This window comes from Tauraco erythrolophus, chromosome 9 (genome assembly GCF_009769465.1).
Source record: "Tauraco erythrolophus isolate bTauEry1 chromosome 9, bTauEry1.pri, whole genome shotgun sequence".
NCBI lineage: Eukaryota > Metazoa > Chordata > Aves > Musophagiformes > Musophagidae > Tauraco > Tauraco erythrolophus.
Window position 1 is genome coordinate 20,072,782 of NC_141473.1, and position 72,089 is coordinate 20,144,870.

Below are 72,089 nucleotides of genomic sequence, written 5' to 3' on the forward strand. Positions count from 1 at the left end.
TGCTGACAGTCAGAAAGCTTTCTTAATATCCTCTTTAAATCTACCTTGCCTGAGTAAAACTGATTATTATTCTCTTACTCTTAGCGAACATGGAGAGCAATCGATCAACATCTTCCTGACCTTTTAAATGTGAGAAGATTGTTATTACATCTCTCCTTAGTCTTCTCTTTTGTAGACTAAACAAACCTACTTCCTTCATCTATTCTTCCTGGGTCATATTTTCTATACCTCGATCATTCTTATTGCTGTCCTTTGGACTTTTTCCAGTTGTCTACATCTCTTTTTAATTGTAGTGCCCCACAATGAATAGAGTATTCCAGAAGAGTGAAATGATTGGTCTTGTGTGCAGCCTCCTAGTATCACTTCGTCCTCCTCTTTCTCTCTTTTGGTTCTGTACTAATAATGCTTCTTCCTAGTCTGTGCATTTATTTAGCAGATGATAATGGAGTTCAAAAAAAACAGTGAGGAAGTGAGAAGATACTTATTGTTGGCAAATGAAAGAAAGGGTTTTCCTTGTTCTCATCCTTACAAATTGCTCGTTATAAGCAAAGTTGCTCCAGCAGGCTCCATTCCTGCAGCATATTTCCCTGGCAGCATGCTAACGGATACTGCTCCAACCAGCAAGGTCCCTGTCTGTCCAGCTGTCAGTGGACTACTTGAGTATTTTCAGTAAACCAGCTTTAATAGTCACACAATCTCATCTGTGTAAGGTTGTTAGTCCCCAGGTAACTATAGACAAACTGTAATCGCCTCCTGTCTGCTGCATCATAAATCCTTATTTTCACTCGCACGTCTGCACTGGAGCCAGTCTGCAGCTTTCCCATGATGTGGTGATCAACTGCTGGATTGGATCATGTGTGGAACATGGTCAGCTCTCCAGTAGTTCTGAGAAGATGTCTTTTCTGAAAGCTTCACCCTCCCACCTAGAATACATTTTAATTTGGTGGCTGGATATTAGATGTTAGATTTAGTAGCAGTCATCTTTATAGAAAAAAGTTTAAACAATCTCTGGAACATAGATGAGCTTCTCCTGCCAGAAGAATGCCCACATGTCCTCACGCCCAAAGCTTCGGTTCCTTTTTTCTGGTCCAGTGGATCTTGACTCTTTCATGCTTTGTGGCAGCCTTCAACAGAAATGATGAATACTCAGACTCACCCTGTGTATGCATTCACACTTGTCAGCCTAAGGGATCTGTTACAATGAAGGTCTGTTAAACAGAAAGCAAAACTTCTTTTCAGACAGTTTCTCTGGTGTCTTCTACCAGAGAGGGCAGGGCTGGGTACCCTGGCCACCTTGATGGTCACAGCTGTCCTCAGTTCTCTCCCCGTGCAAGTGCAAACAAGGTGCCTACCTCACACAGTCCTGTGTGATGTATTTGACTGGCTACCTTGGCTGGTTTGCCTTCTCAAGCAGTCATCATATTTGATCATCTGCTGGACTTGATTGATAAGTGGAGGTAAGACTTGCAGGATGGTGCTACCTTTGTCACTCTCGTGTCCAAGGATGTCTTGGCTCATGCACAGCTGAGAAAACTTGTGTTGCCCCAGTGACTGAGCTATTCCATCTTGGCTCATCCTTCTTCTTCAAGAGAAGAACAACATAAACAACTCCCTTTCCCTGCCAAGGAACATCCTTAGTGGGATTTGTATGTGAGAAGCAATTGTTATCTGCCCTGCCTAGTTGCTGCAAACCATATGCCTTTGGAGGCACCCAGGGCTGAGGGAGCTGGTTGTACAAGTCAAGATGAATTAGAAGGATGTCAGAATGATCTCTGTGCATAATAAGGAGGAAGAGACAGGCTGGGAAACACTGGACAAATGAGAAAAGGGAGCAATCAAGGAGAAAACCTAGTTCTGGGCAGAGATACTTGGCTTGGCTGCCTTCCCTGTGGGGTTGTTCCATTAGCATTTGGATATTCAGCAAAAGCTGTCTTTGCAGGGGTGAGGAGATAAGCAGAAACGTACTGATGTTTAGTTTAAAAGTAGCAGAGCTCCAGGTTTCAAGTGCTTTCTGGCTGGCTTCCTCCTCCCCTCTCAATGAAATACTCTGTTTTTTCTGTACAAAACTATGTGAGCAAGCCTGGGACATGCCTAGGTTCCCTGTGCACATGTGCTTCTGCTTCTCTCATCTGATTTAATCCAGATGTCTTTTTTTTATATTATTATTAAACTATGCTGCTATTAATAACTTGGAAATAGACTTGCTCCTCTGAACAGCAACTGGATGCAAAACCAGCACTGCATTTAATCTGGAGTTCTGGGTTCTTTCTTCACGTATTTACCATCCTAGTATTGCATTCTCAATAATAGGATGATATCAACCCTTTTTTTGCCTCTCTGAGCTGATACCTGAGGGTTGCTGTTATAGTAATAGTTAACACTGAGTGCTCTGTAGTGTTGTGGTGAAGTCACTAAGAGAAAAGTCTTTACAGGTGAGTTGGCTGGCTGGTGGGGCCAGGAATGTGAAATCAACGTGTTGATTTTGCTGCGCTGAGGTCAGAGTATTCACAAAAATGAACGTTGTCTTTAATTCCCCTACTTGGTTTGCAGTATGAACACAGGGGTTGGACTTCACTCAGTGTGCAGAGGTCTATTGCCTGAGCCTCAGCACGACCAGCTAATATGCTTATATGATTCTTCTTAAATATCAGTTTCACTGACTGCAAAAGGCTGATGCTAAGTTTACTTTGCAAGTATCAGGGCATGTCTGGAGGAATGCTGCCTCTGAAAAAGAGATTAGCTGCTCCTGGAAGTTGTGCTGCAGAAGGAATGCTGCTGGATTCATTGTCTTGCCAAGAAGTCCAATGTGGCACATTTGTCTGAAGTCAGGAGAAGTGGCAGTTTAGTTTTGCGTGTGAGACCTCTCCATGTCAGATCTGAGATAGGTCCTCTGTTTAGTATTGGCTATGTTATTTTTTTCAAAGTTTAGAGATTAATTTAAACACTTAAATGAGTGACCCTACCATTCAGTCATATGGAGCATCTGCAAATCTTTTTGGCTATTGGCTGATACCTTGAAGTTTGGGGGCCCATGTGACTGTCAACACCTGCTGCCAATCTTTATGAAGAAACTAAACATGAGCTAAGCCTCTAGGAATTGTAGAGGTGGTGTGGTGCTATAAGCAGTGGACTTGATCCAGCAAGTCCTTTCCAGGCCTGCATTCCTCTGGGTTTGAAGCTGGAAACATGAAACAGGGTGATTTCTGAGGACCCTATTAGTTTTGGCTTTAAATGATAGCACGTATCTCCTGAGAACCATTCATGACATGAAAAACCTTTCTTTTTTCTTAATGATAAAACCTAAACACTTTGCTCAACAGTGATTTAATGAGCAGAATATTCCCATTGTCAGGGATAATAATAATGATGCTAATAATAGACAGATGGCTGGCAGTTCAAGAAGCAGTCAACACAAAATATTTGCTATGTAAAACTCAAACAATTTTAACTTGAAAGAAATCAAAGTGCTCATTCCAGGGTTAGATTGTAAATGAATTGGCAGTAAATACAACCTACTGACAAGATGTGTTTATATTGCAAAAGTCTTGAAAACACATATAGCATAAAATGGTGCATCTAATGCTAAGTGAATTATATGCAGGGAAAAAAAGGAGGTGGGAAGAGGGAGCTTGACAGCAGGTAGAAGCAAACTAGTGATGGGAAACAGCAGAATTGACTAAAAGGGAGAGGTGAAGATTAAATTTGCTGGCTTATATTTAAGAGACAGTTCTGCCAAATTCAGAATTAGGTAATAGTTACTGTTAGTGCTCTGCATGGTTTTGAAAAAGTCACTAATTGCAAAATCCTTACAGGTGGGTTGGTTGGCTGGTGGGACTGGGTGCACAATCAAGTGGTGTTAGGTGTCCATTGACGTCCTTGATATTTCTTCATCGGAGTAATCAACTCTGCTAGATTGATAACACTATTTTCCCAGAGTCTGTATGTTCTGGAGAAGCTGAGGGAGAGGTTACATCCTGAGGTGTTTCTAAATTATGACGGGTTAGGGTCATTTGTATATACCAGTTCTTTCTCACAGCTAGTTCTCAGTCCCCAGTTCATTCCTGGCAATCCTAAATCCTGGATTTCTCTCCACTCTGTTATCTGTAGTGTCAGACAATGAGATGTAAAAGCACAGTCTAGGTGGGGAGCCCAGTGACTCCACTGCTTGGATCTAGACTAGCAGTAATTCCTCAAGAGCAGAATGTTCCCTGGCATTTTCCAACGTTACTTACTGTCTAAAACAAGGCATAAAAAACATGCAGGGTGTGCATTGTAGCTGGTTTTCAGAGTTGTGTCCCACTATCTAATAGTCATGATAAAGCAGCCTCACATTTCATTAAATCATTCTCCAGCTAGGAGGGGAGAAAGGCCCAGCAATTTGAAGATTTGTTCTGAGTTTGCATATGCAAAAAGGTCAGGAGCTTTTCCTTGCCACAGAAAGCTCAAGGTGTAAAGTATAATACACCAGAGCAACTTCAGGGATACTCTTGAGGCTAAGAACTATTGACTGGCCCCCCACATTAAATTGAATCCCCATACTGAGGAAGGAACAGTGGAAAATATCCTATTGGAAAAAGCTGTTTGAGGCAAAGCAATAGATACTGATACTTACCTGGATTTATTAAGCAAGAAAACAGTCTGTGCAATAACTCTGCTTTGCTTGCAACCATGTGAAGGGATAACGAAGAGTCAGGGAAGATTTAGAAAGACACAGACAAAGGAGCCTATGGAAGGACTGCATGCAGTCTCTACGAAAAGTATTTGTGCAGTAGAATGTTATTTGTCAGCACCTGATGAAGAAAACCTTTCCGTTCTGAAAATAATCGCAACGATTAATCCTTAAAAGGAAAAGGCTCCAAACATAGTCAATGCAACAAATTTCAGTGATTCTTTATTCTAGAAAATGGAAAGAATATGTGAGCTTAGTAATATCACTGGAGATAAAGAAGTGCAAAACAATGGCATGCTATACCTGCTAAAGATTTAATTCTGAAATTGACCAAAGTATGATAAAGCATGAAATAGATCTACTGAGAGCTTTTCAGAAGAGTCACTGAAACTAAGTATTGTCGTTTGGAGGAAGATAGGCAGTCTCTGGCCTGCCAAACAAAATAGTTAATTCTTAGCTTGAAATCAAAACCTCCAGTTTAACAAGGGAGCTATGATTTCTTCTCTGTAATGTAGTAGCACAGATCAAAAGGTAAGGTAGACATGGTTTTGTGGTCCTAAATCTAGTCCTTTCAGCTTAACTAGAGTCTCTGCAAGCAATGACAAGCTCCCCATTCCAGAGACAAGTTTTCTGACCTCTAAATGCTTCCACGTTTTTCCTTACAAACATGCAAAATGAAATATTTGAAGTAAACTACAAAAATAGGCCCACTGGTAGAGGCATTGCCATCTCGAACACAGGTTGTGCAGTAATGCACTGCATCTGTAAGGCTTTCTTGTGCCCATTTGGATTTCTGGAGTGGTAACACTGCACTGACCACAGCTGGGAACAGGCTTCTTGGAGCTGCTGTACCCTCACGTGTTTCCAGAGTTTAGTCATACATTTTGGAAGTAAAACATAAATTACAGCAGAGGCAGAGAGCAATTGACAGGTATGGGGAAGAGGGAGAAAGGGTCTATTGTGCGAGAAGCAGACAGCTCTGCTGACCTGAAAATATATTATTCTATGGAAGCGCAAACCAGAGGGGCTGTGGAATTTGTTCTCAATTCACCATGAAAACTCTGGGCTGGGGCGACCATCCATTTGATGCGGGTGGTCTTTAATGCATGTCATAATTTACACTTAAGGCATATACGATCCCTTGAAATTCCCTTCTTAGGAGGACCATAAAAACAGTGTTGCATATGGAGCTCACTGGAGGTTTCTGCAAAGCTCCCCCATTGTCAGACATAAACACATCCTATTATTCTAGCTTAGGCCAGAGTTCAATGACTCCCCAAAGCTTATTTCAGTCCTAAGCTGATCCCATTGCAGTCCGGGTGGGCAAAATAGCAGTTTTTCCAACACAGCTACTTTCCTCTGACTGCTCCGCTCCACAATCAGAAGTAAACGTGACTCAGGCTGTAGGTTAATGCACAGTTTACTGGTGAAATCACTCTTGCTCATCCTCAGGCTGTTTTCTGAAGGATTTTGCAAGCATTAATGAAGTTTCTTCTTCTCTGTGTAGGAGATTCTAGGACTATCATTAGCCTCATCTTCAAGAACAGGAATCAGAAGTTAAAAGACTCCATGCAGGGAATCCTTGTTAGCACAAGAAATAGATCACAGATGTGCCTTTGACTGTCTGCTGCGAAGGCAGATCCCAGCCCCTTGCCGCACCCTGTGGGGCTTGGCCCCCCGCTCCGACACAGATGTCAGTGCTGTGCTGGGCACTGCCCTGCTGCTGCACAGCTGCTGCCGGAGGGGCAGGGCTGGGTGAGCCTGTCCGCCTCCCCTGAAGTACGGTCCCTGACCCCAACTCTGGCAGGGCAGCAGCAAGCCATCAGGATAAACAGCAATGTACTCAGTCCGTGCAATGTTGCAGTTCCATAGACCAAAGCTGTTTCTTGCGCCCTGAATGTCAAATGCATTTTCCAGGGCCATTTGTTTCTTGCATGGGAGGCACCTGGCTTGGGGAGCTCGCCAAAGCAGTTCCTCCAAAAAAGACCCCGCTGCCTTTGGGAGCAGTGACCAGTGACCAGGACAGGGATCACAGATGGCGAGTGAGGAAGCCCTTCCTCTGCTGAAACAAATGAGGTGGAGCTGCAGGAGGGTTTGCACTTGGGCTAGAGGTCTGGGCTGTACAAGCTGGGCAGAAGGCACTGTATCCTACCCCAGGAAATTAATGGTAAAGGTTTTACTTCGTACTTCATCTTATCTGACAGGAGGTAATGCTATCTCTTTGGACTACCTGGCTCTGTGGTATGAGGGATAGCTCCACGAAAGCAGATGAGAAACATTTTGGCCATAGCTGCAGTTCAGAGACTTCAGAGCCAAATAAAGCGATGAAGGAATAACAGAGAAAAATCTGACCGCAGAATGAAACAGAACAAAAAAATGCTTCTTGTTAGGTATCTTATAATAACTGGACCAGGTATCTGGGAGAAAACCAAGCTTTTGACCTAAAATTGCAATGTGCATCAGTATTTGATTCTCCTTTTTATTCTTCTGTCTCCCAGAATCAGGCAGTTTGTATCCTTGGACGTGGTCAGCAAAAGACCAGAATGACAACTCAAATTGAGAGATTGAAGGGCTGGACCTGGCCCTCGGTGGTATTTTATCTCTGCCAGAGCTTAACAGGGAGAAAATAGCAGGGACAAGGAATGGACACACACAGCCTCTTTCCCTCCTGTGGCCTTCCCGGGAGGCCTTTCCCTGCTAAACTTGTGACCAACAGGCTGCTTCCCCCCTCTGAAATATTGCCTGTTCCCTTCACCAGAAGTTTCCTGTGCCGACTGAAATATTAAAAGGGCCAAACAATGTGGGGGGGAGTTTGTTTATTTGTAGGGTCGCATATTCACGCCTGGTTTAGGCCCGTTTTTCTGAGGAATTCCAGCTATTTTGCTGGAAAGCTGGGGGGGTTATGGCCCTGGTGGGAAGTGGCTTGCTGTAATGCTTGCAACTTCATCTAGATCTTGGGAGTCAGGCCCAGTCAGCCAGCAGCACCTCCATAATACGGACAGTAGTCAGTGGGGAAGAGAAACCAGGTGGGAACTGGGCTGTGCCCTCAGGAACCTGCTGCTGAATGGGGCAAACTGAGTCCAGCCCCATGGCTGCCACAGGGGCTAGTGGAGGAGCATAAAGAGGGGCTGCCAAGTGCCCCTTCCTCTGCCCATCCAGCCTCCAGCCCCATAGTAGCACCTGGGGGTCTCCTGGGAGATTTGTTTTTCCCTTGAAGGCCCCAGACCCATCTTCCACTAGAAACTCTTTGGGGCCTCCTTGCAGAGGGACCAGCATCTGTGCTTCCTGCCACTGTGGAGTTTCAGTGCAGCTGCGTTGGGCAGCAAAGCCATGAGCTCCATACCCACCACCAGCCTCACCGGGAGCAGGGAAGTGGAGAAGATCAGCATAGACTCAACACTGATTTGCAATGCCACTAGGAGCATGGAGTGGCTCAGGCAGCTGTTTTTGTCTCTCTAATCAGTTGGCACAGCAAGCTGCATCAATCTGTTTCAATGAATGGTTCTTCTCCAGATACAGAGGAAATAAAGGTTTAAAGCATTGTCTTTAAATAGATTAGTTAAATAAAAATGATAGAAGCAGCAAACTGCAGTGTGCATCAAGATCGCGATGACTGAAGCATGAGACGTGGCAAAGATCAACGTCCTCTGATGCTGAGGGCTGCAGGGGCCTTAATAAACTTATAGCTGCTTCCTCCTGAAGCTGTAGAGAGACCAGTGTAGCTCATTATCCAGTGTAGTTCATTATTGTGTGGGTTTTAGTACAGAACCAAACTGGAATGATGGACTTGCTGTGTTTGGTCCTATGAAGTCACGGTCCTGCTGCAGACTGGACTGTGCAGATGTGCACTGAGGAGAGTGGCTCACTGTGCTGCAGACGGTTCACTCGCCTCGTGAGTTTGGGATCCCTTTGTCTACGTGCTGGCCAGACTCAGGATGCTGAGGATACTGGGTTTGTGTGTTCTTTTCTATTAGTATTACTTCAATAGGGTTTTTTGTTGACAGTTTCTACCAAAAAAAAATGTTTTTGTTAGAAAATGCCATGACCATGACTCTTCCCAAATTTCTAGTGTTGGATGACATTTGAGTAGTTTGTGTGTGCTTTGTAATCAAAGCTTTAAATGGTTCTTAAAAAAAAAAAAAACACAAAAGAGAAAAATTAAAAAAAACGCCTAATATTTGAGAGAGGGTGTTTTTTTTTCAAAAGAAAGATTAGCTGTTGCTTCTGAAAATTGATTTTCTGGCAAACTCTTATATTACAGCCATTTTTCATTTAAAAATAAGCTGACCAGCTGTAACACATTCATGTTTTGAGAGAAAGAGGGAGACCTCCACGTGCTGCGGTTTGTCTTGGACAGTCAGAAGGTGGGAGGGGAAACAGTAGTCCAGAGGTTTTGCCGAGCGCTAGTGCAGGCAGCACGTGGAGCTGTAGGCAGATTGGACGCCTGGGGCATCCTGCTGGGCTGACCATGTGTGTACCTTCACACTGAGCAGCTGCATCTACCTCTGGCACCCCAATACTATGCTCCCTGCCTCTGGAAGGCTGCAGGGACACAAACCCTATAGCCTGCAGATGTAGGATGGAGGTGCCTGCTCTGTCAGGCTGAAGTCAGGATGTCCATCCTTCCAGGGGGGGAAATCTGGTGAAGAGGTTAAAGAGCATTAAGCTATGGAAAGGAAACACATAAATCCAGCCCCTGAACCCTCTAGAGACTCTTTGGAAATCACCATGACCATGCACAGGCTAGAAATCATGGCGCAGCCTGCAGACATATGATGAAAGGTGGTGTGGAGGTGACTTTTGACGCGCTGCAGCACCAAAATAACTGTGGGCTGAGGGTGCAGAGGGCAGCAGCACAGCTGTGAGAGCTCCTAAGAAATGCCTGACACCCAGGTGATACTCAGGCACTAAAAGGCAGCTGCAATGCCTGCAGCGTGCTGTCAGAGCCAAGCACCTCACAATGTCCCATGACCTAGGCTGGAGGCTTGTCAGTGCAGGACCAGTGCTATGGCAGTGGGGCTGGATAATTGGCAGCTTTCTGTTTTGTGAAGTTCTTGCTTTATGTTTGGTTTCTTTTACTAGACCCCTCTCTCCTTGTCTATCTGAATGAAAGTGAGCATGTGTAGCTAAGGATGCTAAGCTAAGGGCTGCTTCCCCAAGCATTCCAGAGCTTAGTGGATGCTCTGTCCTATTTTTCCATGCAGGAATTTTCTTTGTTGCGTGCAGTAAGGTTTTAGCCTGCATCATGAGCATCTCGGGATCTTAGGGTTTGTGACAGAGCAACAGACTTACAGAGGAAAAAAAATCCTGACCACTGCAGTTTTTCCTGATCGCTTACAAACCTTTGTAAGCTAACTAGTGTTTGCCCAGCACTTGTTCTAATTAATTGCTGCGTTAACAGACTACTGAGTTTACAAAGCCAGTGATTGTGCTGGAATCACATTAGAAAGAGGAGCAAGGAGGCCAACTTGTAAACCTGTTCTTTTTTGCTATCCTTTCTTAGAATTCAGAGGGTATTTATTTGTGTTATGTTTTCACATGGGAAGGCAACAGGCATGGGTGGCCTTTTCTAACTGTACAGGGACTTGAGCCAGTCTTGCCTTGGCAAGTAGCAGGTATGAGAGTTGGGGTAAGGGAGCTGGACTCTGGGCTTGCAACTGACAGCAAAGTGTGCTAAGGCTTTAGCCCCATGTTCTCATCTGGACGCAGGTTGCACTGTCAGTACGTGCAAAGTGCCAGGGATTGATAATGAGCTAGCACTGCCTGTTGACAGCCCACTACAGTAGGTACCAAGAAATTCCAGTGCTGTAAGAGAGGTGCACAGTAGTAATGGTACCGACATAATACCAAGCAGTCATGCTGCTGGCTTGCATTTTGTAACTGGGAAAATGTTCCAGCGCTTCTTCGTGACCTACTTATCAGAATGGTGAATCTATCGAAGAAGGGAAATACTGAAACATGAGTGTGATAAAAAGAAGAGAAGCCACGCTGATGCTACTCCCCAGGCTTAGTTGCTGTCCACAAATATTCCTGCAAGTAAAACTCAGACCACAAAAATGCTTGTAGAAAGCTCAGAGCTTCCTATCAGCACTCCCAGGAGCTTTTATTGTGGCCAGTTGTCTCCTGTGCTGCTTGCTTTGTTGAGAGTGGATGGGCACAAGTAAGTGGAATAGAATCCAGCAATGCCACAGTAAGAATCGGTTTGCTTCCCATGCACCATTATGCGCTCCAGCAATATTCTTTATGTTGCCATTGGAGTTTGCTGAGCAAATATGTGCCCTCTGGCTATATGCAGTGGTTCAGTGTTGGCATTGGACTACCAGCATGAAATCAGGTGTTGACCTGCAGCCCACCTCCCACTATGGAGGCACTCTGCCAGCAATCCTTACTGGGTTACACAAGGTGTGGGCTTAGTGCCAGAAGTTCCCTGTCATGGATTTAGCTGGGATGTGCTCAGCAGATTTCCCAGCCAGCAACAAAAGCCTTATGTCCTGTCCAAACTTCATCTGGAAGAGGCGAGTAGCTCCTAGACTGGGCTGTTGTGGGAGTCAACCAGTCCTTCTTCCCCCATCACTCTCATCACGTGTCATGTGAGCTGCCAGTCAGCAGCAGTTTGCTACCTGCTCCCTTGCTAACGCTTGGTGCATTTCAAATTTGGCCAAACTCAAAAGATGATGGTTCTGCCAGTCACTCAGTATATCTGAAACTTGCTGGTGGTCTCTGTGCCCTGTACCCTGATGTGTGGGAAGAAGTAATACTTCATTTTAGGAGGTGGCAGTGTCTCAGAGGACTCTGGCCCCACTTGTGTTTGCTGTCATAACCTTGTGAGGCAATGGCTTTTTCTTCCTGTACCTGTACAGCATCGAGCACAGAAGGGGTCCTGGCCTGAGGCTGGTGTGCCTATGTGCCATCGTAGTATTAACAAACACAGAAGAGAAGCATGTGATATTTGTCAGGGGAAAGCACAATAATCTACTTTGATTTTTTTGCATTTGGCTATACACATAGCTGGAAATTTCGCAAAAAATCTAGCCAAAGGAGTTGTATAAGCTGCCTTAAATGTAAACCAGATACTGTCAATTTAGGGCATTTGTTGTGGTGGTGTAAACTGAGCCAGAAATGCTGAGCCATGGGTCCAGGAGACAGCCAAAATGCAGCCAAACACCTTTTCTCTGTGTTTAATTTAGTAAAAGTGTGACTGGATAGGTATCAAACCGTGGTCCTGGTCACGCTCTGTGTAGTGAAACCTTAGGGGAAAGTGAGTGGGGGCTCTTGGTGAGAAGTTGCAGAGATCGAGTTTTCTGATAAGGAAAGTGGGTGAGTTGGTACCTGGAAAACCTGCCCTGAGGGCTCATCTGTTATGCTTATCTAAGGATATGCCTGCGAAGCGCTATGCAAATAGAGGTGAGTTCAGCCAGCCCGTGCCCAAGCAGACTGGAAAGCACTTGAACACAAACTGGGTGACTATGCCTCAGCTCATAAACTTCACTTTGACCTTCAGCTTGGTACCTGTAAACTCCTGAGGAGTGAAGCTGAAGAGACGTGTCATGCAAAGGGTCACTCTCCCTCCCTTGCGGGAGAGATATAAATAATATAAATATTATTATTTATATACCTATGGCTGGCTACTGCCAGAAGCTGGGCTGGAGTGGTCTCTTTTCCTGATTTATGCATCTGCTTTTTCTTCTGCTTAGTTCAACACATGTGGCTGCATAGGGGTTAAGCCTTTTACAAAAAGACCTCGCAGATGTACTTCAAGCAAAGCTTTAAAGGTGACCAGGTCCAGCTTTACATGAGCTGCCAAGGGAGAAAGCTGGATGTTAGAGCTCTTCTTTTGGAGGTGTGGTCCAAGCAGATCCAAGGAACTGGAAGCTGAAGCCAGACCAATTCAGCGTGGAAATAAGGTGCAGATTTTTTTACAGTGAAGAGAATTAACTACTGAAATATCTTACTAGAGGCTGTACAGGGTTCTCTATCACATGTAGTCTTGTAAATCAAGACCAGGTGTCTCTCTAAGATATGGCTTTCCTCAGCAGAAGGATGGGCTTACCCCACCACAGGGGACGATGTTCTCCAGCCGGTGTGATGCCAGGCACTAGATTGTTTGACTGTAACATTTCCTTCTGGATTTAAAAACCTATGAATCTTGTGGATAGAGAGAACTATATACTCCGTAACAGAGAATGGCTTTTGCATCCACGAAAAGCATCTGGGAAAGTCTGGCAGATTTATGAAGAAAAGGGACTGGAGTTGCCTCTTGCAGTTTATGAGAGATGATGTCCCTACATGTGAAATCCCAGAGACTGGATAGTGACTGGGCAGGGCTGCTGCCTACTGGGGATCTGTCTAAAGGAAGAGCTGAGAAATACTAATGTAACCTGACTGTCTGCTGCTCCAGCAGCAGATGGGATTGAGAGAGCTGATGGATTTTATGGATAGGCTTTTGTACTGGCACTTGTGCCAGGAACTGCCGTGATGCTGCAAGGCGATGGGATAGGGAGCAAGACTCCTCTGGCCTCCAGGTCAAGTCTGCAAAATGTATGCGTGAGAGTGTGGGTGGAGGAAAGAAAAGAGAAAATGAAACACAGCTCAGAGGTGCACTGATACCTGGACTGAGTTTACATGTAAGTTTTCACTTTCATCAGTAGCATCCAAACCAGTTTGGGAGGTAAACATTCAGCAAAGTGTGTGTATCTGTGTTCCTCTAGGCTGGATAGCAGGTTGGTCGCTGCAGGAACATTATTAAATTCAGACTCAATAAGTGAAGATGTTCTGGAGAGAAAACAAAGAAAAACAAGAAATAAAAAAAAATCCCTCCCCACCAGAAATTGTGGCTTTTCAGAGCGATCTCATATGAGCTACAAAATCCATGCAGTCAGCAGTCCTGGTTCCAGCTGCTCTGACGCCTGGGAGGTGAAGCTGTTGCAAATAGAGCTGTGAACAAGGTGAGAGGTGTCGGGGCACAACGTACCCTGCACTTACCAGGCACCAGCAAACCCCTTTGCAGCGCATTCTGTGCAGTCAGTAGAGTAGCCATGTTGCTCTTGTTGTGTCCCTACAAATTCTGCATCTCCTTCCAAGATGATAGTCTCTTCCTTGGCTGGCTGAGGATGTCCGTATAATCTAGAATAAATCATTTTGATTCAGTGAGCAATCTCTCACCTACCTACCTCTCCCAATCACAGCCATCACATTGGCAGGCTTTGCTGACAGATGATGCTAAATTCGGCAGACAAATTCCTGACATTTACAGCTTCTGCCTCGGTTCCACTAGAAACAGCCTGCATGGCAACACAATCTGACCCCACCAGGCTCCTGGCTCAGCTCATCATCATTAGCTGTTTCAAAGGCAGCTTCTAAAAATGTCTGTGCTTCCCCTCTCAGCACCTCACAGCATGAATGCTGCAGCGTGCTTACAGATGGGGAAAACAAGTCACAGCAAAACATAGACAGGTTCTGGGAAGCTTCTTCACAGTCATCACTCATACTGAGTAAGTGTCTGCAAGCTCTGTCTGAAACTGGGGCTATATGTGAAGACACGTGTCATTCCCACAAATTCCAGCACACTGCCCCTGTACACGAAGTGAAGGAAATGTTTTACCAGCTTGCTGAGCTGGCTCGAGGCCAGCAGGCAGAGTACTGCTGAGCATCTGCAAATCTGATGCTGGAAATGCTGTGGTTCCCCTCTCCTGGTGGGCAGTGAACGTGTACTGCTCACTACAGCTGGTAGTTAATCCCCTTCCACACCCTAGCACCTCTCTACGCCTCCTGGGAACCTATTGCCAGGCTCAGGCACACTGCCTCCCGTGCGTGCAGTTCATCCGTGCCCACGGCTGGCCCTGCTCTGTCTTCAGCCCGCTGCCCCAGGAACTGAGGGATTCAGAATACATTGGCGCTGACATTAATGCTTCTGTCTTGTTTGCTTAATTGCATTCTCTGGCTCTGGCTCATTCACCTGAATGGAGACTTTCACCAGAAGTGAAACTTCTGTCTCTACTGCAATCGTTTTCTCACTTCAGCTTTTGGCCACGTCTAGCTCTGCCCTGGTGTTTGGAGGTGTTTGTTGGATTTGCTTAGGCATCTTCAGAGGAGAGGTTTGCGTGCCCATGTCCAAACGTACACTTGGTGGCTGGGTGTGTATGTTGTGACGTAGGGCAGGGATGCTTCTCTGGCTCTCCCCAGGCTGAGTGCTGGCCTCTAAGGCAGCAGTCTGGTGAGCCATTTTTTTTTCTCCTCCAGAGGCTTTGATATTTGCATGTTGGTGTTTTTATTATTCCTGGGATCTTTCCAGCCCTCTGCATGTCCCCTGGCAAACAGTTCCTGCACATTCCTGCATTTACACCTTCTCCTCCATTTCCATCTTGACCCTCTGAGTGCCAAAAGGTTTTCTACAGAGGAAATAAAACCTGTGTGCTCTGGAAGCTGCAAAGTCACAGCCTGATCAGGGAACGCAGCAGCATGGTGATAAGTATCCCTGCACAGCATTTTCTGCTGCATACAGGCCAAAACCAATTTACTCGAGAATGTTTTTTTATATTACTTGTCTCAAGAGCAGGACTAATAACATTTTTACATGGCAGATGTGTTACAGTGCTTTCATTCTGTTTACATGGCTGGGAAAGTGACCCATCTTACTTTTCATAGCTGCCATCTGTTGGTCAAATTCATTCCAATGCAATCAACCTAGTCATGGTTTTGTTTTGAGTTTTTTTCATTTGTTTTGTTCTGGTTTTAATTATTATTGTCTCTGGGAATTTAATTCTGGGCTTTTGAATCAGTAAGTAGAACAAGCGTTTCTCCCAGTCTTACAATGGCTGCTTGAAAGGGTTTACTGATGGTAGAAAATATTCTATCTTTCTGCTTGCTTGCAAGTTTTTAAAAAAAATAAACCAACCAAAACCAAACCTTTGAACAGGTGAGCACTCAGTCGAAGTGGTGGAATGATTGATTTGAAATCTTCTTACAATGCTTTGTCCAGGTCAACAGAGGACAGTAATTAAGAGATCCATATCAACATGGCTCAGGTTTCAGGCAAAGTAAGAACAGAAGAATGCCAAGAGCCTCTTTCTCTTGAAAAGAGAAAGGTCACATATTAGCCCCTAAACTAAAACTTCTTTCACAAACTCCACTACACTAAGATCTGGGCCATCTTGTCTAGACCATGCTTTTGCCAAGAAATGTTGGACCAGATGATCCTTGATGTCCTTTCCAACCTGGTATTCTATGATTCTGTTATCATATCTGGTCCATTCTTGCTAAGTAATGATTTGCTTTGTTTGTTTTTATCAACAGTCCTTGCTTCTGCCTTGTAATTATGCTTTGTAGTGATGAGAAAGCAGAAATGGAGAAGCTTTCCTGGGTGGCCAGCAGAGAGGTGAGCTGTGCTTCTCCTGACCAGAGAGAGGACATGGGGATGGGCAGAATCCCAGCACGTGGGGGCAAGCACTGCTTTTTCAAAGTGTTCGTTGGTGGTGTCCTGTCTCCATGTGTGGTGGGGATCCTGGCTCACATAGCATTCAGATCTTGACAGAAGACAGGAGCCGGGAGCCACCATCTTCCCAGAAGTGTCTCACTGGAGGTGCTGGGCCTCCAGACACCACCCCCACCCCACCCCTGTTATCCATTCCTGCCAGTGGGAAGCGATGGAGGCCGTCAGCTCAGTGTCTGAGGCTAAGGGAGCCGCCTTGGAGAAAAACGCTGCCCTGAAGGATCTCACCAAGTACCTAGCCCTGTTCCCCAAATCCCTGCTGGAGGTCTAAGGAGCTGACATCTGAAATCCTGGCTGGATTCACAGCCACACATGTCTTTGCACCTCCTGTGCTCAATGCAAAACCAGCTCTGGTGAAACATCTCTTCTCTTGGGAGCTCCCTCACACTGGCAATGGTGACAGTGGCCCAAGACCACCTTTGTGAGAGGGCAAGAGAAACTCCCAGGCTTCATAGTACTCAGCCAGTGCCTCAGCTGCTGCGGAGGTCTTCTCATCGCTTGCACATCTGAGTACAGCTCCTCTCTGAATAGAAAGCTGTGCACTTCCATAGCCACATCTTCAGGACCCAGCCTTGGTGCAGGGTGGGCAAAATCTGCTAACAACAGGTCCTCTGGGAGGATGACACGAAAGTTGTTCAAATCCCGATAGCGACTCTGTGGACTTCTACAGACGAGCAAATGACACTGTGAAAAGAACAGTTTAAATCTCTCTTTGTTGCAGTAAGAATTTAGGAGTGATTCTACTGCAGGCAGCGTGACTATTCTGATACAGACAAGAAGCAAATCATGTCTCTCTTTTCTCAATATGGGCAAGAAGAACATGCTTTCTGTCCCATATGGCACTGAAGAACGGGATGGAGAGAATTGGTCTTTGTTTTGAAAGCCCTGGAAATCAGAGACTTTCAAAGCATTTGCAGGGAAATGCCTATAATTTAAGAAGATTGTAGGAGAGTTTTGGTTAATGTAACTATTCAATTACTTATAGAAAATGGAATTTACCATGTAGGAAAAATGGTTGAAGGAGGAAAAAAAAAGCCCTTCTTAAAAGAATCTGAAGGTGGTGTCACTCTGTTGGTTTCAGAGTGATCTTATTTTTAACTTCTACTGAGAAATTTTGACTGTATCTGTGTATTTTTACGAAGTCCTTAGGGATCCACTGCAAATTTCTTGTACGTTTTGGTAGGGAATGCAATCTTTTTTTTAAACTAGAAACTATTCATATACTGGTTATTAGTTTTTACCTGCATATATATTTTCAACAAACAATGTTCTGATAATCACTATAATAAGGGCTGTGTTTATTTTGCCAGAAAAACTTTTTTATTATAAAATACTCACAGGAAAAACATCTGTTTCAAAAAAAAAGGGTTTTCCTCTGACAAAAACCCCTACTTGTTTAAAAGTGTTTAACTTTTTTCAGAGCAGGCTGGGAAAAAGAAAATGAAATTAAAAACAAAATGTGGGCAGCTGAGAGTAAAGGTAAAAATCTCTTAGACTGGCTGCACATGTGGGCGGTGGTGATGACTGTACTTTTTCTACATAAGTACAAATGACTTCTGAGATTTCATAGCTTTACGACCTTTGTTAAGGTGGAACCAGCTCTTCGATAGGTACCTGCCCAAAATGCCTAAGCATTACTCTTCCACCTTAAAGTAAATGTTGAGTGAAGCAAAGCTGAATTTCACACAGCCAGGTAAAGACCAGTGGAGAGCTCACACTGCAGAAACAGACGTCAGGTTAAACAGCACTCTGTCTCACATTTCACCTGGCTCTCCTGTCTGTAGCTTGGCAGAGGTGGGCACCAGATGAAAGGGGAGGAGACGAGATGGTGAAAGAGGTGATGACAGATGGATACCACCTATACATTCCTCCTCAGATGCATTTTCACATCTGTTTGGCATTTCAAGGGTTGTTTTCCTATGAGCATCACTCAGAGACATCCAAGCAGGTGAGATCCCACACTTGAAAGGCCAGGAAGGAGAAGAGTTTACCAGGGAGGTACATCTGACACATGTGGTAAAGTGTGGCTGTATAAATTAAAGGGTTGAACAAGCCTCCAAAGAAATAAATGTGGGCTACCCAGCCTCTATCCCAAAATCAAGAGGATCTCTGAGTTTTCCTTTTCTTCTCAAGAAGAAGGTATTTGTCCAATGGTCTGAACTCCTGACTCAAACTTTTGCAGATCCGTAAGTGTATTTATTTTGTTACTCCCCAGATGCTACTATTTTTAAGATCTGAATCATCTATAGAAAATAGGACTCAGATGCTTAAAAGTCTTTGTAGGAACGCTTCCTGGGGCAGCAAACAATCTTCGTCTTTTAAAATCTCCTTTCCCTCTGTGGATTTTGCTCACTTGTAGCCTCTCAAATAAAACTGTTGCTTCCACTGCCTTCTGTTTTGCCAGCAAAGCAGCTTGCCTGAGCATGAAACCTCCAGCCCCAGAAACATCAGCAGGTACCAAACGCTGCAGAGTTCCAACTCTGCAGTCCAGGGGAGAGCAGCACAACCACCTTGTCTCTTCCTCTGTCTGCTGGCATCCGTAATGTGGAGGAAATGAGGGACAGAGGCATTCATTCAGAAACTGAGCCTTTAAAGTGCTTTTAAATACCTTAGTTAAATATCTTTGCTCTCCAACTTACCAGTTCTGCTGCAAATGCAAAAAGTGGCAAAGATCTTTTTAAGAGCATTTTCAGTGGATTTTGTTAAATGGAATAAACATACATGTGTAAAATTCAGCAAGCCCAGCTCTGAGACTACTGCTATAACAGTGCTAGGATAGTATAATAGTCAAATCAATGTCATAACTGAATCTGAAGCAATGAACCTCTGTGAGACATCAATGAACTCAAACAGCAGGTGTCTATTACAGACCGTGGGATCCCCACACCGAGGAACATAAGTGCAGGTGCCCAAAGGAGATGATTTCCTTCCAACACGTGTCTCAAATATTGTTATGCTCTTCATGGGCACAGGGTATGATTGCCTGTAGTGGTTTTTGGATCTTGCACCCAGGGAGGCAGCCCAGCATGTGAAAACCAGATCTACTCTGGTTAGAGTATTAGAAAAGATAGTGACAGCCTGATCTAGCATGGAAGCAACCTCTGCTTTGGCTGATCTAGTAGAGCAGGATCTTCTTCTGCTCTGTCTTTTATTAAAAAAAAAAAAACAACAAAACCACAACCAAACAAAACCAAAACAAAAAAAACCATAACAGTTATTTTGACTTAGAAATCATCTTTAAGCTTTGGAATCAATTAAGCGGCTTATTGCTTTTGGGAACAGATTGGATCTATTCAACTCATAGTAGAGAGGTGGGAGGCCACGATGGAAAGCCCAGTTCTCTCCTAACTGTTTCCTTGCAAAATCTGCTACTGAGGTGTCATGGACAACATTTCTTCTTTACCAAAAATACTGAATGTGAGTTTGGTCCATGGAAAAAAGAAAAAGCCATCCATTTGGAACTTCATACAAGATTTTTTACCTATTAATGGATTCTCTGTCGTTATTTCATTAACTCTTGAAAAATATTGCCTGGCGGGAGATTAGGGAAGCAGCTAAAGTTTAGAATTTTTTCCCACGATATTTAACATGTAGACAGGGCTACCTTTCCATTTTTGTCAGGATGAGGGCCACTTAGGATAAAGAAATCCAAGACACAGACCATATTTGGGTAACTTTCCTCATGAGAATCAAGTACCAGTTTCAGATTAAATCTCCAAGGCACGCTGTGGCATAGATCCAGTCTATCTAAAAGATTGCCTGTAGCTCTGGAACGAGGACAGTGAGGGAAAATCCTTTCTCAAACCACAGTGAGACTTTCTGGTTCCCAAATAAAACTCCTCTGTGTGGTGACGCCTTCTCAGGGATGGATGCTTGTGTGCTACTCAATGGTAGTAGGACCTCAAACACTACAGTACTGCTGCTGGATACCATTGGGCTTTAAGAGGTCGCCATCAAACACTGCAAAACAATCCTTGTTGTTTTTCTTTACATGCAAGACACATCTCTCGTAGGTCCCTCTGCCAGGATGCTGAGTAGGTGCGCTTGTACAGGAACACAGTCCTCCAGCCAAGCAGTGAGATCTTTGCAACTTTTCTCAGCAAAATTTTCCTTTCTCCACTGTCTATCTATTAGCCAAGCTCCTCCAGAGGGCAATGGGAAGCCTAAAAGAGACTGGTGGGACTAGCAACTGCACTAGATGGCTACTTCATTGACCAGCATTGTGACCATAGACAAGTCAAAAGTGTGTTTTGAAGAAGCATGTTCCATGTGATCTTTTTTCAATTATAGTTACTCCTTTACTAAGGTGGTCTCTGCTAAGTGGTAGTAACGTCCAGAGTGTCCTACAAGGGAAGAAAGGCAGAGCTCCATAGGAAGGAGAGTAGCTAAAGTGCCTTGCTACTAGTTGAAGGAAGTGTCACTAGACTCTCTGGCAGGTGAGATCCAGGGGGATTTTTACCAAGAATCCTAGAGTTCTCAGAAGGGTTTTAGTTCAGTCAGTTGATGAGTAACATAAACTCTGGGCTCAGAAAATAATAGGCATTAAAGGTGAACAGGGATTTACGGTCTGCATTCCTAAAACTCTAGAGGGCAAGGTATTAGGTGGAGGCTAGAACCATTTATTTTAGTTATATTAAATGGAAACTCTAGACACCATCTGACTCTGCCTGTTCCTGCTTCTAATACCACCTGGCAGAAAGGTTATATTTTTATTATCTGCTGTTTACTTTTCTCCTTTTAAAAATCTTTCAGCCTCCCAATCAGAAGTGGGCACAATGCCACAGGCTCTAAGAGACCAGGCTCAAATGAGGAAAAGCAATCAGATATGGAAAGTGGTTGCAAACATTTTTCATCTGGGCAATCCTCGGGAATGACAAAAGGATTCGGATGAAAACAGTCTACTATCTGTAAAAAGGGGTGACAAGTAGTATTTTTCACAAAGACACAGAGCAGCTGTACTCATGAATCTGCAGTTCAAGCAAATGCTGCCTCACCTGCTCCCCCAACATAGCCAGCAGCTACCAGGAGCATGGGAAGGACCATTGCCTGGGTGGTGGGCACCAGGCTTCCATGGCTCTGCCAGCAGGTTTGTGATCTTCTACAGGGCGCTGCAGACACACCGAGCTCTGTTCCTTTGGGTAGCTGGTTGTTGTGTGGGGTTTTCCCAGGTACATGGCAGTTCCAGGTGGTGAGAATGGCAGGAGTTCAGTTGGGCTGCTTTTAGGGTTGTACAAAATAGGTGAGAGCCGAAGGAGCAAAGAGCTACTCTGAAACATTTCCTGGGCATCAAAGTTCCTTGCCCTTCTATCTCAGGACCACCTCTGCTGCATCTGTAAAATTTTCCATCTCCAAAAATGCATATGAAAAGGGAATTTTTCCCATACTATTGAAAAGCCTTGAGCCAATTCCCATGTTCAGCCCTTTGGGAGAAAAGATCCTTGGAGGTGAACGATTCTCTCCATTTACAGCAGCACAAAGTGAAAATCTTGTTTCAGGAGCCTTTATGCTCCCTTTTGGAGGCAGGGGTAGTGAAAGCTTGCTTGGGCATGGCAGCTCATGCCCCATGTGTCTGTGCAGAGGATCACTATGATGTTTCCAGGCCCTGCTGCTCTGTCTGCACAAGATAGATCCAAGCTGCTGACCTCCACCCCACTCAGTATACCAGGGAAAACAAATCCATTTTGCTCCCTAGTTCCTCCCGTAAGGATATGACACTCACAACAGCTCTTTTAGCATGGCAACTGCACCACACCCACCAGGAAGAATAACTTAATTCTTAAAAATAAATAGCTGGTCATAAAAGAGTCCAGGAAAACTCTGGCCTCTGCTCTTCTGGTAGCCTAGGGGTCTCAATGACAAATCACCCTTGCTATCTACCCCCAGTGAATATTCCCTGCTTGTCAGGCCAGCTAATTGTTTTGGAGTGGATGTAATACATCTCCTGCCAGGAGAAGTTTGTGAGGCACATGATGCTGTAAATGATCTTCTGTTTATCTAATCTCTTCTCTCACTGCTATCGTTGCACATATACACAAACTCCCTTTATAGCTTCCCTCCAGCCACTGCTCTGGCTACAAGCTTAAACAAGTCCTTGCTCATTTTAGAGCTACAGGCTTATTTAAGAAAATGAGTGCAGTAGCACTAGGCAGTTATTGTCTCCTAGCAGGTAAAGGTGGTGTGCTGTCCATACTCAACCTGCTTTCAATAGCAAGGTAATGATCTTTGCAGAAATTTCTCTCCACTTGACAGCTGCTCAGCTGGGAAGTGGGTCTACTGTTCTTTGCCCTTCTCACAAATGCAGAGATGACCCTAATTTGATCAATACATGGAAATAAGCCATAAAAACAAATCAACACACCCAAGTCAGAGAAAAGTACAAGTATGTCACCCAGGAGCTGGATCCTGATTTCTGCTGATGAAATGGCAATGCAGGTCACTAGAAGACACTCAGGCAAAGCTGAAGAAAGATGGAACATGAACAAACCATCCAGCACCCAATGCACTCTCCTAAAGCAAGTGCTCAAGCCACGAGAATGTGATGGAAGTGTGGCGTGGCTTTGTGTGTAGGCCAAGACTAGAACTGACCTTTTCGCTGTGTTGCCAGAGAGAAATGTGAGACCAGAGAAGGCTTTATGATGGCTTATAATCTCCCTATCATTTCTGCAGTGAGTGAGTGGCCAGGCAATTAAGTTTTAATTTAAAAATTGGAGGGAATGGGTGAAAAATCAGCAAAAATAAACACTCAAGTCAGCAAGTCACATTAGTGACAGCAGCTAATGTTTCTAACATGAGCTTTAAATCCTTAGCCTCTCTCCAAAGCAATAGTTCATAACGTTCCTAATTGGGAATATTTAGCCATCCAAATTGTAGAAGCATATTCATTTACTTTCTTAGAGCCTGCATCAATATTAATAGGTCATCTTAGAGGATATGTATTTAGTGTTCATTTTAGACATCACCTGCACAAAACAGTTTGAGTTTGTAAGCTGGGCATCTTGGTTTCCTGAAACCAATCTCCAAAAACGATAAGCTGGCTGAAGGCATTAAGGTTTGTAATGGTGGGCAGAATGGATCAGCACTTTCCTGGCAGAGAAAGTACTGCTTCAGTGCAGAGGGTTTGTGTGAAGCCACCTAAGACCTGGGCTCAGGAAAGCTGGCACCTGCTGCAGTGACGGGATTTGCTCTCCCATGGTGCACAAACAGTGCAATGGTCTGCAGCCTCTGCTTCAGGCCACAGGCTGCAGCCGTGTGCTCTTATCTCAGGATGTGGCTGTGTGTCCTTTGCTTCTCCAGGCCCCACACTGCACCTGGCCCAAGTGAAACCCCAGGAGCTGTGCCCAAAGCTCCCTGGGTGCTAGTAGACTCTCTTGATGACCTCGATCCACCACCTGGTTGAGCTTCCCCATCTACTATGTACAGGCATTAACCAGGGAGAGATTGTGAAGGACATAGTGATGTACAAGAGGGGTAAGGCTCTCTTTAACACATTAACAAGAATTGCTGGCACTGGTGACAATAGGAAATTGCATTTTCTGGGTAAAAAGAAAATTATGCATTCAGGCATTCTAGTCCCCAGGAGGAGGGAGGCTAGTTAATGAGTGCGTGTCGAAACATATCCACTGCCAGTGAAGACACATTTGAAGAAAATCCAAACACAGTAACCAGAGAGACCTTATAGCAGCCTTCCAGTACTTAAAGAGGACTTACAAGAAAGCTGGAGAGGGACTTTTTACAAGGGTGTGTAGTGATATGACTAGGGGTAATGGATTTAAACTGAAAGAGAGTAGATTTAGATCAGATATAAGGAAGACATTTTTCACTCAGAGGGTGGTGAGGCACTGGAACAGGTTGCCCAGAAAAGTTGTGGATGTCCCATCCCTGGAAGTGTTCAAGGCCAGGTTGGATGGGGCTTTGAGAAACCTGGTGTAGTGGAAGGTGTCCCAGCCCATGGCAGGGGGGTTGGAACTAGATGATCTTTAAGGTCCCTTCCAACCCAAACCATTCTGTGATTCTGTGATTCTGTGATTCTGTGATTCTATGTTTCTATGAACAAAGTGGTTGAAATTTTTTCTTTCTACAAACCAGCCCAAATCCAGCTCATGCTGGACATCATTTGCCATCTGAGAGCAGCCTGTGTGAGATCCCAGCCCCTGTCCCACCACCAGGTGTTGGCAGCACAAATCTTCCATCCATGGTCCCTGCACTCATGGCTTCAGACCCCAGAGAGACCATTGTGGAGGGATTTTGTTACTTTGCATGGTTCATGTATGATGAGGGTGGTGGGGGCTCCAGCTAGGGGTGGAGAAGAGAAAATACTGAGCTTGTCATAGGCTGTAGCCTCCTGATAGTCAAGGAGTTAACATATTTTTCAGTGCTTTTGTGTTGAGTGGCTCTTACATTATGAAATTACCAAGGAATTTAACAGGAAGGCTGCTTTTGCACTGAAAGCATACATGAAAAAGCCTTATCTTTTTAGCTTTGCATTACAAACTCAATTTTAACTCCAATTGGTCTTTTTTCCGCTCACTCATCCAGGAAATATAGCGATTTTTCGCACCATCCTGGGGAAGGGAACAAGAAAAAATGGAAATTTGTATGTTCATAAAGAATAGAATACGACAAATGCAATCTCAGGCCATTTCACACTTTACTGTGAATATTTTCACATTGTCTCTCTAGGCACTCAGATTCAGACGGGGTTTGTGTACTGCTGCTGGGTCTCCTTATCTTGGGCAATACCATTATCCAGGACTAGGAGACGGATTTGCCATCGCAGCAGTTGTAAAGAGGACAGAGACTGTCCTGGGCAGAAACTGGCCTGCGATTCTCTGCTGATAAATAAACATCTCTGTTTCCCTTTTGCACTATGCAACTTGATGGTGAAGGTTTCAAAGAAAAGTTCAGCTGACATCAAAAAAAGACTCTCCAAGGCAAATAAAGGCAGATTTATTTTCTTATTCAGGTTTCTCAAAGACTCCTTCTCTGTGCCCTTTCTGTACACAATGGTTTTCACCATTCAGGAATGCTTTCATTTAATGTCTGAAACAGCTTTCTGTATCTCCTGGTATCCTTTTTTAACCGTAAAATAAACATTCTTTCCTTAACAGGTCTAAAGATGTGAGTTTGGGGGTAGCATGCAAATAATTTATCCAGAATATAATTTTTTTGCTCATTGTACTATCAGACTTCGTTTTTCACTAGGCCACTCTGTATGTCCTGGTCTCCTCATAAAAGTTTGGTCAGTATAATACTCTAAAGATGTAATTTTGTGTTTAAGTCAAGTAGTTACATCAACTCAGCTTTAGTGTCAAGAATGGGGCAGCTTTTGTACTGGTACAGCTTCTCTCCCTTGCTGTACGGGAACAGAAATGACAGTAGGTGTTCCCTTACACTCCTATCGGGTCACCTGTGGTGGATAGAGCTGTATTCACACAAGTCTGCTGGGATGGTTATAGGGGCAAGTAGAGAAATCCTTATTACTGAGTGGAATCTTCTGAGGGATTCTCTCACAGCTGCTTTGCCAGATCCACGCTGCTTTTGGGAACAAGCTGCTGGGCAAGAAGGACCATAGGACAGATCTACTCCTATTGCAACTTTATGACCTTCTCTGAAGTCTGTTTTTTCTGAGGAAAAAAACAAACCATTCCCAGCCCTCCAGCACAGACAGCTGCCACTAGCATTATTGAACAACGAAGAGCGTGCTTCATGCTGATGACAATTCTTAAATTTTTTTTTAACTAGAAAATAAGATGCAGCTACAATGATGATGGGACTTCAGTGTATTATACTGCAGCCAGTGGTAGGCAGAGATGCCTGTCTGTGAGATGAATTCCTGCACAGTGATAATGGGTTACTGGGATTTCCTGCATGGCTGTGTGTATCGGGGCCATCTGTCAGCAGTTTTCTGCGGTGACAGGCCGATGCCGAAAAGACGGATGGAGGGAATCTGAAGTGAGAGACCTTCCCAGCTGTAGGGGAGACTGAGCTAGATAGATTTACAGTCTGCCTCATTCTCTTTAGAAGTGATGCTTTCCTGAATTGTTTTTTTCTCCATACATGTGATATTTTGGCATCAAGTTGTTTCCCAGGTACTGCATTAGCTGCTGGGAAAGAGAACTGCAGGGTCTCAGCTCAGGTAAACACTGTACATCCTGGGCAGCTGTATCTCAAGCTGTATCTCTAGCTGTATCTGCCTGAAGGTGGAAGCATGTTTCACCCCAATCCAAACTTTCAAAGACTGAGGAGAAGCCAAACCAGGAAGAGGCAGAGGGAGCTCACCATTATCTGTAACAAGACAGAGATTAAAGATATAGCTTAAAAGTAGTTGCCTTGTGCTCTGACAACAGCTTATCAAAATATTTACTATATCCCCCATGACTTAATGTACTTTTGGTGATTCTCTGTGCTACCCTACGTAGCTAATTTATTGCAATTCAAGTATGCCACTGTTACTTTTGAACTCAAAGAAATGGTTTTAGTGGTGATTTATGTTTAAGAAATAAGAGCTGCCTAGTACTGGTGAGCTATCCTACAACAATAAACCAGCCCAGGCAGTGCAGCCCTCATAATAATGCTGTTTTGCAGCAGTACAGATTAAATATCCAGCCTTTCTAAGATTCTTATGCTTTCTTTGTGGTACTGGAATTGCTGAAGACGAGGTGGTTTAAGGCTATTAGCGAGGCAGGGACGCTGGAGAAAAGTAGTACCTTTCATTAGGCAAAAGTCTTCAGTAAGTGAAGGTTAGTCTATTTTTTCCAGCTATGTTATTTAGTCTAATAAAAGATTGTCTCCACTTCCAAACTTTTGTTGTGGACATTTTAAAATGGGGCATACTTCTAAAGAAACTGAAAAATTAGAGAGGATGCAGTGGAAAGCCACGCACACACTCCAAAAAATGATCTGAGACTTTGTGATTGCTTTGCAGTATGGGAATTGGAGATCTCAGACTACTTAGTGCATCGTAAAAAAAAAAAAGGAGCCTTGTTCAGACCGGCAAGTGCCTTCATGGGAAGAGCTTATCCAGTTGTGAAAGGCTTTTTACTCTCGTGGAGTCTCAGCAAGAACCACAGCTGGGGATTAAATTTGAACTAGAAATAATGACATTATTATTTTTTTATGGTACGTTGCTTTCCATAAGCTTTTCTCTACATTCAGCTTGCAGGCTCAATACGACAGTAACAAAGTGAAAATATAGGACCTGTACATCACATTGACTGATCATTTCCTCTCTTGTAAAGATTAACTCTACAAATGAGTTAAAAGACCATGGGATTAGCTCCGAAGAGTCTGAAGGCTTGCAGTGTCTCTGAGGCTAAGGAGGACACAAGGATCTCCAACTCTTTCTTTGCCATCCTCCTCCAGAGGTAATGAAATACCATATAGCCAGGCACATACTATAAATAATGAACGACCTAAAGAACTAGTTGGAGACCACTAAACACTAGAGGGATTTAATGGCTAGCCAAGGACTTAAGAGACCTACATCAAAAGATCTGTTCTGTCCAAGGGAGTTAGTAGCTCTTCCCTTCCCTCACATTTATCTGTGAGGATAAACCCATTAAGGCTTGTAGGAAGCTCATGTGCTGCAAAGTGAAGGCCAGATGCTTAAGAACTAATCAAAATATGTGGACATACAATAAATAGGTTGGCGGCTGATGGGACAGGCTTTCAAAAGGATCCAAAGCCTTTCCCCTGCAAAAAGCAGAGTGAACATTCGTCTTACTGACTGTTCAACAAACAGCCCAAGCAATTCTGGCGCAGCCACCCAATGTGCCTGTCCACCCTGCCACCTGCTCCTGCTTGCTTCTCAGCAAGCCTGCTGCAGGTGTTCACATCAGCTTGGTGAGAGCATGGAAATCACAGGGAGAAACCATGCAACACTGGCTGATGATTGAAAAGCATCAGCCCATAGTCTTGCACTCAGTTAGCAAAGCCCAATTTAAAATCAGTTCAAAATGAAGCAAGAACAAGTGCGCACTTGCAAGTTTTTCCTTGCTTCTCTTTGATTGCTCCCTGCCTCTTGGTTTCCCTCATCCCCAGGATTATTTTGCCTAGAAAATAATCAAGGTCCTTTAGACAACACATATTAACAGCCTTGTGGAGACATAGCAGCTTGCCACCTACATGTGCTGAAGCAACCAAATTGTGCCAAAAGGTCAGTGGCCCACTTAGGGACCTCTTTCCTTCTGTCTGTGAAGTTGGAAAGATTATATTGCCTGACCTACTTGATTTGCTGAGGACCACCAGTGCAACAGGTAACATGTCTGACTACAGAAGGTCTGATCTGCAGCCTGCTGGAATCAGTGGGGTCCCTGGCTGACTCCGGTGGGCTGCAGAGCAGGCTCATGCTCCCAGGTGCTGCCTTTGGTGTGACTCCAGCATGGTCACAGGGAGCATAGAGAAACAGAGGCTGATGAAACAGTCCACAGAAGCTGGCTTCCCCCGACCCTCTCCTGCTAGGCAGAGGCCCTTCTGCTGCTGGGCTTCTATTAAGGGGTGTCAGGTGTCTGCTAATTACAGCTAATGAGGGACTTAATTGCCCTTCAGCAGACGGCTGTGTGGCTGGTGTCTCCTTGTCTGGCTCCAGCCCACACACATGGAGGGAAGGGGCAGAAGGCCTTCCCCTGCCCTCAGCATGGGGGCTCTGCGGGGAGGGGTTCTCCCAGACCCACAGCCCCAGATACGTGCACGTGCCCTTCCTGTCTGCTTGCTTGCATCCAGAGGCCCCTGGATGTGGTAACCCTTCCTGCCGGGTTTGGCCTCCTCTGCTTGGCTTGGGGACATGTGAAGGCTTCCTGGCAAGGTACGTCCTTCAGGAGGGTGCTTTGGGTGTGTGCATGGGCTGTGCTGGAATGGCAGAAAACAGAATCCTGGTGTTTTGAGTGGTGAGGGGCTGGTGAGCCCCTGCTGGCAGGCTGGATCCTCCACCTTGCCATGGGCCAGGTTTGCTTTGATCCAGTTGTCCTGCTTGTTCTGTATGTTTGGGGGATGGAGCCCGGTGCGAAGGTGGTACTTGTGCAGCACATGCAAGAGGGCAGGTATTGGTTTGGACACACTATTTACATGCATGCTACCCCTTGCAATGTAGCAGGCAGGTCCTAATCCCATCTCCCCTGTCAGTGTCTGTCCCCTCCCTGACTCCCCAGCACCATGCCCTGCCCAATGTGCCTTTCCTGCTCTCTGCTAAGTGGCACGTTGAGCCCCTCTCCTCTCATGCATCTGCACATGAGCAAAGTGTGTCTATGCCTCATGTTATGCGAAAGATGGTGACTATGTTCAGGTAAAATCCAAGCAGACAAGGAGATATTGTATAAAATATTGTATGTTTTAGAGAGTTGTGTTATACCCTTGAAGAAGACTAACTTCCCTTCTAATCATTTAAGAGGTTAAAATAACTGTATTCCAGTTTAGCAGATCAGTTATCTCTTATGAACAAAGGCAAAACTTCCCTCAAAAAGTGTAAATCCTAGGCTGAAGAAGGCAACTGGTGTGTAACCAGGATTTTATAAAAAGACCGTTACTGAACAGCCTAATGGGGGATAATGCGTTTGTGTGCATGTGCTTGGTTGTGTGAGCCCAGAATAGCTGTGCTGGCTGGAGAGCGTGGCTGTTGGTTAGAGCTGGGTGTGATTTACCCTCAGCAAAACTGGCTGGCTCCAGCAAAACGCCCTTGTCTGCTTGATTTCATATCAATTGAATGTGTTCTCAGAGACTTGTTGAAAACTGATGAGGTTTGGATTTAGTTTGACAGGACACAGCCAAAAGCATTTTAGCATTTTTCATAGCATTTTTTTGACTGCTAAGAAATACTCTGAACCACCTAATCTGACTAGATGACTGAACTCTTTTTTAAGAAAAAAAAAAAAGGCAAGGAGTAAGTGGAAGGAAATGGAATCTTTTCAACAGCCACTGGTTGGGGGTTACAGGAGATCCAAACGCCCTTGTGTTACAGTCTGATGTACATTAGGCCACTCAACAGGTCCTGAGGGGAAAAGGCTACAGGCCAAATTATGGTTCTTACCATGCTTGTGTAAGACTAGAAGCCTTTCAACCTGGAGAAGTTTAGAGAAATTACTATATTTTGAGCAAGTCAAATGCACTCTTTCAAGAACCCTCTTTTACAGGCAAAGTATTGCAAACGCCAAGCTATAAAGCCTGTATTGAATCTTTGCTTTCTTGTAGAAGTGCCTCATTCAGTCCTGTTTTTAAGCCTCCTTTCAGTGGCTGGCAGGCCAGAGCTGTGCTGGGGGGCTGTGCAATAGCCCAGTTGTAGTTCAGCTCTGATCGGTGACGTGGCTGACACTGTTGTGACACATGGGCACAGGGGGAGGCATAAGCTTTTATGCGGTCTGAATGCGAGGCTCTGGGACGAGTCTCAGCTGAGTGCACTTGCAAAATGCAAGGGCAGCTGAGCACCACAGCACAGAAAAGAAAGGAAAAAAAAAAAATCTCCCCAACTGCAGAGGTACCCCTTGTTGGAGAGTGGGATTGGCTAGCTCTGTAGCCCAGTTGGAGTCAGATCACCTGCTTCAGTCCCCGTTGTGTTAATCCTCTCCACTGATAATTCTTTTGAACTCATTCTACTTGCCGGCCTTAGCTCCTTCCTGCTCTGGGATGGCTTCACTTCATTTTTAGTGCTTCCGTTTCTACAGGTCACCTGTGGTTTCTGGCTTTGGTGTGTGCAGTTAGTGGAGGTAGCACTGGTGATGTACAGGGCAGGGCAGGCATCTGTAAAGGCAAGTGCCATCTGTGCTCTTTGGAGGACCTAAGACAAGTCCCAGAGTTGTTTGGTGTTTCAGACTTCCCGTCTGTGGGATAGAAATTGAGAAGGTGAACGCATCTATGTTACAGGTCATGTAATACTCAGTTTCTTTCAGGCAACATGCAGCTGGCACAGCTTAAGGCAGGACATGGGCTGTGCTGGATCCCTTCGGGCTAACACAAACATGCCAGCAGTTAGGGAGCAGTTCCACAATAGCCCTTTCTCAGGATGAACTCAGCCCGTGAAAGCTTAGGTAAAGCTTGACCCTTGTGTGTGGGTCAGCCTCTTTCAGCAGATGTCTGAAAACACATTGCAAAATGAGGAGGAAAAAACCAACCTGCTACAGTAAGTTCATTTGCTGCTGCCAAGGCAGACAGAAGGGATTGAGGGTACTCAAAGTGTGGCAGAAAAGGTTGCACCCCAACATCTCTGAAGGCTTTTGGACACTGAACTGTCCGTGGTTTCAGTAGGAGAGGGGTCCCAGCCTCATCTGGAGGTTGAGGGCTCTGTGGCCGCTTTCTTCTCCCACAAGGAGTGTTTGAGCCTTAACTCTCCGCATATCTGCAGGAAACAGGAAAGCCCACAGTCTTTCTCAGCACAACTACCAGCACTGGCACTGACCCATAGCAGCTCACACATTGTGGCTTCTGGGTAACAGCAAATTTTTTTTTAGTGGCTGCCATATCCCAGATCATCTTCAGGTTTCACATGATCCTTGGCACGCCAGCAGGCTCTGAGCATCAGGGTGACATTAACATGGACGCATATCTTGGAAATGTCTTGTGGCTGTGCTGACCCTCTGTCTGTGCTGGCTATTAAAGGAAGAACAGAAAATTTAGCAAGATAAAGTCAAAACTCTGTAACAGGCAGAAACTTGACATGTTATTTGTGTGTCACCTAGGCGACAAGCAAACAGCTGTACGTGGACATCTGATCTGAGCAGCATGGGCCTCCCTTTCTGTGTTGCCTTGGAGCTTTGCACCCTGTCATTGATAATTATGTTATGTTACATGTAGATCTAGAAGCTGACCCTGTGTAACACGGCATAAAGTAATGCAGGGAATATATTGGGACAATGGGGTGGATCCTAATCAGAAACATATGTAGAATACATTTGCTCTAGTCAAAACTGTCCTGTCTGGAGACATGCCTGTCAAAGGAGAAGGCAACTCATTAAATGCTGAAGGTATCCCTGGATTGGTGGGTCCTGGAGCCTGAGAAATGCAGGACCTGAATTCCCCTGGTTTACAGCTGTGGATGTGCAGAACAAAGAACTAGTACTGAGATAGTCACGTTGGCTGGACACCAGGACAAATGACCCTTGCACAACTGCAAACTACTGTCAGTACTTAGGATCAAGGCCATGGAAAGAACTTTTGTTCCTTTTTGCCAGCCATAGAGGAAGGAACTGTGAGACTAAAGCGATGCCACTACTGCCCACACCATGCTTATCATGAACTTGCAGCACACCCTGGCTAATATTTGAATGTCTGTGGGTCTGTCTTTCAGAAGACAGAGCTTTTAAAACCAAGAGAAGATGCTTATGATCACAGGGATTCACAACAGCCATGCTTCCCTTTTATTCCGGTGATACAGCCCCAAGCCTCCCCTGGAGAGTGTATGAGCTGTCTGGGCATGTTTCTTCCTCTAAATGAGTCCTCTGGCAAAGAAAGCTGTGGCTTCCTGACTCTCAAGTTCAGGGGATTTTCAGCCAATGTTGTTCCATTTAAGAAACAGTAATTAGCAGCAAAAGCTTTTCACCTCTGTCCTGTGAAAAGGGAGCTTTCTCAGCTGTTTTTATTTCAGGGTAACATCTAGAATACATAGCGTGAAGAGAGATTGCTACAGTAGAGTGGCACTTAAACTTCCCTGTGCCAGCAGCCACCAGAGCATTTGCAGACAGAGCTGAGACCCAGCATTGCTTTAAGAGAAGGATGTCATCTCAGCAGGGGAGATGGGTCTCCCAGAAGTGTGCCAGTGCAGATCCTCACGTTTTAGAAACTGCATAGCAAGCTTTGGGTTAAGATCCTAAAGGTGATTAGTTTCAGTCTGGTGAAGTCTCTCGCCTCCTTCGAGCCCCCTGCCAGAAGCAGTTCCTTGAGCTGTTTTAATGGCCAAAACATTGATGCCATCTGCCACAAGTAATCATTAGCCATGGCCTCAACTCTGCTCACAAACAGCTGTTTGGAAGTTCACTTCTCTGAGAGCTCAATCTTCTCTGGTGCCACTCCTGGACTAAATGCAGCATTCTTACAAGTATATCCATCTATAGAAGCCAGTGCTATTTATAATCTCAGAACTCTTAGCTAAATTGGCATCACTACTTTAATTTACTTTGCTTAGTGATAAGCAGATCTCGGATGCAGGAGTGACAGCTTTCGATTATCTAGTGCATGGGGAGAGGAAAAGCTTTGTTTTAGAAAGTATTGCATCTATAAACTTGCTAGGCTATAGAGCTGTGAGTTTGTTTTTGGTTGTTTTTTCAGTGTCTGTTTTCAGAGTTAATTTTTTTGAAGTGTCACTGAACTATGAGTATATACATGCATAGTGTGTGTATACTGTATTTTATTGCTTTAAACAGAATTCAGGGATTTACGTTCTTCTTTTGAGCTAGAGTTGTGCATGTGTGCAGTGGAGTTGCTACTGAGTTGATCCTCACTGTAGAGGACTTCTTGTTGTATGGGTAGCCCTGTAGGAATTACGGCTCTTCCATGGAAGTATGTGACCTGCCAGTATATCAGATGTCTGTACAGCCTGGGCAATGTTCACCCTGATAAAGTATTCAGCTGGAAAAACAGTTAATTTCTAGGGAAACCTAGATGCAGCCTTAATTTAAATGAGAAGTACCATTTTCATGGAGCTTTAAAGATTTAGATTAGAGTATTATTTTATTTCAGGGTGATTTAAAAATTAAACCCTCTATAAGGAAGGACACAGAAGCCACTGTGAATTGGTGTCTGACTGTATTCAGGAACAAAATGCTTTTCCTTGTCTTCAAGGAAATTATCCTATTTTCGATTGAAAGCACTTTGAAACCAGTCGGTTCCAGTTATTTAGACTTGGAAGTCCTTTGCCACTCTTCAGAGTCATTGCTCTATGGATTTTTACCTTTTGGGACTTTTATTTTCATTCTTCTTATTGTTATGTTCATGTGTTTCCTTATGTTATTCATACAGAAGAAAAAATTACAAGACATGTTACTAATATATTGCTCAATATTACGGAATTGGATAAGACTTTTTCAAATGACTGACACTATGCATGTCTTTTAAGGATGTGAATAAACTATACGTAAACCATATGTTTCATCTGATTCAAAGATTGTTAAGGAGTAAAGAGTGTAATGAAATTAGCTTATAATGATGGTTCTGAAATGTATATGCAAGTATTGATAACTGTTTCTCAAATGCTCCTTAGGTGGAACTGAGGGTAGCTTTCAATTTTACTTTTTGAATATTAAGTATGATTTTGCTATTTGAGTGGCATCATTAATACAGTGATTCATCCTTAGTTTTCTGTTTCCCCATTTTTACAGCTAGTAAAAAGAGCAATCTTAACTAATCTAACATGTTCTTATTTGTACGTATTTGTTTGGAGTGTCCTAGACCTTTCCGAAAGTCTCAGCTGGACACAAAGCTGTATTGTCTTGTATGTGGGATAGTCAGGACAGACTGGCCCACAGGAGCTGTGTAATGCAGTGCAGGACTTCCCGTTAGCTGTGGCTGAGCCTGTGCTGGAAGCATGCTGGCCTGTCCCTGTATCCCCGATCATGAGCTCTGCTGAGCATCGAGAGTCGTTGGCCAAAGTGCAGCACTGTGCTGTCTGGCTTACCCTGCTCCCAGGAGTGCAGCTGGTTCCTCTGCCCAGGGCAGATCTGTGATCTGCAGGTATCCCGTTGTCCAGAGCTAGCACAGCCATAGATGGTATCTCGTGCACCATCATAATCCCTGCCCTGATGTCTAAACAGCTGCAGTGAGTGGAAGCATTGCTAATTCACCTCTTACAGATGTGAACCAATACAAAGAGGGGCTTCCTCAGGAGTAGAGCTGAACACTGAGGCTGATCATCTTAACAGCTGCATATTTGAAGCCCCAAACCAATCTTCCTTGTATCAGGGCCTCCTGTCTCATACTCCTTTCCTTTGTGGCTGGAACACAGTGTAACACTCTGAACAGCCATGTGTCTTTCCTTCTCATGTCAGAGCAAGAGTACCCTCCCTCAGGGCTTTGAGCTGAACTACCGACCTCCCTAAGCCGTTGCAAATGTGCCATAGGGTTTAGTTTGTGTGGCTGGACAGCATCCCTCCCTGCCACTGTGCCACCCCATAAGCTGCCTGTTGTGGGCCCTATCTGCCAGATGGAAGTCGTTACACACCGTGGTGATGAGAAAGAAAGCAGATGGGTGTGTAAAGGGGGAGTGCCAGTGGGAGCGCAGGCACACTTGCTATCCCCCTTCACTGGTAGCTTGGTGTTACTCACTTAGTGAATGTGTGAATCCAGTTAGGAGATGTTCCTTGTGCACTGGAGAGTGGGAGGCGAGCACTGCTCGAGAAGGTGCCTGGAGAGTGAGCATGCTGCTGACCCGGAAGGGAAGCCTCAGCAGAGTGTGGAGAGTGAAGTAAGTAATTGGACCTGCCCCCAGAGCATCAGGAAGAGAACACACCACTCCAGTCCGAGAAGGGTTTTGGCAGTAGCACTAATGTGTGGAGGTCTCAGCAGCCTGTCTTCCTTGTGCACCTTCCCAGAGTCGCATAAAATGGAGCAAAAGAATCCTATGCAGAGCAATATCCTTCCTTATCAGGTCATCTCCAGCTATAAAACATCTTCTGTACCCTTTCTAACCTCTTTGCTGCCTCTCCTTTCCATGGCCTGTCTAATTACTAGCGAACCCTTTATTCTTAGTCCTGCCAATGTTCTGATCCTTCTCATGGTCCTTCTACTACTGCGCTTGCCACTGTTTTCTGTCTTCCCATCTTGTTTCCTTGCTATTCATCCCTGTTTCTGGTAGCATACTGCTGAGCTTCCTACTGCCTAGTAGGCTTCTGTCTTTGCAGTAATTCAGCCATTTCAGCTGCCTTCAACTCTAGCGCATGTTTTATTTGCATGCCAGTAAGCTTATGGGATGAACTTACATTGATGCAAAGTGTAGAGCAAGGAGCTTGTGGTGACACGTATGAGCAAGCATTAAACCCTAGTGTGGGTGTCAGCTGCAGAGCAGAGAAAGTACTTTCTTCCGTTCTAATTTTACCTAGACAACTGCTCAAAGCAACCCACCTTTTGGTTCGCAACTCCCCATTTTCACTTTTTGAATAAAATAAATTTTCTGTTCTTCATGGAAAAACAAATCCATCAAAAAGAGATGTATTTTATTAAAGAAAATGAACCCTGTTTCTATTTCTATATCACAGAGGAGAAAACTGGGGCACAAAGAGTTTGAATTATGGTGAAAATGCAGAAAGCCTCAGCCCCTGCCCTCTGCAAGGTAGAACTTTTTGCCTCACAGAGCTCTCATGTTTTTATGTGTTTATGTTTCTTTGATGAAGAACTTTTTTTAAATAGCCAGAAGTATAGGGATGTTTTTGCAGATGGAAAGGTGTTGAGCTCAAGGCTTTACATGTCTGCTTTTTATGTATCTTCTATAGCTGCTCAAATATTTATTTTTCTTCATAAAAATTTAATACAGAAAACTAATGAGGAGCTGGCTAGTTAAGTGATATGGTAACTGTGGCCAAGCTAAAAGTGAGTTGTCAGCTCTGGACCTTCCCAGTCCAATGGGTAATTGCAGAACTGTGTGAGTGAGTTACAAAGGGAGACTCTGAAAGGTTCAAAGAGATTTATAGAATATTTTAGACCAGAAAAACACATAAAACAACGTCCAAAAGGTTCCAGAAACAGGACAAGAGGGACCTGCTGTCAGAAGCAGCTTGTCATATAGTTATGATTTACCACCCTCTCCCAAGCGATCTGTACAATCTCTGTCAGCAACATGGCAAACAAATAGCGTTCAGGAGGCTGGAGATGAGTGTTTGGGAGAGAAGGCAGCAGTGACAATGACCACTGCAAACTTAGGCAGTGAAGTCTCTGCAGAGCTCTATGAGCAGAAAGCACAGAACACTCATTTCACCTCTTTCTTTTCACTGTGAAAGGACAAACCTGGGTCAAGTAAAGGAAATATCCAAAACCAACAAGAATCTAACTTTGAGGTTATTCAAAGCCTACTAGGGAATTTAGATAGTCGTTAAAATTAATGGGATGGCGCATCTAAATCCCCACTGTAACTTTAAAAATCCCAGTCTAAGATTTTTCAAAGCCATCTCCTTCTTCATTTCCAGTTGTCGTTTGTTTGTTCTTCTGACCAGGCATAGGCTTGTGCTTCAACGTGATTTGTATGTGAAGCAAAAGTCTGATCTGGTTAGGTTGAGTACTTTGACCTAACATTTCCATCTCTGCAGCTTTCAAAACAAGAGTTGATAAACTATTTTCCTTATGATCTTCCCCCATCCACACTGCAGGCTGCATAGAATATTTCGATTAATGCTAATAACATGGAGGTTTGAAATATATATATTATTCTTTTCTCAATGTAATTTGAAGCAAGAAGGAAAATGATCCAGATAGTCTCTCTTCTTAAAACAAAATAAAACTTCATGGGATTTTTCAGGTATTTTGTTTGATTGGTTTTTTGTTAGGTTTAGTTTTGTGATTTTTATTTTTAAGTGAACTCCAATTTAAAACCTAATAACTGAACAGTCCGATAAATTCTTAAAAAGTCCATTCTGTGCTCAGAGTTGATGCTCTGTGCCTGGCCAGGATATCCTAGACGTTTCGCAATAGTTCCTCTCATTTCAGAACAGATACTAACTATGACATGAAAAATTATCTAGCAAAGCATCTTCCTTCCTTTATGTCTCATCCACAGGATAGCTTGACCCACGTGGGGATGTGTGGGTGTGTGTTGGGGAATCAGGGATGTTTTGTTGGTTTTGTTTTTTTTAGAGAGGCTTCTGCATTGGGGCATCAAGGCATTGCTGTCATATTACCAGCAGGGCTGCTCTGTTCCGTGTATGTCCCTCTACATCCACTCCCCCCAAGCACTACCTAATTGGTGCCGAAGTATCCCCCCATACTGAATTCCTCCTCTCACATTCCCCACATCCTTTCTGTCCTCTCTCTTCATTCTATCCTTCTGTTCACTCCTTTCCTTTGTCTTTCTGCACCTTATTCTTTCCTCAAGCATCCTATCCCAAGTCCTCTTTCTTCCAAACCCCCTTTTCTAAATCCTAGACTTAGTGTCTCAGCCTTCTTAGAGATCTCTGTCATTGCTCTTCTTTTCCTAGGAAACCTTTCTTTTCAAGCCAGCTTCCCTCTGCTAGCAGGGAGATATGTTCCCATCTGCACCTATGAATGAGCTACAAAATCTCTAAGAGAGTATGAGGACCTAGAACTGCTTCAGACCTGCATGCACAAATTCACATGCCTATTTAGTCCTGTGCTGTCAGCTCTTTGCCCCAGTCATTCCATCTGCCTGTGCTCCCAGGCAGTCCTGTCAGCCACGCTCCATGTCAAAGGGCAGGTATCGTCAACTGTAGGCTTGGCTGAATCATGATCAACAGCAGTAAGGAGGGGTTTGAGGACATCGACAGCCTTGTGACTTGTCATGATCTTTACAAGGACAGCTACTGATGTTCCCAATGGAGAAACTTTACTTCTCCCAGGAAACTTCAGGAGAGCAGTCCTGCTTTCCCTGTCTCATGGGTCCTCTTCCCTCTGTGGAAGAGGACAACTCCACTCTTCTCCTAGATTTCCAAGCAGGTGCTAGTAACCAGCACACTGGCTGGCTCCAGGCAGCACATTCAGCACTTTAAAGGTGGTTACACCACTAATGTTTCTGCTTTCTTGCTGCTGTGCAGCACATTTCCCTTCTACAGCAGTAAACAACGCTCAGCAGCCTCTGTCTCTTTGGACTGGCCTGCTGGCACAGAAGGCCTTTGTGGGGAGAAAGCTGGAGCTGCTAATCCCTTTTAGAAGTAGGTTTGCTAGGTGCAACCTTGGCGTTCCTGTCACCAGTTTGAGGTGAGGGCAGGGACTGAACAGCTGGCAGGACCCACGCCGGCTGATTAGCAGCGCAGCATGCATGAGATTCCTTGGCACAGTGCAAGGCTATTGAGAAGCTGGGCTGCATCCCAAACTCGCCCCCGGCAGAATTGGCAGATCACGTAGCTCGTGTCACTTTCAAGCGCTTGGCTGGGCCAAACCACCCCTTCACCGTCCCCCAGCTCCCCTGTACTTGGCTTTGGACTAGATTTGTTCAGTGGGTTGGCTGCCTCCCCACTCGAGTGTTCACAGGGTTTGAGGCAGGGTGGAGTGTGTATCTCTACAGTAATCTAATTCCATCTTTCCAGAGAAATATAACTGAGTGTCAGAAGCTGCAGCTTCTTTTAAATTGATTTTTGGCTATAGCTTTTATATGAAATATGTATCATAAAGCTTAAATCTGGTAGACTTACAGCAAGATAAAAGCTAGTAAAGTGTATTTTAATTTGAAAATAGGAATTAGAGCTAGAAAAGTTTCAGTGCTAATTCAAGTGATCGTGGAATGACTGAGGCAGGACTGTTCCTGGTGCCACAGTGCAGCTCTGTCCTCTCTAATACGCAACTTCTGCACAGGAATGGCACTACTCTCCCAGGCTGTGCTATTGGGAAGAGAAGGTCCTTAGCAGAGCTGGCTTTGATCACACCAGCGGTGTTCAGCTGAGGAGGCCTAGGCAGCAAAGACCCTTAACCCCACTTTTCTCCTCTTTAATCCCAGATGCCTATTACGTTTCTTTTTGCAGAAGAAAAGTAATGCTGAGCCTTGCAAACCAGAGCCTCTCTGCAACCTGAGAGGTCCTCAGCAGCCACCTGAAGGATACTAACACCAAACAGCTGTCCCAGGCAGAGGGTGTGTGGCAGCAGCACACCAGGCTCTTTCCCCTCTCTAAGATACTGCTTGGCAGCACTGAGCTCTTGTACCAATGGCTCTGGCTGACAGTAACAAAGACCTCCACCGGTCTGGTGCCATGCATGTGTGCATGCAGCGTATGTATTCTATACCCAGAGCTACCCAGCCTCTTCTTGGACTGAACACATGCTGTGTAGAGGCTGTTGAATGTTCACTGTGCACCCACGCAGTGTAGCACCACCATCCTCCTCCCCGTCGGTGCAGGCTGTGAGCTCTGGAGGTGGCCCTGCTGTGTCTGAAATGGAAGCAGCTGCTCTTGTATTCAGAAGTCTCTGAATATTGGGACTGAAGCTCTGGCTCATGATTGTCACTGGTAGAAAACCGAGCCAGAACTAGCCGAAGAGTTCCTGGTTCATCAGTAACTTGTTAGAAAACTCCAAAAAGCTCAACCCTAGGTATTTCTTTGGAAGCAAGCCTGATTTGTTTGCTATGTTTTGAGCTGGGGGAGTGTCGCTGGGCTTCGCTATTTTTGCTGGACATCACTGATTCTCATGTCTCTGGGAGGCAGCAGATCCCTGTGGGCACTTCAGGGCAGGGGCTGGGTACACATGATCCAGCTGGATGGCACTTTTTACACAGCAGGACCCAAGACTTTCATCTGAATTCTCCTTGTGTTTTTATGTGGGTGTTGGACGATGCCACCATTTCTAAATAAAAAATAATAATAATAATAATAATAAAAAAAAAAACCACAAGCAGCAGCTTGCTACTAACTATCAGAAAGAGCTTAAAAGGTTCCATTTTAGGATGAAAAGAGCTTGTAATTAGCTACTTACATGTGGATTTCAACTACAGAAGTGGAGCAACTGCAGCCCAGCAGTGATTCCTGTGAATCCTTTGATTCAGGGTCATAGTAGGTATCAGCAGGCCTGTGACAGTCTGCCACCAAGTCTGTCTAAAGAGCTAGACTTGAGGCAGTCAACATACAGTGCTATTGAGCATACCACAGCCATAGGATAAAAGCAGATGGCTGGCAGATTTTTATCTTCCTCAAAAGGGAGAGACACCTCTTCCTTTTGAGGAGCAAATGTTACTGACTTGCCTCTGTTATTAGTTAACTGTACATCTACTCTACGTTTTCCTTTGAAATGCCTAGCTACACGTAGGGGCAAGAAGACAGCTGCAACATTTTGGAGTGCATAGGTTTCATGAGAAGTCCTCACTGCAAGTGGTAAAGAGATAAGGGGTGATGGAGAAATCTGTTCCCCTGGCTCCTTCATACTGAGGTGGTAACCAGCACAGGCACCAGCATCTTTTAGTAAAACTATCCTTTCCATTCCCCCTCACCCATGTCCCTGAACATGGTCTTGTTTTGATTCTTGTGGTCCCTTGAGCATCTGGATGTGGCTCATGACTCAGGAGGCTATTTTTCTGCCCCGTGCTCTTCAATAGAGTTGTTTAGAAAAATTTTAGCCACTTGTGGCTGTGAACCCAATTGGAAACATGTGTGCTGATTAAGCAGGTGGAGGGATTTCTTTTGTTAATTAGGCTTCAAATTCCATTGTGTTCCCTGTAACCAGTGGCCCAGGCTCAGATCTCGGTAACACCAGACAAACCCCATTAGTGAAGGAATAACCTTGGATTTGCACTGCTTATAAATCTCATAAGTTTGTTTGGGGTTTTCTTTTTGCCTTCACCTAAGATAGTTGCATATGGCACTGATTTTTCTAAAAATAAAAGCCTCTTCCAGCCTGGAGGGAGTAAAGTGAAGCTTTCTGGGGCCAGCAGGGCTGCATGACCAAGGCTGAGGCAGTAGGATCAGACAGGAAAAGCCAGGGCTCCTTTCCCACCAGCATGTTGTCCTCCCTCCCCCCCTACACCAGCCCATTTCCCTTCTGCTCTACACCCAGTCGCTAATTTGATCTCTGAATCAAGGGGCTGCCGTTTTGCACTAGACTGGGAGCTGCTATTCACCCCCAAGGGCTCCACTAGTAATTAAAGTAACACCTTGTGTAATGGTTTAAGCAACAAATGCCTGTAGTGTCAGCCCACCCTAGATACACCTTGGGTTCGTTATCACCTTAGGAGCTCTGACAATGAATATGATGGGGTCAATCTTGCTGCAAAGGAGAGTTTTTCTTAGGAGGGTGTATGTGTGTCCTGAGAAGATGGCACAGAAAAAAAAAAATAGGAGTCTTTACAGAAAGTTAAATGGAAGGGGAGACTTAGGTTTATTGGCTCTTCGGGCAGGCTAGGTGAAGGCATAAATGGGCCACCTACCATGCAGCTACCTTAGGTCTTCTACTCACAAGAAAGAGAAAACTAAGGCTTAAGTCCTCAACTGCGCCTATTCCTTGCATCCCGAGGAGTTTCACTGTGAGTTAGGCACCTTGAATATATTTACCTATTTGGCTATTGGGTACTTGGCACCCCTTAAAATCAGCACATCTTAAGACTGTGAGCACTTCTGATGTTTTGTTCCTTTATCTTTTGGGTTTTCACTGTGACACTGCCTGCCAAAGTTGTTGTTTTGCAGAGAAGCTGCTTTGAACCTCCAGGGTTTGAGGAGTTTTCATGGTTGCTTCCCTTTCTTTTGGGGATAAGGAGCTGGTGTATGCACCTCCGTGCTGTGGTTCCTCTGGCATGTTTCCTGAACCATTAGACAGGACTGTCATTAGCCATCATCCCTGATGATGGAGACAGTGGGATCTGGAGTGCCAGTGCAGGAAGGGGGAAGGAAAGAAGGAGAAAACGATGCCAAAGCTCCTCTTTTTTTTTTTTTTTTTTTAATTTGTAAAGGTGAATTAAGGTTAAGACTATTTGGAAGTTTGCCTGAGGGTTACAGGGCTCCTTGCACTGCACCTGCTTCTGAGTGCCATCTGGAAAGGGACAAGGTGAGGCGACACAAATTGCCAGGGTGGGCTCCAGAGCAAGCAGGAGGAGCCAAGGGGCAGAGAGAAGAGCGGTCACCATTAGCGCTGAGATGGAAAAGGTGGGGTACAGCTCTGGCCATTCGAACATCAGACTCCAAACATTGAGGCTCTTTGCAGATTGGTTTAGATTAAAAAAAAAAAAAAAAAAATTAGCTAAACCAGCAAAGTTTTGTTTTTGTGATGATTCACTCCCAGGTGCCAACAGAGCTACTGAGCTAAGCCTGTTTGACAGGAGAGCAACAGGGCAATAGTGAAAGGACCACGGAGGTGCCAGAAATCACAGTAGATGTGATTTTATTTGCTAGATCAGTTCAGAGTGAGATTCCCTAAGAAGCCTAGAGAAGCTGTGCATTTAACTGCCCTGACTCTCAGGGAGCTCTTGGGGGTGAGTTCTGCTCCCAGGAAAGAAGATGCTGAAGCCAAAATCTTGAATGCTGCTTCTCCCTGCTGTGTTGCCCAGTTCCTCCCTAGGTTGCTCCCAAGATCTGGACCCCTGGCATTGCTGTTACACAACTAATCACCTTTCACAAATATGTATGCTCTCCAGCATGAAAGCTAGCATCTTTCCCTGACTCCACTTTCGATATAAACTGTGAGAGCTATAGAGTTAGCAATCCATGTCGCATTTCCATTATACTGTACCCAATACAAGGAGGTAGTCAAAATACTGTTCTATGTAGAATTTGGGACTCAAATAGAAGGAAACTTGGGGGAGGGGCAGGGCAGAGAATGATGTGCTTCCTGCAGAAATCTCCAATTATATTTGTCAAAACATAGAATGCCTGAAAACTGAAGTATTTCAGCCAAAACGTCCTTGCTGAAGGATGAAACTTCACTTTGAAATGCTCTCATAATATCTCCTGGGAGTTATTTGCTTCATGTCCCTGTGCAACTCTGTGGTCTAGGTGCCGTGCTCAGCATATATAGAATTAGATGTTTGTAGATGTAATAGTTAAAGATACCTTCATCTAATGGGTCATCTAGCCTATCTTACCGCCCTAAAGCAAGATTAATTTCACCTCTTCCTCACATGTATTATCAATCTAAATATCTGCAACAATGAAAGCCTCAAATTCCCCAAGCCATATATTCCAGTATTTTTTTAATTACAGCTATTGGAAAGTTTTGTTTTCCTTTTATTATTTTGAAGATCTATGGCCTTCAGGCTTTTCTTCCAAGATTAAATACTAGTTTTAAAATTGTTTTCCCTCATGTAATGGCTGTGGTTTGTTTTGGGGCTTTTTTTTTTGAAGGGAAGTATTTTTCTTGATTTTTTTTTTTTCATTTTTAATCATTATCACTGGTTTCAGAGAAATCTCCCAACTGATTTGTATCTTTAGTTCAGTGCCTGAAACTGCAGTCCATATTCCAGTTAAGACCTTGCCATTACAGAACAGTCTGGAAGACTTTCTTGTAGTGTCTTTCATAGGGCACTTCTATATTTCAAGTTGACTTTTCTCACAGCAAAGTGGGAGTGTTGGCTGACTTTCAGATTTTTATCCACTGCAATCCCCAGAATGCTTTCTGCAGACCAGTTGTTTTCTTGGTCATTCACCATCTCTTGATTTTTGTGCGGTTGATTATTTCTGCCTGAGTGTAATATTTGGCTTTTGTCAAGGCAGGCTTGCAACCAGGCAATCTCAAAATATAATTTTAGTAATTGTTACAAGTGGTCAAGTTTTGGTGTTCGGGTTTTGGGGTTTTTTTTGTTTGTTTGTTTGGTTTTTTTAACTTGAATGCAACATCCAGCCTTTATTCCCCTTGCTCCATCTCACTGCTTTGGTATCATATTCAGGCTTTATAAGAGTAATCCCTATTCTATCGCCAAAATCGTTAACAGAAATGATGAGTGGTGCCAAAGCCAGAACAGACCCTGAGTAATCCTTCTCAATATATCTTTCTAGGGTGAGTCTAAGCAATTGATAACTGTTCTCTAATTTATTTTTTTATCACTTTGGCATCAAGTCTTGAAGTTTCATTTAGACTGTTTCTTTCACTGTTTGTGAAAATTGCACATGGGACAGTGTCATAAGCCTTACTGAACTCAAGATATATGTCATCTATTGCTTCTTGCTTCACTCTTAAGGCCTGAGAAGAGAACAAGAGGAGAAAAGATCATGCATCGCAGTAGGTCTAGCCCAAGCTAGGAACATGCCCAGCGGACAATGGGAGTGTTAAGCATATGAAATATAGTTCCCAGGAGGCCCCACAGCCCCCTCTGACAGAGCCATTATGACTTCCAGCCGAATGTTTCCAGGTTTTAAAGTTTTACCATTAAACAAGTGCATAAGGAACACTCTCTAAATGGCTGTAATGCACTCCCAGACTCTTTGTGTACATGTTAAATAACAACACGCCCTGTACTAGACTGAGAAATTAATTATCACTCTGATACACTTGGTCCTTGGTGCCTGGCAAAGTGAAGTATGTATGAATGCAGAATCCTGTACTGAGACCTGAGTTGCATTACAACAGGAGGCGTCAGTGACAGTGGTGACTTCAACATCTTCCATGCTATGAAACTGCTGATGTGCACACAGTTCCTGGTCATTTCTGGCTGTATCCAGGGCCCAATATTCCAATCTTGTGGTGGACTATCACGTTGAAATTTATCCTAAAGTCCTTCAGATCCTTGTTTAATGGACTCAGGTGGATCTCAAAGCATGTTGCCCTGTTATCAAAAAGAAGGAAGTATACGCTATAGGGAACCAGTTCTGCCCAGCAAGCAGGTTAAATGGCTCTTCAGAAGCACAGCAAACATTCTTGTCATCAGATGTGCTCCTGTTATTCTTGTTGAGTATCTAGATTGTGCCTTTGGGACACTGTCAGTTGCTCAGTTCTGAGTTTAACTGAGAGGAGGAACAGCAGACCCTAGGGGATCTGGTTTTCCAGATTCAGGGTAAGGAAAAAGGGCAGGAAATGGTCCTCTCAGCTTGAATACTGTAATTCTAGCAAAAGAAAACAACTAAGGAAGGACAAATATGAAAACTCACATCATTGTTACAACACAATATTTCCCATCTTCAATCTACTTCCCTTAAATGGAGATGGCACAGATATGAAGGCCAGGACAAAGGAAATAATCTTAGCTCCTCATTGACTAATTTCTTTTTCCTTCTTTAAACAGGAGAAACACTAGATTAAAGGAAGGATAAGATTCATATGAGCTTTCATGTACAATGTCTTGTATTTAGTTGGTGGCCTTTCAAGGTGGTTTCTTGTAACACCTGAAGGTGCAGAAAGAAACAAAGACAAGAACTCTTGACTATTGTCTTTCTGTTTTGACTGTTCGGGGACAAAAGCACTGGCTGGAGAGGAGTGCTAAATTCTGTATCTTCCAAGAAAGGGCAACTGATCACTGCAAACTGAAGGCTGGGGTGTTTTATTTGTCAAATAAACCTGCAAGGGAAATGACCTGCATTGAGAGCACAAGTGGAGGGAGACACTTCCATATGAGTTTATTTTGCTTAGCGGGTAAGATCAGAGGAGGCCTAAACAAGGCTCTTTATTTTCAGTGACAGTGTTCATCTGCTTTGAAGTAAGATCCAAAGAAAACATACTCCTTCCTTCATTCCAATTAAAAAGCAATAAAGGCTATTTCATTTTTTAAATATTGAAGGTAGGATATCTGCCAAGAAATCCTTTTCCTCATAGAGGGGCAGATGTCAAATATTGTGAGGCTATATCCTCATCTGGTGTCATCTAACATTGCTCCACTGAAGTCAGTCCAAGTGGTTCTGAGCTGTGCTGCCTAAATGCCTGGCTCCTTGTCTGGCAATGCCATTCACAGATACAGCTCCGCAGAGGTCATGTGCAAACGTAGTATTTAGAGATAATGGCCCAAACTCATTCCATCAGCTTTACCCAGCAAATCATATGGCTTTCTGCTTTTCGATGATCTCCTTTTCACCTTAAAGGCTTCAGCAGCACAAGACTAGTGCTCTGTGCAGAGCGGGAATCACTTAGGTGATGAGAAATGGCAGTCATCCCTCAGGCAGGTCACTCTAATCTTTTCTTGATGCCTAGCATGATTGAGAAGAAGAAGGAGGATCCTCTATCCAGCTAAAATAGAGCAGTTCATGGAGACAAAAAAGCAGTTTTCCACAGTAGTATCTCTAAGATATTGAAGCTAGCACCCAATCTACAGAAATATGATATAGGGTTCAGTTTTAGTTAAAAGCAAAGGATCCTATTTACTGCTGTGTTCAAGGAAATTGTTCCTTTCTGTCCTGGGGTGTATCTAGTCTTATATCTGAGTTAGTTTTTCTTCCTGCTGTATGTGTTAGGCTCACCACTGAGAGTATAAAGGAGTTCCCTCAGTAAAGGAGTGGAGAATCCAATGGGCATAAGAGGAGTTCAAGGTGGGGGTGGGGAGGGAAGAGAGTGTGGAACAATCTACACCATTGTAATGGAAAACTAACATTTCTTAGACTTTTTTTTTTCTTCTATTTTCTGTGCCTTCATAATTAACCACAGATGGATATAAAGCACAAGCTTTGAGCTAGGTCAGAATAAGACCTAAAATAAGTGAACCACTCTCCTGGCTGTTTCTCCCTTTGCATCTCCTGCCCTCTCTTTCTGGAGGAAGACGAGAGTAATACAACTGTCCACAGTGGGAGTGATAGGGCTCACGAATGAGTCAGTAGGGTGGAACAGTGCAAAGAAGCAGCCAGAACTCCCTTTGTTGCTCTTACAGAGGTCTGTAAATGCTCCTCCCACTTATCCTCATGTTTATCAGTAGTAAACTCATTGGATCAATGGAAGAGCACTGGGTTAAAGCCAATATGGACAGAGAAGCAAACAAAACCCAGTACTCCCAGTTTTATGTTCATTTCTAACAAGAAACAGATCTAGTCTGAACCTTAATCTAAAATCTGAAGTGAATTTGAACATTTTCTGAACCCCTACAGGGTTTTTGGCAGTGAGCTTGGATCACAATTTGCTGCTTCTTCAGGTGTTCTTCACTCAGTGAAGAATAAATGCTACAATAAATGTACTTGATCTCATATCACATGTTGAACATAGCTATGGGCAAATCAATACATCCATAAAGTTTGCCAGTTTCTAGAATCCAAATCAACCTCTGTTCTTCCAGTTAGAGCCAGAAGACATGCGAGCAAAATACAGTGACTTTCAATGGCATTTTCAGCCTGAGTCAGTCAGTTCAAGCAGTATAAATACAATCTTAGAATCGCAGACAAATTTAGATCAAAAGGCACCTCTGAAGCTTGTCTAGTCTGTCTGCTCAAAGAAGGCCCAACTTCAGCGTGATAATGATCAGGTGGCTTAGGGTCTCATCTGAGGAAGTTCTGAAAATTTCCAGGGATGGATATTCCACGTCATCTTTTGTCAGCTTATTCCAATACTTAGCTGCTTGCCCAGTGATGGATGTTTTCCATATATCTAGTTGGAATTATCCTTTTTGCAACCTGTTTCCATTGTGTCTTGTCCCTTCACTGTGCACCTCTGAAAAGAGTCTGGTTCCATCTTCACTACAAGACCCTTCAGGAAGTAGAAGATGCAATTGATTCTTTCTCTCTCTAGCCTTCTCTTCCTCAGGTTAGAAAAACCTGGTTCTTTCAGCTTCTTCTCATATTTCATGTGCTCCAGACTCTTGCCTCTCTTAGCAGCATTTCTCGTGACTCTCTACAGGTTGTCAGTATCTCTTTCTTATCGAGTGGCACAAAGAGAACTCAATATATTTCAGATATTGATCCAAACCAAATGACATCTAAATTTTGTGAAGTTCTTCCATCACTTGCTGCATAAGGAAGTCTGCCAGGCTGTTGTTTTCCTTCTCTTATTTTATCCTATGTTCTTCTGGTAATAAAATGTTGAGGAAACCTAAAAAAAGCTAGATGTATGTGATTTTTAAGCTACTGATGACCTCTGCACTGATAGTGTCCCTATCTTGCATATCTCTACTCTGTCTGGATGGGGATGAACCCTGGTGTTGCCCTGAGATAAACAAAAAGAATATCAGACCCATAAACTGCATGGGAGACCAGGAAGCTGTTTGGTCCAGGCATTCCTCTTCCCCACCCCCACCCCACCCCCCCCCCCCCCCCCGAGGCTGCTACTTTCTGGAGGAAGCCATTGATCTTTGGCAGACGGACACAGTTGGGCATTCAGTCAATCTATCAGTGACAGGCTAACGCAAAACAGTGGTAAACAGCCTCCAGTGATCTTGGGGAAGGGCTCCCTGGCTGGAGAAGCACAGATTCAGCATTCATTCAAACTAGCTTTGGAGGAATTTTTTTATTACAGGAAACACCAATGATAATAATAATCTGGGGAATCTCTGTCAAGAAAGAGCATTTGGATAATCTCAAGACAAAGACATCCAGGCAGGAAGTCCCACTTGGTTTGTTCATTTAACAAGATCTTACAGGTCTCTAGAAATATCTTTTCATTTTATTCTGAACAGAATTTATGGTGGAATACACAGTAGTAGACAAATGTTATTTAATTCAACTTTACATAAATTTGAATGAGCACTCCCAGGACAGCCTGAATTTCAGAAAAGCCTGGAGACGATAGACAGCAGAGTCTTCCTGGGTTCTCTCTCACTGCACCCTTGGAAGCTCAGCCCAGTTTGCTTTTTCTACTGTATAGTTATTTTTAGTATTTTTTCCAGTCTAGTTTTATGTATTTGAAGCAGGGAGGAGATTATTTCTCTGAGTAATATCAGCAAATTTCTCCTGATAGCCATGCTGTTTTGATAATTTCCTTACTCTATCCCTTCTGTCCTTCTGCTGCCTCTGTGAATTTATCTGTCCTCCATGGTACTTGCACATAGCCTTTCAATATCTGTAAATAATTGCAGGGTCACCACACCTTCCCCTAGATCACTCTTGTCAAGCTAAGCAGCTCCAATCCCAGCAGAACACTACTAAACATCAACATTGCTGCTCCACCAAAGCCACCCTTAACTAGTGAAGCCACTCATCTTGTAATCCTTTAATATGTACTGCTTCTTCCACTTCATGATTGCTTTTATTGAAGTCCAGGTCCATCCTTCAGAGGAAAACATTGTTGGGTGTACTGAGCTGTTTGTGGCCATACGTTGTCCCCTACTCTCACAGCTTTGAATAAACTGCACGCAAAGACACAGCTATGCCTTTAGGGACCTGTGTCTAGGTCTGGGCTGATGAGGTGAGGTTATGTGTTGTGCCCGCAGAAGATATAGTGTGGTTCTCATCCCTGGGGAAGGGTCATGGGACAGTGGCTTTAAACCACCTTTGTGCCTTCCTAGTCTCAGCCTACTCCAGGAGCTGGAGAGAACTGCACTGCAGCTGAGGTCAAAGTTAAGACAGCCTGGCTGAACACGTCTTCTGGACTACTGTGTAGCTCAGATACTGCTTAGCATTGTAGACAGAATTTGCACATCACAATATACCAGTCATCCCCAACTTGAACAACAGAACATCTCCACAGCACATCCTGGGAGGCAGCAGGTGTCCTGGGAATGCTCCCACCACTGGGAGTTTTGTTGTCCAAGTCACACCACTGTGATCCTCTGTGTAGAGGTTAGCACAGGAAGAAAGATCTTGCTCAGAGTTACTCCTGGGTTGGGTAGATGCTGGAAAAATACCAGTACGGACCCCACTATCTGGTAGCCTGGCAAAAACTGGTATTATTTAACATGATCTCCCCTCTTCTCCCAAGAGAAGGTTTACTACCTTATTCCATTGAGCTCTCATAAGCTCTCATTAGAGAAAAAGCCATAAATATTGTAAGATACAGGGTGGCCCAAGGACAACTGAGGAATTGTCGCTGCCCAGCACTCATTTCTAACATCATCAAACTCATCTGGGAGGTCTCTTACAGGAGCATGTATTTTGAGACTTAGCTTGGCTATATAAGCAAGAACATAATAGACTTGAGTGACTGGTGGGACTTTCTGGGCTAGAAAGTGGCTGGATTCTTATGAATAGCTGAGGGGACAGTAATGGAGCCCATATGGCATAGGATGAGGTAAGCTGTCGGAATTTGAGGCATGTTTTATGGGCTACACCAGCTTTTCCCTCAGCAAGCAAGGGCAGGAAATCAGCAGATGGACTGAGGGGTGCCCAGGGTTCTCTCAGCCCAGCTCATTTAATTTGTAAACAGGATAGAGACATTGCTTGTGAACTGGTACATAGAAGGACCCTCATTTTTTTTGGTGGTTTTGAGGAATGGACTAATCAGGAGAAAAATTGATAATAAGTAAAGTCCTGCATTCATGGACAGTTTCAGCTGTTGATGTTGGTAGGTGGTCATTTTGTGCCTTTGCATTTTTTTAGCTTTTAACTGATACAGTCACAGTCTGCTGGGTGTATATGGACACATACTTACATATTGATTAATTGCCTCTGCCTATGCAGACTGCATCCTTGATGACTATTCTCCATCAGTTCAGAGGCCAGTCAATTGCCTATGCCTGTGATCTAACATCAGAAAGAAAATGGTATCATGTTCTCATTGCATATCTGCAGGGGAGAAGCTGATTACGTTACACAGACTTGTGGGATCAGACTCCTTGGAACATGAGATGTGTGTGGGTGAACTTGGCCAATGAGGCAGCCAAGAAGACAATTTACTAGCCCACCCCTGAAGAACATGATGGGACTCCAGAGGATGGAATCAGGGGCCCGTACAAATACTTAAAGAAGTTATTAACTTTTTTTGTATTTCGGTGCTAGAATTTTAAGCCTCGTATCAATTATCCTTCAGCAAAGAGTGTTTTACTATGGAAAAACAATTACATGCATAGTGGAGCTTTCCCCAAATTTAAACTGAAGCAGCAAGGGTGTTGAAATTTTAATGAAGACCTTCTTTTCATGCAGGGTTTCTCAGGTGTTGAGTTAAACCACTACTAATAAAAAGCAAACAAAACCAAACACAAGACACAAATATATGCCAAAACCTAAGTCCACCCTAATTTCAGTGTGAGTCTAAAGGTCAATGTCTTCCAATATAATGACATCAGTTCTAAAATATCCATGACATTCTAAGATAGAAAAGGGGCAACGTTTTCAAAGGTTGTAGAACAGGGTTACCTTTTATCTAACCAGGCAAGTAACAGTCAAGCTCCTACAAACTAGTTGTCTTAATTGTCAGTCAAACGTAGAAGCAGACTAACAGGGCCAAGAGGCAACCTAAGTCAAGTGAAATAAATCACTTTTTAGAGCAGTGCCAGCCTCTATCAGCTGTGACCATGCAGATACAAGCAACTTAGGAAAACATGCTTCTACTGGATGTCTCATTTTTAGATGTCTAAATTTTGACTGGTTGAATCTCAGGCTAAGGAAGGTGTAGGTCTTTCATTCACCCACAGTTCACTTACGTTGGAGTTTTGACTCTGTTTTCAGCTGAGTTTAGGAAATGTCGACTGCCCGCATTACCTCAGTACCACTCAGGATATAGGACTATAACATTTGCAAAAATGTACATTAGGCCCTACAGTGCCTAGTGGAGTCTTTTAGCATCTGGGCTGGTGCTCTCTGCTTGTATGGTCTTGAAATTCTTATCCAGAATTCATATTTCTGGTGTACATCATGGTCCTCTTGAAGAAAAGAGCAATTTTCCCTTTGACTCCAGCAAGATATATATGTCATTCCCTACATAGAAACAAAATGGAGAAATATTTTTTTTAACTCAGATGATGTTTCAAGTCTACTGTATCCATAATAAACAACCAAAAAAAAAAAAAGAAATTTATATCATATAGGTTTTTTTTCTCAAGTTACCTGCTTCTGCTAGAAGAGTTGGGTTCCAGGACACTGAAAGCTGATGCACTTTTATCATACACTCTTTGGCACTGAATTATTGAAGTGCCGAAGGAAAGAGCAGCTGCTTTAAAAGGATAATGCAGAAATAGCTCATGGAAATCAGTGCTGAACTCACAAACTTCAATGGGATTCAGAGCATTTCCCTTTCTGTTTCCTCTCTAATCCTAAATGAAGATTCATGTAGAAGTGAGGCTAGGGCTGACGGTGGTATTTGTCAAACAAATCTCTACACTCTTCTCTAGCCTCTGTGTGCTCAATATTTTTAAGTTTTGCCATATCCAAAGAATATTGGGCCATTAAATCTTATTATGTACCTCTGGGAAATAGTCTATACCTTGAGGCTTTTGAGGAAGAGAAAATTCCACAGTTGCACCTGGTCAAATGGTTACACGTGAAGGAAATGACCTCTTGACCCTTTTAGGTGCTCTGAACATAAAACTTGTTTAACCCTCTCTTACCTACGCAGCTATAAACAGTGTACTGCTCACAAATCTATGCAGCCCATTTAAAAAAAAAAAAAATCATCGGGATTCTTCTGGGTGGCATGAGAAAGAGCTACAGAAATTAAAATTGGGTTGATCCTGAAAGCCCTACAGCCTTAAGAACTGCCTACTCTGTGTGTGGCTGCAGACTTCAGTGTAGTAGTATCCAGGTCCATTCTGGAAGTCTCTGAGGTGAATGCAATGCAAACAGTGCAAAATCAGCAATGCTACAGCCATGTTAATTGTCATGAGGAGAGGGGCTCTCTTACTACTTTTTCCTATATAACAATGCCTTATTGTCAGGATATTTTGCCTTTACGCGACTGAAGGCAGCAAATCAAAGGATTATTCCATTCTACATAATTCCATCAATAGTTTATGGCAGGAGTATAATTATTGCAAAACCTTTGTATGAGAAATTATTGTCCTGTTTTGTCTATTGAGAAGTTTTACAGAGATATATTGGTAAAGGAAGGTCATAGAGGGAGTTCAGATTTGTATGTGTCTCACCAGGCCAGGCTCCTGGCAGCATGTGATGTGGGAGAGGGACACTCCGGACTCTTCTGTTATTACTTCCTCTTTGACTTCTTTGTATCATCTCTGAATTTGACCTGAATTATCTGTGAAGTTAAGGGTAAGAGTGATATCATTCATGGCTTGGTATAGTTCATCCCCTGAGTTGCTCAGAGAAGTAAAGTGTAAAAAAAAAAAAAAAAGCATGCAAAAAGATGCCAGTCAGAGACAAGTTTTCTAATTGAAATGATGTTTGGTTTTGCCCTAGGTATATAATTAAAGCACTTTGCATATCTGCCTGGAGCTATAGATAGGTGATAAGAAAAGCATAACTACACCTTACACTGTCTTGTAGATCAGTCTTTGAATTTGGCCTACAGGAGGAATAGGAGCTCTGATCACTGATGGCTAGAAAGAAAAGTTGTGAAGAAAAAACAGTGTTCTCCCACCCAGCCATAACATATACCTCAGAATAAACATGAATAATGAGGTATGAAAGTCTGGAGAGAAGCTGTAAAGCTCTGTCAGCCCATCACAACCCATTTGTAAGGCCGGGCACTTGCACGTCAGGGTTACAGGTCTGCAGTTTCCCATGAGACATGCTGTGTTCTCATGCTGCAAGGGAAGAACCCGCTGCTCTGGCAGCGTCAGTCCTGCCTGCTAGATGAAGGCACTGTCACTGTTTCCATTATTGCTATTTCAGGGCACTCCGTCTGCTGAGATGACTTGTCCAGGCACAGGGGATCTTGAGCCAAAGGCAAAACTTCCTTTCCAGGAGAGACTTTCGTAGAATGTTTTTTTTTGAGGAAAGCAGCATCCATTCCCCCTGCAGGGCTTTCCCCCTTCAGCCGTGGTGATGCTGGTTGCCATATCTGAGAAGAGCACTGGTGTATAAAAAGAGCATCGAAACTGATGGGCAGCAAAAGTGGCCTTTTTTGCATGTGGCAGGGCTTGCCACAGCAGGTGGCACCTGCTGAGAACTTGAGGCTTTGTCAGATAATTACCAAATCCTTTTGGTGCTCTGTGCCAGCTGGGTATGAGTTTGCTGAGTGAATCCAGAGTGGCCACCGTGTTATGGGCACAATGATACCCGCTGCTGCTGAGCACCTGGCGGGTGTGCCCTGGAGGGGTTTGGAAGATTTGGAAGGGTTTGTGAGGTGCTTTCCCAGAATTAATTCTTTATTTGATAGGAGGGAGGAAGCTTGAACTCTGTCTCCTGTTTGCTACTATTATACACCTCTTCCCTTTGTTATGCGGTTTGGTTCAGAGGTGAGGGAGTGTATTTCTTGCAATAATAAAAAAGAGCCCAAAAAGAGAGAAAAAGAGAAATTTGAAGATTGGCATATTGTGCTTAAGTAAGCCCAAAGCATCTCAACTCTCATAATCCCCTTTCTTAGTGCAAGGAAAACAAAGCAGCAGAATATTACATCCCTCAAACTCATACCCGGTTTTGCTGTCAAAAAAAGCAAAATGTAAAAGTAAACCCTCACATTTTCACCAGAAGACACTAGCTATAATGGAGACAAACAGCCAGGCTTCTTCACAGCTCCAGTTCCAGTATCATCTTCTTTTGCTGACCAGGAATCTTTCCCAGTCTGGAACACAGACACACCAGCTGGCTGGACTACCACCGTGAGTAAATACATTTGGAAGTGACTGTGCTATCCCAACGCCTTACAAATACATCAAAGTGTGCTACGTGCACAGCTGGAGTTTGTCTCTCTGCTTGCTGCCAGGAGCACATACAGGTTCCAGCTTCTTCCCCCTCTGTCTCTTCGTTCGTATGTTCTCAGTCCTTCTTCCACCCTTCAAAACCAAGCTAAACGACCTATTATTAATGATCTTTTAGTTTAATAGCTGCACTATTATGGAAAGTCTGAAAAGAGATCATTCCACATGCCAATAATCTCTCCACCAATTCTTCTCTCTTAGTGTCAGATGAGCATGCAAAGTATCTTTATTACTGTTTCAGTTAGATTTAGTTCTCAGGCAAATAAGAGGCCCTGGCTAGAAGTGAGGGATAGTGTTGGCAAGCAAAATGAGAAAGAACAAGGCATTTCAATCCCAAACTTCATACTTAGCAAGTGATATCACCTTGGGCTGCTGGCTGTGTTAGGATTGGTCCAGCAGCCAGGCCCAGGGAGGAACGGGATAGCCGAGCATCAGGGGATTGTGTTCTGGACCAGGCAAGGAAATTTTCAGGTCTCCTGTAAAAAATGTTAATGCTAAATTGCAGACGACTTCCTGTAATCTTTGTGACACAGTTTGTGCACCAGGCCTTGGAGAACCTTTGTGTCCAAAAAGCTTCCCTTGGTGGATTTCCAGTAATGCAGCTGGGAGGCAAACTGGGTCCATCTCATTTGTAGCAAGGATTATTGCAGTCTTTGTTAATTCTTGTTTCCTGTGTTAATGATTTCTTTCCAACAAAGTGCTCCGAGAATTTTTTCTTGCAGCATAAAGGGATAAAAAACCAGCCCCCACTGCCTTGGATCTGCTGCCTCTTTCTGCTGAGCCAGAGTGAAAATAGAAGCAGAAGGTTTTTGTCATTCTGAATTTTTTGGACGCTGTCTTTTTCTTGTTTTGTTTTGCATTTCTCCGTATGGTTTCTGGATACCTTTTACCCATTTGGAATTCAAGTCTCCTTGTTTCCTTTGCTAGTGATCCTGCTGCCTCCAGCTGGGATTCTGCAACACAAAGTACTTACAGAATTAAATACTGGAACCTGGAGTCTTTAACCCACCTTATCTTCACTCACTCAGCAGTATTACATAAATACCTGAACTATGGAAGCTGGTGCAAGCTCCAGATTCATCTCAGATGCCCGCTCAGACCTCCCTGGCACTAATTTTTGGCTAGTTTTAAACTAGTGAGAATGGTTCTCTGCCCTCAGATGTCCCGTTTCCATCAGCCATGGAGAATTATGGTGCAGGCAAGCCCTGGTGTAGAGGACCATTGCTTAGGAACAGGAGACGGAAGATCCTCATGCCCTCCCCAGCACAAACAGCTATTTTGTTGCTTATAAGGAGCATTTGCCATCAATGACTGGGGCCCAGTCTGGCCCAAATCAGGTTGTCATTTCAGTTTGATTATAACAACAGTCATTAAGGGAAGTGTTTGTAAGTTTCCTATCCTGTAACCAAGGCTGGCACCCATGCAAAAGCCTCAGGGCTTCCAGGTCAGGGCAGCCTTCAGGGCACTCTGTGAGTAAATAAAGAGATGTCAGCACTGGATGTGCTGCAGTAACTTTGCTGCAGGTTGCTCAGAAACATCGTAAAGTTCATATTTCACAATCATTAGCCTCAGCAGTGCCCATCTGTTAAGCACTGGTAACAATTGAAGTGTTTCATAGCAGATGTTCTCCCTGAACAAGTGCCCACACAGGGTTTGCTGATTTCCTGGATCACAACTGTTTATGTTTTATAACTCTGCAAATAATTGCCTAAGGTCAGTTCAGAGTGAATGCCCTGTCTTCTGGAGTTACACTGGTATGAGCAGTGCAGAATTGCACCCGCGATGCTTTAGCCCTTTTCTCAAACACTGGTACAAATCAAGAGGGGAGTCAGTGGAGTGTAAAACAGATGGAAGTGAGATCAAAATAAATCCTTCCACTTTTTCCTTGTAATACTTTAGATTACAGATGGGAGAGCTGGGATACAGACAAAATATGACAGGAGGTTACTTGAACATCTGGAGTCCAAACAAATGCTTCTTTATATAAAATAACGTTTAGCAAAGAATGCCTAGGAAATGTGAAAACTGGACCCAATCCTGGTCCCATGGAAGTCACTGCCAACACTCTTGTTCACGTCAGCAGTCCTGCTCTGATGACATTGCAAATGTAGTGTCTGAGTTACATCCGATGGTAAATGGAATTTTAAAAGCTTTCTCTGAATCTTTCTGGTAGAATTGGCTTTGCCAAAAAAAACTTTGCAAGGATATTTCAGGCAAGACCCAAATGTCTAGTATTTGCATTCTCTTTTCAAAGCCACAAATATCTATTAGGTGTCCAACTCCTCATGAGAGCCCCTGAGGAAAAAGCACTTAATTCTGCTTTGTGCCTTTAGAAATGTCCCATCTGATTCAGATTTTGACATAGCTGTTAAAATGAAATGGCAGTTTAACATAATACTATTGTCCTACCATTTGTCTTTGAACCTCTTTCAATGAGAAGAGATTATCTCACAACTCTCTAGCTGTGAAACAGATTTAGATGGGCACTCTTCATGTCTTTCAGTGCAACACCAAGCTGCTGCTCAGAGATGGCATAAGATTAATCTGGTTGGCTTTGCTTTGGAGCTGATGAAAAGCATTCACATGGGCTGTTTTAGCAGTACAGTAAAAGGGGATGTCACAGAATCAAGCCTACAAAAATCTCTGCAAGTGGCACTGCTGTACTTACCCAGATAAGAACATCTACATGAAGCCTGAGAACTAGCTTCCTTGGGAACCTGATCTTGCCAGTTCAGTTGGAAAAAGATGAGAATAGGATGAGAACAGAAGTTAGTTTGTATAAATTTTTAGGAAAGGATGTGATAGTAGAGGTCTTTGGATTGCAGAGAAGAAATCTGGAATTCTTACTAAGTGATTAGAGTGGATAAGCTCTGTGTATCCGAATGCGTGTTTATGTTTTATATAATGAAGGACAAATAGGCAGCCCAGCCTCTACCCAACTGGAAATCTGTGTGTGATTAAGGAAGAGAGATGTGCTCCCTTCACTGCCATTAAGTGAAGTTCTCCCTTATATCACTGTCATGGACCAGGATCTGATTTAAAACACGTGCTGTAGCTAGTAACCTCAGATAAATCAATGCTCTGTGCCTTTCTAAGGTATTGTCTGTCATTGTAGGAGATTTAACAAACTGCCTGTGTGGGAATTGCTTGTTTAATCTAAAGCAGAAATACAGCCATCTTGGGATGGGAAGGCAGAAGCAAGACCAACAGGACTCATAAGAAATCTGTGGAAAGTACTAAAGCGGCTGAGACCCTCGACTGCAGGTGGTTTTCTGCATGCACGTGGAGGAGAGAAGTCTTCTGCACTGAAGGTGAGATATGCAGTGCAGGTATACACAGCCAAATAACATCAACTGAGCTCAGTCCTTTCTGCCAGCTAAGGGACATGGTGACAGAGCTTCTCATAGGTTTGTGGCACCTTGCTGGCCCAGCTGCAAACTGGAGCCTAATCAGAAGATCTACCCCAGCTATGATGCTAGTCACATTGCTCTTTTGAGTGCTCTTGATATGTCAGTAAGACCGTGCTGATCTCATCAGACCTCTCAGGATTGAGTAGTTGTTTGATCTTTTGATAGGATTGTCTGGGCGTTTAGGTACTTAAAATTGATAGATCTCATTCTAATTTTGCTGCAGACTTTGAAGTGAGGAAATTAGATGAGCTGCAGTTTTCAGGCAGCTCTGGATTAACGGTATTCCTAACTGGAATGCTCGTTCAGCTCCTCAGAAGGGCAGGGATAGGCAATCAGTATAAAGAAATTATTTTTTGTCTGTTGCCTCTTCAAATGTAAAATCTTCAGCTGTGATCCAAGGGGAATAGCTATTTTATGTTCAGACGCAGCCCAGGAGAGACATGTGCCTGCACCTCTGATAGTTCCTTGGTTGTTCATTCAGATTCAGATATGACCACATCTGTATTTTTGCATTTCAGCTGCTGACTATTTAAAGCAACTGAACTTAAATGTGCCAAAGCCAAAGAGGGTGTCACTAGAATAGACACATTATGTACACTGTGTGCCTGTCGTTAAAGGCTGTTAATTGCCTTGGCTGGGCAGCCTGCTGCTCCCTGGTCGATTTCTGCTGCAATCCCAGCCTTTTTTCCTGTTCTGCAATGGAAACATTTCTCTCTTATTTATTTTTGCATGAGAAAACATGTTTCCATTCTGAGCCTCTAGATACCACTTGGGTGCCCTCCTGACCTCTCCTCATGGGCCCGGCCTGTGCAAATGACCAGACAAAGGAATGTGGACGAAGGAAGTGCCATAAAGTAGAAATATTGCTGGCTCGTAAATTCCCTCCATCACAGCAAGATTTCAAAATAAACAGAGCTACAGTCACATAGGACAGCATAACTCAGCGGTGCAAAATTCATCACTGGCTCTTGCAAGGGAGAGCAGCCTGACCTCAAAACGAAACTCCTCCAAGAGTCCCATCTGCCTCAAAACCCTGGCACCAGATCTGCTCTACGTTTCTGTACAGACTTCACCTGACTTTGTTCTTCAGGTTATTCCTCTCTTCACAACCCATACCAAACTGAATCCAGGGTGGGAAGGTGAACTACAGTTCTTATTCTAGTCACTGGGATTTGGTGGCCCTCATGTCTTCTGACTGGCTTTATGAAATTCCCCAACTTTTGATTTAACGGTGCTCCTCCAGCCCTGGATGTATCTGTATCTCCAGTATCTGGGAGTCCAGCCATGAGTACTGCCAGCTTCTGGATGCCAGGATTGCTTAGGCAGGTTCAAGCATCTTCTTGCTGCTGGATCTGCTCAGCTGCTGGTCACTTGCTTCTGCTCCAGCGACATTTCTGTCTGTTTATAAGGGTTCAAGACCTCTTATTTCTGAAAACAGATTATCCAGACACCAGATAATTCCCAGGTGCTTGAAGAAGAAGCAAGCTTATGCACCACATGGACTCTCAACTTCTGGATGCGATATTCTGCTGTTGGCCTGCCGTGAGAAGAGGGAGGCTTCTCCTTGGATTGGCAGCTTTTTGAAGAGAAGGGAGCTTTCACCTAATACTGCATACGCCCGCTCTGATAGGTAGTGGGCAAATGACTATCTAACAATTTTGCAAAAACCCATACAATGTAAAGAAATGGAATCAAGATTCCTTGAAATAAAATTATAACTCTGGAACACAGGTAAAAGCTTGTGTCTCAACTTCAGACGCAGCCACAAGTGCCCACTCAGAAGTCTGTCTTACGACTAAGAGCAATAGAGTCAACAAAATGGCAAGCAGACACCAATTGTTATTCTCCAACACGTTTTTGGATTGACTTTAGAGATTTTTCAGAAGTTGAAAATAAGGAACATTTGATGAGCTCTTATAAATTCTTGAAGAATATTCCATTTTGACATAAAACATACTGCCTTTCCACTGAGACCAAATATCCTCCTGCTCTTCTCCCCTGACTCTGCTATTCTTATCTAAAAATAATTTGGTTTGTTTACTCAGTGAAAAATTGAATGTTTCCAAGGGCACCGAGACCTTTTTTCTATTCATCTAGAGCTCAAATGTCCACTGAAAAAGCTTTGATGAGAAATTTTCAATAAGATCCAATGAAAAAAATAGAAGAGATGGGGGAGGAAGCAGTGACTTTTTTTGTTGAAGCACACAACAGAGTTCCTTAACATCAGTTGTGGGATTGAAGAAGAAAGTGTCTGCCTTTGATCTGAAGGGAATCCTATAGTTTTTCTGAATCCTGCCAGCTGCTCCAATTCTGTGCTTCCACTCAGACAAAACCCTACATTATGACTGAGCCTGAAACCAACATAAACAATCCTGTGCCCTTTTAGCCCTGCCGTTGGAAGATGGAGTATCAGTGGAGCTGAGAATTACTCAATACATCTAATGAAGTGTAACCTTCCAGAGTTAGATGGCACCAGCTAGATAACCCCATTCAAGTGGAAATGGATGAAGGATGACACTGGAGATTACATAATGGGGCTGTAGCTGATAGTCCTTCTTGTGACTTCTGTACTAACTGTACTGGACATGCAAGCACCAAAAGTTTGTCATTGCTAAATCTGAAAAAACTCCTCAAAAAGCTAGCTGAAAGTTTTGTCTGTAAGTGATGGAGAAGAGATTCATTACGCCATAGACTGTATCATACAAGAACAAATTAGGGATAAATAGATGAAGAATAAATTGAGGCAGCAATTCGGAGAAAGTCTTTAACTATTCAAGCAGCCAGGCTTCGGAAGAGTCTTCCAGCAGACTGAATGTAAGAAGTGGAGAATCAAAGGGTTATTTGTTTGATAACAGGGTCTGGACTCAGCTCAGAAGATTCTTCCCTGTACTGTGTAGTCTTAGAGTCCGCAAACCTTGATGTACTTTTTAATCTCCGCAGCTTTATAACTCTTACAACTTAAATGTTTTCTAAGAGAGTGTGAGAAAGAAACTAGTATTGTTGAAAAGTCATGCAGGGATGCCAAAACAACCATCTGATGGGACAGAGATGCTCCCACAGAGCAGTGGACACGGACGGCAGATATTTCTGAGCCCTCCTTCCTGAATGCAGGAGTATTGCTCAGGAAGGACCTCATGGGATGTCTTGCGTAGCATCTTGTAAGGGTGCAGGTTCTACATACTCAAGGGCAATGTCAGTGCTTGCACATCTCTGGCGAGCCATGCAGGACCCGCTCCTAGTAGGTACTTTCAATGGAGCAGAGCACCTGGGAAGGGCAGGCTACAGATGAGAAAAAGGAAAGGCAGAACAGAGGCAGAGCAGGACAATTAAGAGAGAAAAGAAGGGGAAAGGCAGAGAGAAGTGGAGAGCTGAAGGAAAAAAAAAAAAAAAAACGAACCAGAAAACAACAGAGTATAAATGAGTGAGGCAGGCTAAGGGGTAGGAAGGAGGATGACAGAGATAAGAAATGGGGGAGACTAGGCAGAAAGGCCAGCTGCTGACAATGCCCTAAGCAGCCTCTGGCCTTGCAGGCAGTGGAAATTAAGGAAGCTGACATCTCTGAGTCAGGTCCCAGCGCAAGTACCACGTAGCTATTTCTCACCTGTCTGTGTCCCTGCTTCACAACAGTGTCCTACCTTGCTGCTCTGGGCTGTTTTCCCTGATGAGCATGACCCTCCCCCTCTCTCTTCCAGCTTCACAACCCTGTAAATGTTTTGGAAATTCCTGTTCCTCTTCTTTTGTAGCATCTGGAGTTAGGGCTGAATAAAGCCCTTCAGGCTGGGAGGTTTTGGAAGGAAGCCCCACACTCACTGGGCCCTTCGCCAGCGAGTTAATCCTTTCTGTATTGACCCTTCTAGAGGCAGCAATCCCAGGCCACCAAGGATCTGATAGCCTTGAACTCTCCATGCCTGGAACTGTGCTTGCTGCATTTTAGTGCTGATCTCTTCCCAACGATTTCCTCCTGAGGCCCTAGGCGGCAAAGCAGGGGCAATACAGATCAGCCAGATCATTCCTTATTTTCTCAATCAATGCTCCATTGCAACTGTCATTGTGTCAGTCAAGACAGAAGATGCTATGCCATGCGCTTCAGCTGCTTTTGTTTGTGTTACTGCTGCCTTGCATATGTGCATGCCAGAAACTCTACGCTTCCCATAGACACCCAAGGTACTTTCCCAGGGCCATGGGCTGTAAGCTGCGTAGAACATTGCAACATCCCTTACCCACCTGTCCGAAGAACAGAACTAAAAATGAAATTGAGCTCAGGCATTGCTGAAGGTGCAGAGCAGTAAGATGGTGTTTGCTGAGCTGTATGTCTAAGTGTGTGTGTGGTGGTGGGGGTTAAAGGCAGCACAGGCATGTCCAGGGCAATCCAGTGCAGTGTGCAAGAGCATGCATGTTCTGTAGGGATGTTTGTCCTGTGTTCCCCCATGGGGGGCTTGGGGTCAGTTCCATGACTTGGAATAGGTAAATGGAAGACAGAGAATATTAATTATCTTTGGCAACGTCTGCAAGTGTCTCAGCTGTCACAAGGAGCCGTTGTAACTGAAGGTCGCTGCAGCTATGACAAGCTGCACTGCTTGAGAACCCGGGCTTAGCCTTGTCTTTAATACAGATTTGCTGTGTAATCCCAAATGCCACAAATAGCTTTTAGTGCCATAGTGCTCCTTCAGCAGCTGTTTTCCAAAGATCAGAACACTCGTACCAGGCACTGAGGTCAGCTGGAGCTGCAGCACTCAGCATCTTCAGCAAGCAAGGTGTGGCCTCCCAGACACTGCTTCACCCTGAACAACAGGACGCTCTTGCAGCCATTGTCCAGAGTAACACTCCAACTTGGTTCTTCCATCCTTAAAATATGAATAAAAGGCCAGGACAGAATCCTTTGGATGGGATTTGGGTGCCTAGATATAGGCTCCTATTGCCGTTCGGAACAGCTCAGGTATGCATCATGTCTGCCAGGTGATAAAAAGCTTCTAGACTCATGTATTTCTGAGATGGCAGCTGGAGTCCAGGCGGGTAGCCCACAGACGTACAATGACCAGATGTCTACATTCAGGGAACTTTCTTAAGGTCTATGAGGTGCTAAGACATTCCCATAAAGAACTCCACAGCAATGTCTACATAAAGACACGTTTTATACAGCCAACCCAGCTGATTTCTTCTTCACCTGGGTTGTAGACAACTCTCAGGCAGGTTTGCTCTCACTGACATATGTTAGGAGGAGTGCAGAGAAGCATCTGCCACCTGGGTTTTTAATCCACAAAGAAAAGCTAGGCCCAAGGGTTTTTATGACCTTTAAACAACTTACTCTTCCTCCTGCATCCCAGCTGCAGGCAGTCCACCTGGTCGGGGTGTTACTTGGGAGGAAAAAGCTACCTTCTGAGAAAGATCTGAAAGGCTTTTGTTTCCACATCAGATCTCCTGTTTGAGAGCACATGCAACACCTCCAAGAAATGTAAAAGGGAAAGCTGCAGCCCCCACAGAACTGACAAGGCTGTAAATCCAGAGAAAAATCTTCCTGTGTCGTTCACGAGCCACCACATCAGATACTGCCCTCTCTTGCAGAGTGTCTTGGTCCAGGCACATTCTTTCCTCTCCTTCTCCCAGTTACAGGAGAAGGGGATATTTGCTGTGGTGTTGTTCTAGGAAAGAGAATTGCAGGAAACAATGTTTATGTCCTTAGATGGGCACTCTACAAAAATTCTTTTTGTTGTTCTTCATAAGGAAAACTAGCTACCTCTAATCTGCTAGCTGGACGTAGGAAGAAAATGCATTATAACCTCCTGGATTTAGCATTCTAGGATGAATCCTGAAAGCCTAAGGCCTGTCTTTGCTCTGAATTTCCTGGCTTTCTGGTGCATGCTATCGTGGCAACTCTACCATTTTGACTTTTGCCATGAGGTTATTGATTGCTATTTCATTGCACAGGGATACTGCCATCAGCTCCTGCTGGAAAAGGAAGGTTCAATATTACTCTTGTTTCTAGGTGTTCTTGACTTTATCTTCAGGGCAGATATTTACTATTCCGTAAAGTCCGTCTGCAGTTTTTCAGAAATTGCAGGAGCTGGAAACAGCTCTTTAGAATCAGGGGTGGGGTGAGGAATGAAGCTGAGTTTTGTTTTTCAGGGAGAGTGGTGCAAAATTTTTAAAAAGCAGAGTCTATATCCTACAGGTTTTTACTTCTACTGAAGTTTCTAATTCCCTTCTAAAATCAAATGATGCGAGTTCTGCTCGGAACTGCTGAAATCAATGGGAAGTTAGGAACTCCACATCCTTGCTGGAGCTGAGCCCAGACTCCTACCACATGCAGAGAGGATATGCTGCAGGAAGTTTCAACCATGCTTGCCCTCCACCCTTGAGCATCTGCTCTTGACCATGGCTAGAGAGTGTATCCTGGGCTATGTAGACCTTCGATCTGAAATAGTACAGCCTTTATACTGCTCTCATGCATCTACCTCCAGATTCTTTGCATCTGTAAATGTCATAGTGCGTGTTAACTGTTTGTGCTCTATCAGTGACATCCTCCGGCTCTGTAACACACCAAGCTTGTGTCCAACACCAGTCCTGCCCCCAAACACCGCTGAGGGAGCTGCACCAGGGCAGGTTGAGAGCTAATGTGCTGGATGGACTTGTGTTGGGCACTTCATTGCACGTGGGGAATTTCCATCTGTGAAGCTCTAACAAATGTCAACACCTGGGTGCTGTGTTTGCTCTACAGAGGGGGAGCGGGGCCAAGGATTGCGCCCTCAGCCTGGAATATGCTGTCAGAGCTCCGTATACACGCTAAATTAACACACACCAAAAAAGCTGTGAGTTAACTGTGCTGCAGATGTCGGGGAATTGATTGTATGCATGTGTAAAGGGGGTGACTATGCCAAATTTAAACACCTACTTTACTCCCTCGTGGGAGGCTGGTGTTCTTAGAGCTTAGCTTAATGTATATGTCACAAAACCAGACGACTCTCACATTTCTCATGAGAGAGAAGGTGTAGGGGTTTACATACATACAGGCATTTTGAGCTAGGTCTCTTTCCTGAAAATGTGAGCGATCACTGTAAATGATGAGAAATGCAAAACTGTCTGACAAATTTTCTTCCAAATTGCCTTGTTGTTTAGATCTCTGGTTTTTTACTGAATAAAGCAAGTCTTGAGGAACCAAATCCTGCAGACATATAGTTATGAATATGCTGATTTTTCTGAGGTCAGTAATTTTAAGCCACTCCTAAAATTGAGATTACAAACCCTTTCGACATGCTCTTGTCAAATGTTTACTGTTTGCACAACTGTGTTCCAGTCTAGTCAATTAAAATCATGGCGGAACTTCTTGACATGAAATTCAGTCTGAGTCCCTTACCTGCATGGTCTTTGCCAGGTTGAAAGTAGCATGCAAACTGCCTTTGGAGAGCTAACAAAGCTACAAATACTTAAAAATACAAAACTACCTGCACATCAGCAAATGTCAGTCCCTGTTTGTGAACTGAGATACAACAAGAGCAACATTTTTGGGACTCATGATATAGGACAATGAAATAACACCGGCATTTATCATTTGTTATGTGGGTCAAAGAGGAAATAGAAACCATCTCAAGAGAGGAATATTGTAAAGTAGTAAACGAGTATAAGTAGAATTTTTACACTCCAGAAGGGAGGAGTTAAAAATAGAGACAGTAGGAAAACAGAGTTTCTGATGGTAAGACATACTGGACGATTGAAAGGCCTCCTGAGGGAAGAAATAGAAGCTGGATCTCTAAAAACTTTTAAGCACAGATTGAACACAATGGCAGTAAATCTTCAATCAGAAACAACCCTGCACTGTGAGAAAAAAAAGGACTAGATGGCTTTACTGTACTTCTCCAGGTCTTGTAACTGAGTGACTCTTTGATGCTCTTTGTGGATAGTTCAAGTTTTATAAGCAGCTGGAGATCCATTAGGTTGAAAGATACTGCAGGAGTACCCACTGGTCTCATTCCCTCTGTGTTTTAATATGTATGGTGATAATCTCCTGAAACGTATATTCAGGCCCAAATTCTGAAGCAGAAGTTAGGAAGAGTAGCTACAGCCACAAGACTAGACCTGCTCCAAAGAGGAGAAATGAGGAGTTGATGCTTCTGCTAACATACTGAGGAAGCAGCAGGTCATGGGTGTGTACTTCAGCGACTCATTTCTGGCTGAGTATTTCCCTCTAAGTGAGCAAAGTTTTAGGAGCTGGCTTTGAAAACCTCAGTTTACGCAATCAGCTGTAAGATCCAGTAAGCCTCTGAGTAAAACGCAACTCCAGCAAGCAAGCAAATGATGGGATTTGGCATGTCCCAAATTCCCACATCTCAGTTAGGTCCAGTCCTGTAAGACACATGTCCTTGTCGTGTGAGTGACACGTATGTTAAGTGATGTTAATGATTGTTTATTGCAAACTAAACATTTTTACCATCTGGCAACTTTAGATGACGAATGTCAGAACAGTTCCAGCAAATGAAACGTTTCCATCACCATAAACAAGTTGTTTGCTGGATCTCGCTTCAGTGCGAGACTAATACAGCTGTCTGTAGCCCAGAGAACAAATCTGTAAATAAAAACTAGATTTAGTGTATGTTATCTGCCTCGTCCGCCCTCTGCATACTCAGCGTACATGCTGCCCAGGCACTAGTGCCTGCTCTGGGCACACAGCTTGCTATCCTTTCCCTCACACCCGATTCTTTTATTTCTTGCCCGTTTTTATCTTACCTGTTACTCTGGGCCTTTATGTGATGTAACTCCATGGTTACTCTTTCCTAAAATGACTATATTAATTTTGAATTGACAACAGGTCTTTCTCAGAACAACACTAAAATAGTAGACTTATTAAATTATAAAAACGCATTTGAAAAAAATCGAAACCTGAATAGTCACAGAAAGAGGGGGTTAAAAATTGAAAAAAAAACCCACAAACTTTTCAAAACCAAAAAGCGAAATACAAAGTTAGTTTGAAGAAGAGTTTGAGGAAGGGCTTTTGACGGTATTTGATTTTCGGCCGGTGTCCGGTCTCCAGTCACTAGAGGGCACCCCGATACACCGAAACCGGCTGCTGCGGGCCTTGGGGGTGCGCGCTGGTACCCGGGCTGCGGGGCGTCACGGGCCTGGCTTTTGTGGCTCTGAGGTTGCACCTACGTTAGGGTTTTAACTGGGATCAGGGATGTGCTTTTTGAGTGGGCTCTTTGAAGACCTATCCCTATTTACTTTGCATTGCAGAGCTATTGCTGAATGTGTGAATTAGATGATGGCTTTGGGATGAAACGAGCTCCAGAAGAGCGTGTACTCCAGTTGCTAAATAGGAGTTTAGTTCTTAGGACAAGGCTACAACTAGACTAAAGTAAACCCTTGAAATGGGACTTAATGATTGCTTTGCTCTATAGATCTGTTTTTACTGCGCCATGCGAGTTGCTAATATAGGCAAAACCACGAGGCCCTAGACTTTGCTGAGGGAGAAGGCAGCTGGAAAGTTTGTTTCAGAGCCTGAAAATCCCCAAAGTGTGTAGATATTTGGATTATGGTGTTTTGTTCATGCGTATCTTAAATTAAAAGCAAATAATTAAAAAAAATCCCAAGAGACATGTGACTCATATTTGATTAGGCAAAGGAAAGCCTGAAAGAAATTAGATGGCTGCCGTATGGACCACTGACCATTTTGGCCTGGCTGTCAGGCTAGACCTTTTCCCTGCAGACACAAGCCTGTTCAATTCTGGTGCACTAGTTTTCTGTGCACCAGTTTCCCATGGACAGAGTAGAAAGGCAGAACTGAGCTCGGCCCTGGCCAAGCCTCCCAGGTGCCTCTTCTTGCTGGGAATAGTGAACCTTTATTGTTGAGCTCTAGGTTCCTTGAAGTGGCCTGCAAGCTCAATGAACCTGAACACTCGAAGCGAAACCTAAGCAAAGCTACACAGTTTTAAACACTCTTGGAATAAAATCCCCTCCATGGCGTCAGCTTGGTGCTCAGGGGGAGAGGCAAAACACGCCTAACTTGGCTCTGCTTTACCCCAAGCTTTCAGGGAACTCCTCAGTGAGGCCAAGAAATACGTTCATAACAAAACTTAAACCCCAGCAAAATTTATCACGTTTTGAGTTTCTTCATGAAAGGTTAGACCATCTTGGGATGTGCTCTGCTGGGATAGGAGAAGGGATGGATTCTGCCCTTAAGGGCCAATTTCACATCCATTGAAATCACATGCAAAACTCCCAGGGAAGCAAGCTTAAACCTTTAAACAGTTAGAAAAGCAGCTACCACAGTTCTCTGTCACTCTAGTTAACCGTCTATAAACAGTTACTCACTTGACCTCTATTTGATCTCTTCCTCTGCCCTCCAAGGAATCTTTCGAGGCCAACACACATTATGGATATCTCTGCATACATGAACATTTGAAGCTATTTTACTGCAACGAGAACAGACCTCTTGCAATTCTATCTGAAACCTGGTTATTTGGGGAGATTATTTTTTCCCTTCTGCTTAGCAGATCAATCCAACAAGTCACTTCTCTTAGTTTATACTGTTTTTTTGCAGATACTTACTACTAAAAGTCCTGTTTGCTACACATGTAAAGGAGGATCTTTGAGCCCTGACATGGCAATAAGGAGGGAAAATAGTCTTAGCACTTGAAACAAGAAGGTCAAAGACAGGAGTCAAGAAAAATCTTCAAACCACTCTGTGGTTGTCCTCTTCTTGCTGCTGCTTGGATGTGCAGTGAGACTGCAAAGCCTTCAAGCTTTCACCTGATTAATAGTCTTGGGAAAAAAAAGAAAAAATCATGTGGGAATGTGGGAATGTCACAAGAGTAAGACTACTATTAGAAAAAGAATTCTTAAGCAAAACAAGACTGACAAGAAGATGGAGGTAAATCTAGGGGCGTATAGTCAGTAGTTGAAGAACTTTATGTGGATGCCTTGATTTATGGGTGTTTTTTTTTTTTTAAGTAAGACTAATCAAAGAATTTCAGATTAAGTTACAAAAGAATATAAATACATAAAAATATTGGAATGCTCAAAATCTCCAAGCACTCTTAACCTTGCAATAGCTAATGTCGATTTTAACATTTCAGCTTCTTTGATTTCTTTCCCTTCACAGCATCATATTATGTGGGAATAAGCAGTTTAAGAAACCATACTTTGAAAAACATATCTTGAAAAAAAAAAAGTTACATCTAGAAACAGTGATATTAAACTTCTGTAATCATATCATGTGGGCTACTGGATGATGTTACAAGACAGAGATAAGGTCAATTTGATATCTCAATTGTGCAGTCCCACAGCCTAATACTTATAGATTTCTAAATGTAATTATCCCTACCTCAAGATCACTGAATTTCCTGGCTTGTTTCTAATGTATTTTACTGCAGATTGCTGAGATGCACTATGAATCTTAACTCCACATGAACACTATGGCTGTCCAAAAAATGATGCATTTAGTTACAGATAATAAGTCCAGGAAATATTAAGTAAGATCATAGTCAAATAGTATTAGTGAGAACAAGATGAAAACAGGGGTACTATTTTCCCAACCTGAGGACATTCAGTTTAATTCTTAACTCACAAAAAAGTTTCTTAATGAGTTGTGTTGTACGGGCCAGAATGTCTTACTTTAGACATAATCTGTGGGAATTTAAAACAACTTCAGATAATAATGATTTCATTGCTGGGTTATGCCAGTCTAAAGTTCTAAGCAACAGAAATGTTACCGTCTCCTCATTTAAGAGGAAACGTAATATGATACAAACACACTAAAAATTGGGAATATTGTATTATTAAAAAAGGCTGTCTCAAGCTGTGTGGAAATCAACAGTAGGTCTACTTAAGGTTTCTGAATTCATCCCTCCTTTATTAGCATTCAGATAAAAGATTACATTTACTGGCTATTAAGGTGTTCTGGGTGCAGCTGGGTTGTGGGGGGTGGGGTGGATTTTAGCCACCCACCTCATCGAGAGGTGCAGACTGGATTTTGTGAGCATTCAGATAAACACTGATCAATTCCGTGGGAGTTAAGAGTAAATTGAAACGAACTTTTCAAGGAATTTAACACTTGCCAAGTCATTTGACTTCCCTTTAAAATACACAATTCATTCAGATTTCCCTGAGTTCATAATTCTGGATCTGAGGGGGCAAATGATAAGACCCCCGTTGAGGGTTTTTTCCTTGTTTTTATTTGCTTTGTTGTTTTGTTGCTGTTTAAATCTCAAGCTCAGAACCGTTGTACCACAGGCAGCAATTTGTTCTCGACGGGAAAAAATAAAGTTCACAGCTCATAAAAATTGTTCGGTGTTTGGATGAGCTCGGTTGTTGTATGAAGATCTCTTCTTCACCCCAGTAGCAGGAACATACCAGTGAAGCCGTGAAGGCAGCCCCCCACGGTGCAGGGCTGTGTGTCGGTCAGGTCTCCCCTCCCTCGATCGCTCCGCAGCCCTTTTCAACGCTCTCGGGCTTTGCAGACTTGGGTTTGCTCTGACCCGAAGCAGAACTCGTCCACTTGAGGATACCCACCGGGGGAAATTCTGGGCACGGAGCAGGCTGGACCGGTCCGGTAAAATTGCCCTGGCAAAATAACCCCGACGCTTGCTTTGATTTCTGGTTTCTGATTTCTGTACAGTGGAGAGCACACCTACGGGTGCGCGCAGGTGTGTGCACGCCTGGGGAGGAAGGGAACGGGACACAAAATACAAGCGGTTCATCCTGCGGCCGTCGAAGCGGGGCGGTCCAGCGCCGCGGGGCGCCTTCCCTCCGATGCGAAGCTCCCGGGGATTTTGCCCAGCACCCGGGCATTGGCGGCCGCTGGGCCCCGCCGCCAGGCAGTACCCGGGCTCCCCCCGCCCCGCCGGCTCCCCCGTCCCAGGCCGGCCCCGCCGGAGGGAGGCAGCTCCGCGCCGCCGCTCGCTGCTGGGGGGCGCCGGGGAGGAGATAGAGGGGTGCTGCCGGGTGCGGTATGCCGGGTACTCCCACTCCCTTCTTCTCGGAAGACAGGATCTCTCACACAGAGACGGCTCTGGCAGAGGGCAAGGACGGCCGAGGCGCCCGGGAAGCCGAGGCGCCCTCCTGCCGTGAGGAGGAGGGTGCAAGCCCTATCTGAAGCTGGCTTCACTCAGTTATCCAGAGGTGTAGGGAGAGCCCCTGTAGCTGCGTGCAGCAACTCTTTTGAGTCAGCTGTGAAGGTCTGTCCAGGCATTTCTTTGGATCCGACCAGTTTTCCCCTCCAGTTATAACACGTGTGCATGTCTGGGGATGCCGAGGGGTAGACTGCTGCTCAGATTTAACTGATCTCATTCTGCATCCATTCAGTCTCTTTGATTAAGTCTTGGAGCTGTTCTCTGTGCCAGTACCGACAGCAAAGACAAACTATTACTCTGTTATGTGAAGGGCAGTGTGGACGTCCCCATG